Below are 60,948 nucleotides of genomic sequence, written 5' to 3'. Positions count from 1 at the left end.
ATAAGGATTACGTTAAATTAATCCCTCTATTATTAAATAGATTAATTTAGTCCCTATATTATTAAAGAGAATCAAATAAGTCCAATTTATAAGAGTATAAACATTTGTAGTATAAAAGATATCTTGAAAATTATTTTTTCAATTATAATTCAAGTCTAAATAAAAAAATTTATTTATAGAATCATAAAAAATTTAAAAATATTAATTTTATTAAAAATAAATATTAACTATTTTCTGTTCTAATTTGATCTTATTTAATTTTTTTTAATAGGACAAATACTTAATTCATCAGTTAATGGTATAGGGATTAATTTGATCAAATTCCTATATAAAGGGACCTCTAACCAACATTCACCAATAAACTAGTTTCCCAATAAAATCAAGTCCTGAAAAATGAGAACTCGTGTGGTGTAGGTTTGTGTGGTAAGTGAATGAGATGGCTTTGAGGTGTGTAATGGCGGTGTCCTCCCCCTGTTCGCCTGCAACTGATGCAGTGGTTCGAAAGGTTTTCTTCTCGAAAACTCTCTCCCAATCGCACCGCACCTTCACTTTTCCTCTCTATTCAACGAACCGGAGCTCTACTGCTAGGATTGCCCGCTTTCGTTGCTTTTCTTCTGGTACGTCGTCACCTCTATCCCTTCTCAAAATATACTTGCTTGGAATTTTATATTTACCCTTAAATTTCTTTACAGCAAATCAATTTGTGGATATCCATTGAATTTCATATTCACCATGTTTCTTTGCCTTTTCCATTTTTGATAAAATTGCGATTAGAGACCTGTTTGAGTATTCAGCAGGACTACTAAATTTGAAATACTTCTGAGAAAACCCATCTTAGTTAGCAACTCCTTTGGTCAGGGACGAAGACAAAGGGTGCAGGGCCTTTGCCCTCCCAAAAATGGTAGATCTGCCATTTAGTCCCTTAAATTTTTATTAAATTACATGTTAGTATAACAGTAAAAATGCACTTTGGCCCCCTAATAATTTATGATTCATCTCTGCCCCTAAAACAATTTTCTGGTTTCGTCCTTGCCTTTGGTAGCAGAAAGAATATCTTAAATATATATTTAAAAAAAAAAGAAGAAGAAGAAGAAGAAGAAGAAGAACCACAGCTTTAACTGTAAAGAAAGCATAAGCCAAAAGATACCCATTTGTTTTTCTTGACTTCCAGGTGCCTTAGGGTAACGATAGCCCTTATATTGTTGTGCTCACTTTAGACATGCTTGTTGCATACTTGTGATGAAAGGAGATTAATAGTATCAGCTCATAAGTCAAATATATTTGGGATTAGGATAAATTTATGCAGGTTGTGATATGTAATAACCTTGTTTAGATACTAATGAAGCACTTATATTGTATTAAGTGTAATCATGGATGATTTTATCAACAAAATGAAGTTTTGTATGTGCAGCCTTAACTCCTCAGCTAAAGAATACATTGGATAAAGTGGTGACATCAAACAAGGTGGTTCTTTTCATGAAAGGAACTAAGGACTTCCCGCAGTGTGGGTTTTCAAATACCGTAGTGCAAATTTTGAATTCTTTGAACGTTCCTTTTGAAACCATAAACATATTAGAGAACGAAATGCTACGTATGGGTCTGAAGGAGTATTCCAATTGGCCTACCTTTCCTCAACTTTATATCGAAGGAGAGTTTTTTGGTGGCTGCGATATCACTGTTGGTACGCTTCTTGTTAATTTCACTTTGCTTTTTTTTTTTAGTATAAAAAAAAACCTCACTTTCATATGTAAATAAATTGATAAAAGTACCATGGAGGCTTTGTTATGAGGCCAGTGTACTAAAAACCAGATTGCATTTTATTCCCTTTACTTTTAAAATGGGCAAATTAGTATCTGTACGATAGATCAGAGAGCAAACTAGTCTTTTCTGTTAAAAGTTTTATCCATTTAGGGACTAATTTTTAATGTTAAAATGGATGGAGTTTTTAACAGAAGGATCGGTTTGCTCTTTGATCTAATATATAGGGACTAATTTGCTCATTTTTTGAGTAAAAAAGGTAAATGCAATTCAACTCCTAATATAAGGGCCTTCATGGTACTTTTACCAAATAAATCTGGTTTTAGGCAATTGATTGGTAAAAGAACCATAGAAGCTCTTGTACTACGAGTCGGATTGTATTTTCTAGCCTCTGTTCAGAAAATGAGTAAATTAGTCCTTATACGATAGATCAAAAGAGTCAATTGGTTCTTTTGGTTTTTTGTCATTCATGTCAATTTTTAACAAAAAAAGATCAATTTTCTTTTTTACCTAACCTACTGAGATTAATTTATCCATTTTTTGAGTAATGCGGTGAAATACAATCTAAGTCTTAATGCAATGACTTATATGATACTTTTCCTAATGTCTGTTATGTATAGCATCGATGATCAATTCATGGATTGTGTACATTGTTACTTTCTCATTTTAAGAGTAGTTTCTAACATTGTGTTTTGTAAATACTTTTAATGAAACCTTTCCTTTTTACGTACAGAAGCATATAAAAATGGGGAATTGCAGGAACTATTGGAGAAGGCGATGTGCTCTTAAATACTTATCTGCATTGAAAAACAGATGTAGTTGTACTTGTTCGTAATTAGCTGATTACTTATTGTCTCGGCTGGCTTAACTTCTTTTGTGATTGATTTTGTTGGTTTCACATTGGAATTATACAGTTTGTTGTTGGAATAATAAGATAAAAGGAATTAAAATTTGAACCCCATTTTTATCTTTTTCTGGTGCTGCTACTTTTTAGAATTCAAATGGCTTTTTTAATTATTAAAATTAGTTTGATCTATTAAAAAATTTAAATATTATTCAATTTCATATTTTTATTTTATTAATTAATAAATTTAAATATCTAATAAGCATTTAAAAAAATCAATTAAGTCTTGTCACAGGATTGATATAATAACTAACACTAATCAATAACCATGTATAATACCAAGCAACAACAATACAACCTCATTTACGCTAAATCAGATTTAAATTTATTTCAAATTCGTAATCTCTAAAAATATAATTTCGAATTCGTAATCTCTAAAAATATAATGACAAAACTAGTACTCTATTTTCTCTGTCTAATTGATATATAACACTTCATCACAGTGCCATAGAGATGGAAAAAAAGAATAAGATGGTAACTCCAGTCAATGATATCCTGTCAGCACGTCCATTTTGATCTGCAGATCGTCCTCCTATAAAAATATTAACAAAATTATTATGATATTAATAAAAACAAAACTAAATTCGAACCCAATCTCATATTGTACAAGCGGATGTGTTATGGCCAATACACAAATGCCCGTAATTCTTTTAAGTAAATTGGTCTTACTTATTAAAGCATTCTAGAAGGTTTTTCTATATGAAACTTGGTAACTCAGTAAATAGTTCAATCAACTTACCAGATTAATATTAATTTAAATTCTAATGTATAGAGACTACAGAGAGTTTAAATTAACTATTAGTAGTTGATGCAAATAGATTTACATAACTTGAGGGACTCGACTTTAAATAAAAGTTTCTTCAACTCAACTTCACTCCACTTGTATCATTTAAATTAGTATTATTACATTTCTTCTTAGTTAAAATATAGAGTTTGAGGCCAATTGAGTCTTAACTCAGTTGGTATCGATATTGTTGTCTATACAAAAAGACGTAAGTTCGAATACATTGAAGTGCATTATCCTTTTATTTAGGGGTTTGAGAGAACTTATCAATAGTTTTTATCCTCTTATTTAAGGGTTTGAGAAAACCTATCAATAATTTTAGGCATTTTATCAAAAAAACAAAGATAAGGAATTATGAATAATATTACACTTATATAAATTTGTGAGAGAAATGATTCGATTTTTATATTGCAAATTTGAATAATATTGATTTTAATTTAATTCGATCTGTATTTTTTGTATTAATTATAAATTCTTCTATCAAAATATTATAATACAGCATTGTTTGGTTCCACTAAGCAGTTAGAGATTAATGAAAATAACTTATTTTCTATAGTTTTCAAGTCAACCTTGAGAACCACATAAAGCAAAAAATTCAAAGTCCAGCTGACAATGGCATCACCAGCCCCTCTTATTGACATTTATGATAACTTCAAGTATGTGGCCCCAAAATAAAATAAAAATAAATTTTTAGTAGTAGCTAGTAGGTTTCATTCACATGTTTTCTGCTGAAAGTAATAAAAAAAGAACAAAATAGATATTTAATATTATTCAGATTCTTTTTTGGATTTTAATTTTTTAAATTTAAATATTATTCGGTATTTGAAATCTATTAGCAAAATCTAGTTCATTTATTCAAATAAGCATACTTAATTCTTATTTAATCTTATATTTTCGTTACCTGGTGGGGATGTAGCAGAGCTTGTAGAAGTGCCTGCAGAAAGGAGAAGACAGAGAGATAGAGAAATTAATTTATTAATCGAAATTATAGAAAAAATTAGTATACAGAGATGAACAGTCTTTGAACAAAGACTTCACTTAGAGTAAACGGAAAAATAAAAATAAATAAAATGGTTTTTTTTTAATTCAAACCAAATTTTCATCAAATCAAATTGTATATATTAGTAATTAGAAACTTACTGTTGCTGTTGCAAGCGGTTAGATCAGTAGTGACGCCGCATTCACGAGTGACATTGAGAGCTTGCGCGATGGAGATGTTCAAAGAAGCAAACACTTTAGGGTCTTTGTAGAGGTTACAAAGGCAGGAAAGATCGTTGGTTACCTCTTCCTTGATCGGGTTACAACAGTCGTCTTGAGGTTTGATGGTGGTGTTTAGGATGTAACGAGAACAAGACACTAGCTTTGCCGCGCAAGTTGCTTGCGCGTCCGTAACGGTTGCCGCCGTCGACACCGCAACTAGGAGAACCGCCATGATCATGAGGTTAGCCATTTTGGGGGTTTGTGAAATTCAGTTAGACTCCGCGTTGTTTTGATTTTCCTTAGCTGCTAAGTTTTGGCTTAAAATGAAAACAAAAACCCTTTTTCACCTGTTTCTGTAATTAATAGTAAAGATGTCCGGGCTGGACCAGAACTCCAATAATTTCAAAAAAGATCTGTTCGTGCTGACCTCAGCCATACATCATTGAAAATGGTTAGCGAGGGTTTTTTTTACGTAATGTAATAATAAATTTAATCTTTAATATTTATATATTTATTAATTAATTTTAATTTTAAATAATTTAATAAATTTAGTTATATAAATGTGTTATATTTATCCTTAACTTATAATTAAAGATAAATATTATTAAATTATTATTTTATATTATAAAAAGGTACAAAATATATTATGAAAATAATAAATTTAACTCTTCACATTATTACATTATAATATTGTAAAGTTATAACTTATAAGCTTCGTGTAGGAATTTATCTATGTCAATTGCGAAGGTTCTTATTATCTATAGTGTGGTAACCATTTAATTTTATGTGTTTAAGGATTAAATCATTAAAGTTATTAAATAAGAATGGTTAAATTTATTAAATTATTTAGAATTAGAATCAAATTGATAGAATATGTAAGCATTGAGGACTAAATATGTTATTATACTAGTTAGAAAAAAGGCAAAGAAATCTCCTATATTAACTGTTTAACAAAGAGTGACCAAAACAAAAATAATCTAAAACATTAGTGACAAAATTAAAATTTTCTCTAATTTGATGACCAAAATAGAAATACACTAATAGTTGGGTGGCTAATTATAAAGTTTGCCAAAAAAATAAACTGAAGGCCCAATGCTGCTCTAGATCGTTAATCAGAGCCCAAATGCAACGATCCCTCGTTAATGGTGAAGAGAGAGCTGAAAAACCCATACCGTCCAAAGACCAAATCCATTTGCTCCCGCCACTACACAACAAATCCACCATAACTGAACTGCAAAAAAGAAAAGAAAAATTATAAAAGCACTAATTCTAACGGATAAGACGCCATCAACACATCTTCAAAGAACCCCCAAAAAGAAAACCAGACGCAGTTAAAAGAAGCTTCTATCAAAGTGCCATTAACAATGGCCACTCTCTCAATTGGCATCGCCTCCTCCGCCCCCGCCGCCACCACCTTCTTTTCGACAAAAACAAAACGAACCCACTTCAAGCTCAACATCTCCTGCGTCCAATGGGTAAAGAACTTGAACTTTCTTCTTTTTCTTCTTTGGTTACGGTTTGATAAACAATTGAATCTTTGGATTGAAATCAATTCTTTTACTTTTTCTTTGTTTTTTAAATCTAAGGAAGGACCCAGAAGGTATTTTAGGAAAGCCGGGGTCAGGACACTTAGCTCGTCTTGAATTCAAAAGGCGGCTAGAGAGGGACGCAGAGGCTCGAGAAGCATTTGAGCAACATTTACGTGAAGAGAAGGAACGTCGCCGAGCTCTTCGCCAAGTATACTAGTTTTCTTTATTTTTATTTTTGCAATTTATTCAGTTGGTTTTATTTTGGATGTTTTAAATTTTGTTTTCTTCTTCTGGTGGTTTCATTATTAGTCCAGGGAATTACCCGATACTGCTGAGGAGACGATCGAGTATTTTCTTGACACCGAAGCTCAAGAGATCGAGTTTGAGATTGCAAGATTGAGGCATAGGTTAGTACTTCTAATCTTGCTGCGAAGAAGTTGTGAAATCCTTGTTTGTTGAATGTTGCATGTTAATTGTTTGTTGTTTTGCTTCTTTGGGTATTGAAATTTATTAGAACGCTTGAGTTTTATTGAGAAGTTCAATGTTTTTTTCTTTAGGGTCACTCTATTATAGAGATTGGATAAAATTAGTCCTTATGGATCAATTTAGATCCTACACTATTAAAGCAAATCATATAAGGTCAAAATACATCGGAGTTAACATTTATTGTTTAAAAACATTTATTTATTGTTTAACAGAGTTATATTTTTATTTTTGAAAGCTTTTTATGGTTTTGCAAATGAAATATTTTGCTAGAAATTCTACTGCAAATGAAAGAAAATTTTGAAGTCATTTTTTAAATAGTAAATGTTAACTCTATTATAATTTAGCTTTATGCATTTACTTTTACTAGTAAGGGACTAAATCAATCAATTTATTAGAGGGACTAATTTGATGTAGTCTGTATAATAGAGGGACTTCACTGGTACTTTCACCTTTTGTATAGTCTTTCTCTGTTGAAATGTTCTGTTTGAGTGTTTTCTTCATTTGGTTGCCATTAACTTTACTTAATTGGTAAAATGCACTTTAAACTCTCAGCTCAATACACAATCTTTATTTGCCAACTTTGTAGATTAGATGAGGACTTCTTCTCCCACCTGAAATTTGAGATCGGGCAGATTCGATTTGCTGTTTCGAAGACTGAGGTTTGTCTTAAAACAACCTTATGTTTGTGATAATCCCTCGGTTTAACTAATGTCAGACAACTGGGAATTTAAAAGCTGGTAAATTTTGCAGGATATGGAGGACAGATTGATTGAACTGGAGGCATTACAAAAGGCCTTACAAGAAGGCACCGGTAAGTTTTCCAACTGTATAAACTACAGTTAAACTCTTAAAGAGTTAATGCCTTTTTCGTTTTTACTAATGATCCTTGGTCCTCTGATTGCAGAAGCATATGATAAAATGCAAGCCGAACTTATAACTGCGAAGAAAAGCCTCACCAAGATTTTGTCATCCAAAGATATAAAAGCAACCGTAACTGCCTGTTTATCATTGAGTCCGTTTTATATTTCTAATTTTATGCAGGTCAGCTGAGTTATTGTATTGTCATGCAGTTGCTCGAGATGGTTGAAGGCAATGAACTAAATAGATCCTTATTGACACTTCTAGATGAAAACATAGCAAATGCAAACATGGATAACCAGGTTAGCATTGTCCTCATCCTCAAGATTCTGTATATACTTGCATACATGCTTATTCTGGTGAAATACAATAGGTTAGGTCTCCTTTTCATTCACTCTGTTGTCTTCTTGGATCTGCATTTGTCTTTGGTGTTTCTATTCAACGATAACTGTCTTGCATCCCTTCTTTTTGCAATTGATATAAAATATCTGAACTGATATTTTGTGAGTTTTCTCAAAACCTAATCACCTTATCAAGATTAGCACTTGTAGTTATTTGGTTGCTGTGTAGCCAACAAACATGGACCCGCCTTGTACACATCAGAACATTCATGCCATCTGTCATGTTATATCTATCCATTTGTATCATGAATATCATTCAATGAGTTTTGAGTTGACATCTTCTTTTAGCAGCCATGAAAACTTCACTTGGGCTTCTCCTAAAACTTCGATAAAAATACATTGTCACCGTCTATATCCGTAATCCACTTCCAATTCAGACAGAACTCCTATAACTTACTTCAATCATTTTTTTTTCTTAACTTGCAGAAGCAAGCAGCGGCTTTCATGGAGAAGATCCGTGCAGCCGTTCTCAAATATTTGACGGTATAGTATACACTACACGTGTCTGAATGTTAGTGATAAGTAAAGTATCACTCTAGTTGATTGTTGGTGGATTTTGGTTTAGCAGTTATTGTACCTACAGAGATTTAGGTATTGTACTAAAGATCAGGTCAGTACTTTACATGTACAAAGACATGGATCAGAATTAGAGTTTTATACAATGATTTTGTTGTTTTTCAGACATGGTCTGTATAAAGGAACTCCCATATTCTAGCCATTTCATTAACTAGAGTATTATTTTTTACAAGTATATGGATTAATAATAAATTAACTTAATTGATAATATTTAACCACTCCTATAACTTATTTTTAGCAAAGAGAAGGAAAATATTTCACTTATTTTGAAGAAGTCTTGTTATTTTACAAGAATTTTTACGTATCTTTCCAGTAATCAAATGAATCATCTTTCTCCTTCAAATGCATGGCAAAGACTAGGCTTTTTGGCACTAGGCTTTCCCTTTGCCTTTTTACTGGCATAGGTACATCCTATGTTTCTCTGTTTCTTTTGTTTTTTTATATATTCATATTTGATATTCGTATTTGACATGTATTTAAGCATAAATATAGAATATAACCGTCTAACCGTCTAAATATATCAAAACCTTTGAAGATAATCGAACTTGTGTAGCCAAATGGGACGAGCTGTTGGTCTGGTCTTCATGCGGCACATCAGCCTGTAAAAAACCTCAGATGCTTCGAATATAAATATATTTTACTTTTTAAAGCTCAACTGGCATGGTTGGCACTTGGCACTTGGTACTTGGCAATAGCCGATAAAAATAATAAATGCATTGAGATATAATTATTATTTTATATCATTTATAAATTACTCATATACTTTTAAACTCACTCAAACTTTTAATTTTCAAAATAGATATTATATAAAAAAATTATCATTATTTTCCTATGGTTAAATTTTTATACTATTTCTAAATTATTCATATACGTTCAAATACACTAGAATTTACTGTTTTAGATTGGTGCAATAGTAATTATGACAATTGAACTGACAAAATATTAATCTTTTATAAATATAATAAAATAAATTATACAAATATAAATGATAAACTTAAGTGTATTAAAAAAACGAATTTATGTATAATAAAACAGAAAAAACATGTGTGGAGGTTGTTAAAGTTTAAGCATTGATATGATTATGTTTAAAATGTTATATATTCATGTGGTCTTCGTATTTTACTATAATTATATTAAAATACGGATACCATATAATTCTATAAATTGCATATTATCCATTTTATGTTTGTATTATGGATGAGCATGAATATACGATAGGGTGAGAGGAGTCCACTAGAGAAACCTGCCCCACCATTCTGGTTTATGCGGACATCTAATTTCAAACATACGTGGCAGCCTCACGGTCGTTGGCTTCCAACCTCATCATCAACCATAGAGTATGGCATTTTCGTAATTACGATGGCAAACTCATTAACCACATCAGTAGGAAATATAAACACCACGAAGTCATCGTTATCCCTAGCCTCACACATAAAAAAAAGAGTAACAAAGAACAGATAATTCGTGAGGCCAAAAACCAAAAAAAAAAAAATGGCAGCAGAAACAGCGCTAAGAGTATCGAGTTCGAGTTCAACTGTGTGTAATCTAAATGGGTTTCAAAGGAGACCAACCCCTTTATCTTCTTCAACTCGTTTTCTGGGTCTTCGTCCTCGAGCTTCTTCTTCTTCAATTTCCTCTTCTTTATCCCAGTTCATGGGGAGTGTCAGAATTGGCTCAAGACTTCCTATTTCACTTCAACAAAAGGGGAAGAGAAGGAACTTCTCTCTCTTTGCTATGGCCGCTGATGGTAAACGTTTTCCATTTCTGCGTTTTTTGGCTTTGTTCTTTTACTTGTTCTGGGTTACTGTTTTAAGTTATTTAGTTGAATTTTTTTAAAAAATTTTATGAATTAATTTGTTGTAATTTTGATTTGTTTTGTTATGTTTTGAATTTTTTAAGACTGGGTTTTTGTTGGTTCTAGCTTTAATTTTAGTTTTTTTTCATCGCTTGGCGATAGCAAATTCGGTATGCTTGCTTTTTTAAGCTAATTTTCGGGTTTATTAATGCAAAAACTTAAAATATTTCAAAATGCTAATGTAAATTATTTGTCCTTTGATTCACATTTTTAGTATTCTTGTTTCCCGATGTAATGTGTTCCATTTATTCAGACAATTTTTTGGGTAAAAGTACGGCCGTGTCAAATTGCATTTTGCCCCTCTACTAAATTAAATGTACAATCATTATATATTAGATAGAGTAAATTAGTCCTTTTGTTAAAAATTTAATCTATTTCTACACTTAAAAATAGGCATGGCTGAAAGAATAATCAATTAGTGACCTGTGGTACACTATGTGTATCTCATGTTCATACACAGGGATTGGATGAAAATTTTAACAAAAGGTCCAATTTATTCCTTCATCTAATGTATATGACTAATTTGCCCATTTTTTGAGTAGAGGGTGCAAAGTGCAATCCGGCTCCTAAGGCTTCTATGATGCTTTTATTATTCTTTTTCCAACTTTTTGAGTTTGTGAGATGGATAATTGGATAGATCTTTTTGGTTGTTAACAGAGTCAAAGCGTGCTGTACCTTTGAAAGATTATCGCAATATTGGAATTATGGCTCACATAGATGCCGGAAAGACAACGACAACAGAACGTATTCTATACTACACAGGAAGAAACTATAAAATTGGTGAGGTACATGAGGGAACTGCTACAATGGACTGGATGGAACAAGAGCAGGAAAGAGGTATTACCATAACATCGGCTGCAACTACTACATTTTGGAAAGACCACCGGATTAATATTATCGACACCCCTGGCCATGTTGACTTCACACTTGAAGTGGAACGAGCTCTCAGGGTTTTGGATGGAGCTATATGCTTGTTCGACAGTGTTGCTGGTGTTGAACCGCAATCTGAAACCGTATGGAGACAAGCTGATAAGTATGGGGTACCTAGAATTTGCTTTGTCAACAAGATGGATCGTCTAGGAGCAAACTTTTTCCGGACCAGAGATATGATAGTTACAAATTTGGGTGCTAAACCGCTGGTGATTCAACTACCGGTTGGTGCAGAAGATAATTTTAAAGGTGTCATTGACCTTGTAAAGATGAAAGCTGTGCTTTGGTCTGGGGAAGAATTGGGTGCAAAGTTTGAGTATGCTGATATTCCGGCTGATCTTCAAGAGTTGGCTGAAGAGTACCGATCACAAATGATAGAAACGATCGTTGAATTAGATGATCAAGCTATGGAGAACTATCTAGAAGGAGTTGAACCCGATGAGGAAACCATTAAGAAATTAATTAGGAAAGGCACCATTGGAATCAGTTTTGTACCTGTATTATGCGGCTCGGCTTTTAAAAATAAGGGTGTTCAGCCATTACTCGACGCTGTTATGGATTACTTGCCGTCTCCTCTTGAGTTGCCGGCAATGAAGGGGACTGATCCTGAGAATCCCGAAGTGATAATTGAAAGGACAGCAAGTGATGAAGAACCGTTTTCCGGATTAGCTTTCAAAATCATGACCGATCCGTTTGTGGGATCCCTTACATTTGTGAGGGTGTATTCAGGAAAACTTGCTGCAGGATCTTATGTTTTGAATGCTAACAAAGGGAAGAAAGAGAGAATCGGTAGACTATTGGAAATGCACGCCAATAGTCGAGAGGACGTTAAGGTTGCATTGGCCGGAGATATTGTTGCTCTTGCAGGTCTAAAGGATACTATTACAGGTGAAACTCTTAGCGACCCTGACCATCCTATTGTACTTGAACGAATGGACTTCCCCGATCCTGTGATTAAGGTTGCTATTGAACCTAAGACTAAAGCTGATGTCGATAAAATGGCTAATGGTTTGATCAAGCTTGCTCAAGAAGACCCTTCTTTCCACTTCTCACGGGATGAAGAGATCAACCAGACCGTAATTGAAGGAATGGGAGAATTACATCTCGAGATTATTGTTGATCGTTTGAAGAGAGAGTTCAAGGTTTGTAGCAATATCTAATTGCCAAACATATTAGTACCCTTGATCATGCCGATCAACTATACGTGTACAGACATTTCTCTAATTGCCATTATTTTGATTGCTTGGTGCATGTAGGTCGAAGCCAATGTCGGTGCACCACAAGTTAATTACCGGGAAAGTATTTCCAAAGTTTCAGAAGTGAAATACGTACACAAGAAACAATCAGGTGGACAAGGGCAGTTTGCTGATATTACTGTTCGTTTCGAGCCGATGGATGCAGGTAGCGGATACGAGTTCAAGAGTGAAATCAAAGGTGGAGCCGTGCCGAAAGAATATATTCCTGGAGTGATGAAAGGACTGGAGGAGTGTATGTGTAATGGTGTACTTGCAGGTTTTCCTGTTGTTGATGTACGTGCCGTGCTAGTAGATGGTTCTTACCATGATGTCGATTCTAGTGTCTTGGCATTCCAACTGGCAGCCAGGGGAGCCTTCCGAGAAGGGATTAGAAAGGCTGGCCCTAGGATGCTTGAACCTATAATGAAAGTTGAGGTTGTCACACCCGAAGAACATTTAGGTGACGTGATCGGTGATCTCAACTCAAGGAGAGGCCAGATTAACAGCTTTGGTGATAAGCCTGGAGGACTCAAGGTATATATCAGATCACATCATCATAACATATGTTTTCTCCTTGTTTTGCTTGTAATATTATCGTGTTGATGAGTTTTGGTTTCGGATTAAACTGCAGGTGGTGGATGCCCTTGTTCCGCTTGCAGAGATGTTCCAATATGTCAGCACTCTCCGAGGTATGACGAAAGGTCGTGCATCCTACACCATGCAATTGGCCAAGTTTGATGTCGTCCCTCAACATATCCAGAACGAGCTTGCTACTAAACAACAAGAAGTTGTTGCTTGATTTTGTTGTTTCATAATTTTCCTGGCATCCAAACACTATTTTTTGTTCACTTCATAATTTGAAGTGCAACAGCACTCTCCTTTCTTTAAATTATTAGTTTCATATATCAGTTTTGGGTATAAATGTAACAATACTATTGAAGTAGAAAATGCAACATAAATCAGAATTTGCAAAGGAAAAGTCTGGGTCTGTTTGATGAATTTATTTAGTGTAAATTTTTTCCAAAAAAGAGAAAAAAATAAGCTAGATTAATTGGTTTTATATAATTTTTGAGCGTTGAAAGAGTTGAGAATTTTAAAATGGTATTTGTTTATTTAAAATTATGTAGTTTGAACAAAAATATTAGGAGGTATCATTCTCTCAACAAGAACGAAAGGCCTCTTTTGCGGGGTCAATTGTGTATATCACACGATCATCAAATAAGGGAACATGTGCATTCGCTCGTGTCTTTATATGGTGTCAATGGGCATCGATGTTACTTCTAGTATCATGGGACTAAAATTTAAGTTTTGCAAATCATGTGGTTCTAGATAATTTTTTTACTTTAAATTTGTCTAATTCAAATTACCTTTTGAGAGTGGGAATTCTTCAAAAAAATTCCTCTCGTGTATGAATAAATGTTCTAAAAAGTATTATATTATTCGATAATGAGGTGATTATAAATGAAGACAATACTTCTACTTGTATTCCCAAATTCGACAGTACAATTTAAATTATATCGACGGTCAAAACTAAAGTTTATCTACAAGATAAGAGTTTTGAGAGATTTAAACTTTATATAATTTTATCACTTATGATTACAAATATTAACCACGGTAATTCTAGTTTTACTTGAATGGTTCAGTAAACCACTAAGGCCTCAAGTAGATAGAGTGGGTCAGTTCAAATAGGTCAAATGAGCCACATTTAATCAATTGATATCCATAAGACATTTTGTGTGTAAAAGTGAGTATTCAATCGAATTGAGTCGAATTGACTGAAAAAATTTTGAGTTAACGAGTCCTCTTCTATCATTTTAACTTGATTCAAAACTTTTTCAAATTGAGTTGAGTAAAATGAAATTCAAATCAGTCGAATCAAAGGAAATTGTTCTAAGTTAAATTAAAAAATGAAAGATGTCAAATTAAAATCTTGTTACAATATAACATAGATAAGATTGTATAAAGTTAAATAATTTTAGTATGATAAACTTGAATAATTAATTAACTTATTTAGGTCCAAAATTATTATTTTAGAATTTTTTTAAAAAAATTAACTTTCTTTGTATATATTTTTAGATTTTTTTTATTTTTTGTATTTTTTTAAATATAAATTTTGGAATTTCAAAAATTATTTTGATTTTTTTTTGTAATTTTTGTTAAGAAATACTAATTTGTTCGTTTTCAAAATTGACAAGAACCAAAGAAGTATTTACACTAATCTGTTATTCGAATTGTAAAATTCAACTCGAAACCAGAATTACTTATACGAGTTGACTAAAAAAAATTCGAATAACTAAAATCGATTAACTCGAAATTTAAATTTTATTTTATTTTTTTGAGCCAAATCGAGTTTTGATTACCTTTATCTATGTGCATTCATTACGAGCTCCGATTCACGGCCTATATCACTAATAGGTGGTTGTGCGTGACAGAGTTCGATTCAACAACACTTTTTATTTGTTGAACTCAACACCTCAAATACTTGGGCTCTTCGTAAGGTTGAGCGACAACCCTAATTGAAGATAATATCGATCTATTGAGAGTCTCCATCGGCTCTTGACAAACAACATATCGAAAGATTAATTTTATATTTTTTAATTAGGATCAAATTGAGATAATGTGTAAATATTGAGTTAATTTTTTTAAAAATTTATGACTAAATTAAGATAATGTATAAATATTAAGGGTTAAATTTGATATTATACAAAATTTTAATATGCCACCTCACTATTTCGTCAAACATTTAATGGAAGTTAACGGAAAAGGACTAAAAAAACAAATCCCGTTAGTTGGGTGACCAATTTAAAACTTTTAATAGTTAAGTGACCAAAAAAGAAAGTTGACCATAGTTAGATGACCTCCTATGTAGTTTACCCATTATTAAAATCGTGTGATCTTATTCCCCTCATGCCCAAAAACCCGATTTAGTACTGTGGAAAACAATTAAACTGACGTCCAAACAACCCATAATCCAAGTAGACTACTCAAAAGCTGAAGAAGCTTCGAGAAGCACCAGAACTCTCTAGTCTGCTCTTCGAACTTCTCTTTCTCTATAATTACATTTCATTTCTTCCAAATTTTGTAAATTACCCCTAAAACCCTCAAAAATCCGATATCGTCTTTCTCAAAACCAGATCCAAAAGCCTGCAGATTCATCCGCTGATGGCCGACGAAGCGAAAGCCAAAGGCAACGCCGCCTTTTCCTCTGGTGATTTCAACGCCGCAATCAAACACTTCACCGATGCTATAAACCTTTCCCCCACCAACCACGTCCTTTATTCTAACCGATCCGCTGCGTATGCTTCTCTCCATCAATACGAGTCCGCATTGTCGGACGCCAAAAAGACCGTTGAGCTTAAACCTGACTGGTCTAAAGGTTACAGCAGGCTCGGCGCGGCTCACCTCGGTTTGCACCAATATCAAGATGCTGTTTCAGCGTATAAGAAGGGTCTGGAGATTGATCCTAATAATGAAGCTTTGAAGTCTGGATTGGCTGATGCTCAATCGGCGGCGACGGCTTCGGCTTCGCGTTCTAGGGCTGCTTCGCCACCTAATCTGTTTGGCGATGCTTTTCAGGGACCGGAGATGTGGGCGAAGTTGACTGCTGATCCGACCACTAGGGTGTTTTTTCAGCAGCCGGATTTTGTTAAGGCGATGCAAGAGATTCAAAGAAATCCTAGCAAATTGAATGAGTATTTGCAAGATCAGAGGGTTATGCAAGCTTTGGGTGTTTTGTTGAATGTTAAGTTTAAGGCACATGGTGGTGGCGATGATATGGAGATTCCAGAGGCGGATTCACCTCCAGCTCCGTCTCCTTCACATCCAGCTAAGGAGGAGGTGAAGAAGCCTGAGCCCGAGCCTGAACCAGAACCGATGGAAATTACGGAAGAAGAGAAGGAGAAAAAGGAGAAGAAAGAGAAAGCTTTAAAGGAGAAGGAGGCTGGCAATGCTGCATATAAGAAGAAGGATTTTGAGACTGCTATTAAGCATTACACGATAGCAATGGAGCTTGATGATGGAGATATTTCGTACATCACTAATCGGGCTGCTGTTTATTTGGAAATGGGCAAGGTGTGGTTATTTTTATCTATTTATTTAGAAGTTGGAATTGTTATTTCTTTTAACGTAGCTATTGTTACAATACTAAAATAGTTTAGAAACTGTTTGTTGATTTGGCCTAGGTTAGTAAATTCATGCTAATTTCGTCTAGTATAAAAATTAACCACAGGATGCTGCTTTGGAATGAGATTCACTGTTGGGTTTTCTTCTGCTCTAAGGACATCGACCCTTTTTTTTTTTTACGAGCATCTAACAGTGATTGAACTTATGAAAGTACATTTCGAACGTGTTTAGGTCTTGTTGTGATAGCCATTTAAATTCTTGATCATGGTTTCGCGATATGAATTTATGGTGGGGTGATTCTGAGTACACTTTTAGGCGTTGCTAAGTGATCATAATGTATATCATCTGCTTAATAATGTAGGTAATCATGATGTTATATACAAACATTAACGCAACGACTTTGTGTTATTCTTCAGAAGACTATTATTTTTGGGGGCTGGGTGTAAAGGCCTAGTTGTTTCCGCCTAGGGAAATGAGTTTCAATGGAGGCTAGCCTCTCCTAGGGGAGATCAATCGGTTTAATTGGATGGTTTTGTATGAGTTTTTTTTCAAACTTAGCTGATTTTAACATGAGAAAACCGACCTGACCGATTTTAGTTTTGAAAACTAACTAAACTGAACCGACCTTGGGTTGTTTGATTGGGTCTAGGGTTATTGGGTTGGGTTAGGTTTATATGATTATATGTCTATTATATATTATAAAACATAAATATATTTTAAATAATTTAAAAATAATATAAAACAAGTTGGTTTTTTGGTTGGTTTGGTTCTAGGATTCAAAAATCGATAAACGATCGAATTAACCAATTAAACTGAGGTCAAAACCGACCAACCTGCCCCCTCTACTAAACCAAAACCGAAGAACTTAATGGGCTGGTTTTATTTTGGTTAAAACCAAATATTGCTCTCAACTAGACTCTCCTTTTCTTCTAACCTGCCAATATCTCAAGTGAATATTTTTGGGTAAGAATAGACGTCATCAATTTATCATCATTATTACATTTCGCATGTCTATTTCATCTGGGAACTAATAAAAGAACTCTCTACAATTTTTATATCTGCATTACTATGTTCTATGCTTGGAAAAGATCTAAATATAAACTTTGGTGCCCTTTTCTTGCGAACTTCCTTGTTCGAGTGCAGTACGAGGATTGCATTAAGGATTGTGACAAGGCTGTTGAAAGAGGTAGAGAGCTCAGATCAGACTATAAAATGATAGCAAGAGCTTTGACTAGGAAGGGAACTGCTTTGGTGAAGATGGCAAAATGCTCGAAAGATTATGAACCAGCTATTGAGACTTTCCAGAAAGCTCTTACAGAGCATCGCAATCCAGACACATTGAAAAAACTAAATGATGCTGAAAAAGCAAAGAAGGATTTGGAGCAACAAGAGTACTTTGATCCAAAGATAGCAGACGAGGAGCGTGAGAAAGGTATTCTTTATCAGTTTCTGTTTACTTTTTACTAATACCTTGGTGGTTATGTTGGAATGGTTATGTTCGATCAAGTTTTATCCTTAGTCCGTGTGGAATAGTTATATTATATAGGAGTTACCAGAATAGTAGTCTGGTATAATATTCATTTTTTGACGGTAAAAATATAATCACAGGGAACGAATGTTTCAAGCAGCAGAAGTATCCCGAGGCTGTGAAGCATTATACGGAATCATTGAGAAGAAATCCGAAAGATCCAAAGGTGAGAAGTCTGATTCTATTTTTTTGTGAATTTGTTGGTGATCATTGACCAAGGAACTATAGTATTATCATTTTGATTGTTGAAATGCATTTTGGCCTTGTCAGGCATACAGCAACAGAGCTGCATGCTACACAAAATTGGGTGCATTGCCCGAGGGGCTGAAAGATGCTGAAAAGTGCATTGAGCTTGACCCAACCTTTTCCAAAGGTTACACAAGAAAAGGTGCTGTTCAGTTCTTCATGAAAGAGTATGACAAAGCTTTAGAAACATACCAGGAAGGGTTGAAACACGATGCCAATAACCAGGAGCTGCTCGATGGTGTTCGAAGGTATACACAGTATTCTTTTTTATTTTTGGTTTTCTCTTCCTAATTCAGCAGTACCTTATTTTAAGTATTTGGTTATCTCAATTATTTTGCAGATGCGTAGAACAGATCAACAAAGCCAATCGAGGTGATTTGAGCCCCGAAGAACTGAAGGAAAGACAGGTGAGGATCGAGATTATATGTATTTGCTTTTCTTTTGAATTGACACAAGCTGTTTAGGATGTCAATATAACTTTAAATTGATGTGATATTGCAGGCTAAGGCAATGCAAGATCCAGAAATTCAGAACATTCTCTCAGATCCTGTAATGAGACAGGCAAGTGCTTAAAAATTGGTTAAAAATATGACTATAGTCCTCGTACATTTCGGAAATTAGGAATTGTCTTTTTATTTTTCAAATCTGAAAATTCAGGTTGAATTATTAACACGGTTTTTTTTTTAATTTGTTGTTAGTGACATTTTGAAATAAAAAATTTTTCATTCATGAAAAAAGATTGCAATTGGATTTGAATTTTAAAATATGAAAATATGAAAAATAAAAGGATTAAGTATAGGACTAGATTCCTAATCCAAAAATATAGGGACTACAGGCATATTGTAACCCAAAAAAAAGGGTTTGAACTTTCAACTGAGTACTTATGATATATGGCACTATTTGTGGATCTGTTTGGTTTACTAAAAAACAAAAACTTGGATTTGGGCAGGTTTTGATTGATTTCCAGGAAAATCCAAAGGCAGCACAAGAACACATGAAGAACCCTATGGTGATGAACAAGATCCAAAAGCTGGTCTCTGCTGGAATTGTGCAAATGAGATAAATTGTGAAAGTGATCAATTTTAACTTAAATTGCTTTTTTTCCTTCATAGTAAATTTGTACTTGCAATTGTCTGAATTTGAGTGGATTAATCCATAAAAAAAACTAGTTTTCAGTTGGAAAAATTGTTCAAAAGTTTGAATGGGATTTGATTAGTTTTCTTTTTCTGTTTTAAAATCGTTTGTTCTCATTACTTTAAATTTCTACTCGGAAGCAAATAACATGCATGATCATTCAAACAGCAGGTATGGTGGAATGTCTTGTTTAGTTTCGTAAAATGAAGACTATGTTTTAGTGCAGAACCAGCAAAATGCAGAATCAACTGATTTTTGGTCCATGGATTATGAAACAGTTTCTGTGATTTTTTTTTTCAAACATCAAGCTTTCATTAAGAACAATATAAAAAGGACACTAAAAAACCCCAGTAAAAATTTACTTAATAGTTCTCTGGTTCTTTATTCGGTGAAGTCTTAAATATGCCCCATGTGATTAAAACACTAGCAGAGACAACCAGAAAAAAAAAAAAAGTAGTACTACTTTAAGCTTGTAGACAGTTCGTGCTTCTCAAGAGTCCTCAGCTGCCGCCGCCACCACCACTTCCGGCTGATGTCCCCGGTTTTCCTCTCGGCGGTGGTTCGTGTTTAGGATTTGGAATAACCGGAGTATAGTCTTTTACAATGTCAACATCTAGTTTCAGCTTCCTCATCTTCACTTCAACCATACCCTTCAAAACCAGTTATCAGTCATAATATATTAGCAAATGGTTAAATTCTACTACCAGTCTCTCTACTTTTCAAAAATTTAAACATCAGTCCTAATCAAATAGTAACTATTAAATTTATTATGTCAAGTTCAGTTATTTCTAAAATATGAAGTGTCAAACATATTATTATGCGTGATATTATTTTCATATCTTATGCACTAAAAATTCAGTTAATGAATTAATGCATGTAAATTATGTAAATTGTATCGAGATAGAAATTTTAAAATTTAAAAAAATATGAGTGCTTCACCTAATTAGAGAATACGGATCAAATCTATATCTCAATGCATAGTAAAAGATTAGTAATTGAATTTAACCGGACAGATTTAACTGCTATTATTTGGTGTTATTATTTGGGTAAGAACTAAAATTTTAAAATTCAAAAAATATAGAGGCTAAAATTGATCAATTTGGAAAATACAAATATTAAAATTGAGCAAATTAAAATACAGGGAATAATAACAAAATTCAACCTTAGCAAATCAAAACTCCTTGAATCATCAAATTCAAATAATATTTTCTGGTAAATGAAAATTTTAGAGATGTTTTAGACAAATAGAAATTTTCAGATCCCTTGCTGTAAAGAGTTACCTCATTAATTCCAGAGTCAGCTGAAGTTGCACCAGCATCCAAGCCCTTAACTTTGGCTACAAAATATAACCAAAAAGAAAGAAAAAAAAGATTAAAATCACCTTTTGTATCATCTTAGAATTTACTTGACTATGAGTGAATGGAAAATTTTTGCAGACCTATAAATGGAACAAGATAGAGTACCAAGAGAAAGAGAATCATGGTTTTAGCATAAGTACCCATGGTGGTGCTATCAGAAAATGGAGGAGACAAGATTGGAGATTTATATGGTTGAGAAGGTGGTTAAATCCCCACTGTTTTTGAACAGCAAAGCTACTCAAAAGCTTTGTAGAATATTTATAAAAATCCATTAACAACATATGCCACAAAAGTCTGAATGCCACTAACTTTCTGTCACCTCAATGAAACAATTCTGAGGTTACCAAAAAGCAATTGTTAGGTTGCAATGCATGGTTCCATTAGTCCCTACATAGTTTCTTTCGTGTAGGCATTGCCTAAGTCTTTTGGGTAAAATTAAAATACACGTCCACGTATTTGGGTTGGATTGTATTTTATTTCTTTTGCTAATAAATTGGATCAATTAATTTTGTATCTTAGATTAAAAGAGTAAAATAATTTTTTTTATTAAAAAATTAATTTATCTTTTGATTAAATAATTTGACAATTACATGTGGCGTGATATAAATTAATTTGTTCAAATTTTTAGTGAAAGAGATAAAATACAATTTAACTATTGATATAACAGTTTGAATAATATTTTTATCGTGATTCATGAATGATAGAGTAATATATATTTTGATTGAATAACAAAAAACTACAATGATTTAATTAATTTGCTTCGATTCGGTGTTTATAATAATTAAATTTTTAAATAATGATGAATTTAGTTATATAATTTTAAAATATATATTATCCTTATAAAAAAAACACCTCAAGAAACTCTTATCTCCAACAGTAGATGAGATATTGCTGGGAAATTAACAGATGGGTGGCACTACCAAAGGTTGTAATTAGAAAACTAAACATCTGGCTAATAATTATTATTACATGCAGATTGCTCTTCTTGTTACTGTAATGCCTTGTTTAATTTTGTGGCTAAAAATTTAATACTGTTTGCACACATTAATTAATGAATGATTTCCCTCTTTGATTGGATTGGCTGCTGAATCGATTTGTCTTTTCAAGATTTGCAAAAAAAAAAAAAAAGGCTGTATTCGATTGAACGTTTGCTATTCATGTTGAATGCTTACCTGATCTCAAATTTATTAAATATTATTTCCGAATATTGAAGGATTTTTGGAGAGAAAGAGAGAGCTTCCCTTTCCTCTTGATTTCTTCGTATTTTGAGAATGTTAGTTCTCAACTAAGCCATGAGAAAAGCTTATACAGGCCCGATCCCTGTGGGATATGTATGAGAGCCACGTGTATAATCTGTGCATATTGTCATCTAGCATTTTGCGGGATGAGGTGTCGACAATAACATATATGAACTTAATCGAGTAAGAATTTCGTATGTGATTGTTGATTTGATGAGATCTTTCAAGAGTGATGAATGCATATATTAATAGTGTTTTGTTAGAGTGACATTATTGGTGGGGTTTAGCTTGGGTGAATGTATTATTTTAATATTATTTTTTATATTTAGGTTTGACTAAAAAAATAAATTTAGAATTTTACTAAATTTCAACACAGATAAAAAATATTAAATTCGTAATCGATTTAGTTCGCTCGTATTAAAATTTTTTAATATTATTTTTTAAATATAAAGATAAATTTAAAAATATAATACATAACTAAACACTAACAATAAAATAATAATATAATAATAAAATAACAGTAAAACATAAACAAACAATAAAAAAAATAGACCAATTTGGATCGGACCCGAACTAAAAACTTATCAAAATTCAACCCATCTAAAAAATCAACCTTAATTTTTATCCAATTAATCATATATTTTTACATAAGCACACTATTCGAAAGCGAAATTCAACTCAGCAATCTCAAGAAGCAAGTTAATTGCTATTGCACAATTGATGATTTGTTTTGATTTTATCTAAAAAATTGACTCAATGTTAATGGACGACATTTGGCGCTTTGGGCTGGTCCAAAACGATTCAGCAATTGTGCGTTTTAGGTTCAATTGCCAGTCTACCAGTCAATAGTCGTCTTATTTATATGACCAAAAAGAAAGAGTCGTTAATTTATTAATCGGGAAAGCGGACGATTGGGAACAGAGAAAATAAACGGCCACGATCTCCCCAACACAAGATCTAATTTGATTGGCTCATAAAATCCTTATTCGGAATGTCATTGGTCCACGTCAGCACCTATGACATGTTCTCTCTTTCGCACCCCCATCTGAAACTAAGTTAGATTCGGGATACTCCAAATATAAAAATGGCTCCAACCGCGACTCACTATAAAAGGAAAGGAGTCTCGGTCCTCAAAGCTCATTTAAACGATCAGCGATTTATAGTGGAAATATAGCTCCGAGAGACTGCTTCGAAGAGAGGTAGAGGAGTTTAGGACGCGCGATGGCTGGCTCGTGGAGAGCACGCGGCTCTTTGGTGGTTCTAGCTATAGTTTTGTTCGGTGAGTGCGCTGCTATTCTTGCTTTTATTTTTTGCTAGATCTGCTTGTTTTTATGTGATTTCATGATCTATGGATCTTTTTTTTTATGTTGGAGAGGAAATGAACTATATATAATTCTGTTTTGATGATTTTATTGCGCGTAAATTGCTGCACGTTTGGATCTGATTCATGTTCTACGGTTCTAGTGATGCATTAGATGATGAATGAGAGTTTTAGCTATCTCATATCGTTTGTTATTCTCCGCATTGGTTTTCGAGTACTAGTAGTAATCTCTGGATTTATGGAATTATTGACTAGCTAATTCGTTTGATTTAAACTTTTGCCTAAAATGATGCTTGGACTAATTACTAAAAAATCATGTGTTTCACTTTATTTCGTTTTTCATTTGATGTGCGATATCTTAATTTAGAATTGGTAATTTTGCGCACAAGAACGTTCTAGAAAATTCGTTAGAATTCCGTTTTATCTTTTTGTGTGATACATGATGTTCTTCGAGTTTAATGCACTAATGTAAATAATAGATACAAATAATATCTTTCTAGCAGTGGAAAACAAATTTTTTGTCTGTGATATGTTTTTTTTGGAACACCTGATATTGATTTCCGATTCCATAAATAATTTACTTTTAATTATGTGAGCGAACATCATAATTGCAGTTAATAATGATGTAAAATGTTGTCCAGTGGGCCTTTATTATGGTATTAAGTATTGACATTGGGTGAGCTTTTAATCAGGATGTCTCTTTGCAATCTCAATTGCAAAGGAGGAAGCCACGAAATTGGGGACAGTCATTGGAATTGATCTTGGTACAACTTATTCTTGTGTTGGTGTTTACAAGAATGGTCATGTTGAAATCATAGCCAATGACCAAGGTAACCGTATTACACCATCTTGGGTGGCTTTCACTGACAGTGAGAGGCTGATTGGTGAGGCTGCAAAGAACCAGGCAGCTGTTAACGCAGAGAGAACCATCTTTGATGTTAAGAGACTCATTGGAAGAAAGTAATTTACATTCTTCTTATGTTTCTTGAGTTATTAAGGATAGATTGGGATTTAATGCTTACTTCGCATTTTTGTTCTTTTCAGGTTTGATGATAAGGAGGTCCAGAAGGACATGAAACTTGTTCCCTACAAGATTGTGAACAGGGATGGAAAGCCTTATATTCAAGTAAAGATTAAGGATGGGGAGACCAAGGTCTTCAGTCCTGAGGAGATCAGTGCTATGGTTCTGACTAAGATGAAGGAAACGGCTGAAGCTTTCCTCGGGAAGAAAATCAAGGATGCAGTGGTCACTGTTCCTGGTTAGTGCTTTATAAGAACCAGAGTTCTCTGTTGGAAAATATTCTGTTGCTGATGCTTCATGATGCTCAAATGATCTCTCTATTTGATTTGCAGCTTACTTCAATGATGCCCAGAGACAAGCCACCAAGGATGCTGGCATTATTGCTGGGCTCAATGTGGCCAGAATTATCAACGAACCAACTGCAGCTGCCATTGCCTATGGTTTAGACAAGAAGGGTGGTGAGAAAAACATTCTTGTCTTTGACCTTGGTGGTGGAACATTTGATGTCAGTATCTTGACAATTGACAATGGTGTATTCGAGGTTCTTTCCACAAATGGAGACACTCATTTGGGAGGTAAGCATCATTCTTAGTTTTGCTTTTAGGTTTTTGAGAAAATGTTTTATGCTATGGATTTTGCTTATGGTAATTTTTCTTGCAGGTGAGGATTTTGACCATAGGGTTATGGATTACTTCATTAAACTGATTAAGAAAAAGCATGGAAAGGACATCAGCAAGGATAACAAGGCTCTTGGGAAGCTTAGGAGGGAAGCTGAGCGTGCCAAGAGAGCTCTCAGCAGCCAGCACCAGGTCCGTGTAGAGATTGAATCACTTTTTGATGGTATCGATTTCTCCGAGCCACTGACCAGGGCTCGCTTTGAGGAGTTGAACAACGATCTGTTCAGAAAGACCATGGGACCTGTGAAGAAAGCAATGGAAGATGCTGGTTTGGAGAAGCGACAAATTGATGAGATTGTTCTGGTAGGTGGAAGCACTAGAATTCCCAAGGTTCAACAGCTCCTCAAGGACTACTTTGATGGAAAGGAGCCCAACAAGGGTGTTAACCCGGATGAAGCAGTTGCTTATGGTGCTGCAGTACAAGGAGGCATCTTGAGTGGAGAGGGTGGTGATGAAACCAAAGGTACGTTTTCATCTCCTGCAACTTTCTCTATCACAACTACACGAGACTATAGCTGATGTAAATTGTTCTAACTGAATCTATGTACAGATATTCTTCTTCTTGATGTGGCTCCTCTTACCCTCGGTATCGAGACTGTTGGTGGGGTAATGACCAAGTTGATTCCCAGGAACACCGTTATCCCAACCAAGAAATCGCAAGTTTTCACCACTTATCAGGATCAGCAAACCACTGTCTCCATTCAGGTACATTTTACTGGTTCATAATTGAAACTTAGAAATGGCTGTCTGCCATTAGAAGGCATGAGACTTGGATTTCTTTTCTAATGCTAAGAATCGGGATACTTTGAATCCGTATAGGGATATTTTGAACCTATATAACGAAGGATCGTATCTGAATACCTACTTCCGAATATGTTTAGGATATGATTGTCATATACAAATACTTAAAAAAAGAAGAGTCTGAAACATAATTTGAACCTTATTTGAATATTTGTGGTTTGATATCAGGTCTTTGAAGGTGAAAGGAGTATGACAAAGGATTGTAGGTTGCTTGGGAAGTTTGATCTTACTGGAATTCCTCCAGCTCCAAGGTTTGCTGCTCTGTTCCATCAACTCACTTTCATGTTTTCTTCAAATCTTCGCCCAAGTTTACCGACTCTTATTATTTGATCTCTCGATTCTCAGGGGAACACCTCAAATCGAAGTTACATTTGAGGTTGATGCAAATGGTATCTTAAACGTCAAGGCCGAAGACAAAGGCACAGGTAAATCAGAGAAGATCACAATCACCAACGACAAGGGTCGTTTGAGCCAGGAGGAGATTGAAAGAATGGTTCGTGAGGCCGAAGAATTTGCGGAGGAGGACAAGAAGCTGAAGGAAAAGATTGATGCTCGCAATAGCCTGGAGACTTATGTTTACAACATGAAAAACCAGATTAGCGATAAGGACAAGCTTGCTGACAAGCTTGAATCCGACGAGAAGGAGAAAGTTGAAACGGCCGTGAAAGAAGCCCTCGAGTGGCTAGATGACAACCAGAATGCCGAAAAGGAAGATTTTGAGGAGAAGCTCAAGGAAGTTGAGGCTGTTTGCAACCCTATCATCACAGCTGTATATCAAAGATCCGGCGGAGGTCCTGGCGGTGCTGCGTCAAATGAAGAAGAGGATGATTCACATGATGAACTCTAAAACAAAAATCTTCGATGGCTACTGCCACTGAAAAGTGATTGAGTTTATTAGAGTTAGGTGTAATGAGGATACTGTGCTAATTTTTGTAGAAGTTCTATAAGGGAGAAAAATATTCCCGCTTTCTTCGCTTGTTTTTTTTCTTGGTGAATATATACATTTTGAAGGACTAGAAAAATGGTAATACATTTTCAAAATAACATTCCATGGCTTACATCTCTTAATAATTAAATGTTAAAATTCTTATTTCTAAATTGGTTATCAAGTGTTATTGTAATCATAGTTTATCAAGTGTTTATAATTGTAAAAAAATATTATCAAAGTAAAAATTATTATGTTTAACTATATCTGAAATAAACATTTACATTGCATAACGACCATCATCAATTTTTTGTTCTAACAAAAATATCTATTCAAATAGTAATTTTTAACAAGGTGATGTGACTAGAGGTGTTTATGGGCTGGCTATTCGGCTTGGCTCGAAGACCGTTCAAAATGTAGGAGGATTTGGACAAAAATATAGGCTCGAAAAATGGGCTTGGAAGATAAAATAAGGTTCATTTTAAAAATAGGCTGGGTCTCGGGTAAGGTATTTTTAGCCCGGCCCTAATTCACTAAAGGACAAAAAAATCTGTATTTTTTTTTAAATTTTTGAATGTTATTTTCTTGTTGTTTTCTTTTTATTTTGCTACTATTTTAATATTATGTTGTTACTATTTTGTTGTTATTGTTTGAATATTGTATAAAACTTATTTTATTGTTAAGTTTGTTATTATTTTAAAGGCATTTGTTAATTTTTTTTTATTTTAACGGCATTTGTTTGTTAAGTTACATCTATCTTAGTGTTATTTAAGTGTACATATTTTTTAAAATTTATTTTCAATTTGTTGAGAAAAATTTATTTTGATGTTTTTAGATTTTTGATGTATTATATATATTTAAAAATAATATAAAAATTAATACGGGCGGGCCGGGCTGAGCCCGAGTTTTAGTATTTTTATCCCGGTCGGGGCTTGGGCAAAATTTTAGACCTATTTTTTGGGCCCTAAACCCTAAATTTAAAAATTTTGGGCCTAAAATTTTGCCCAAGCCTGACCGAGATAAAAATATTAAAACTCGAGCTCGGTCCGGCCAACCCGTATTAATTTTTATATTATTTTATATTATTTTTAAATATATATAATACATCAAAAATATTAAAAATATCAAAATAAATACTTCCCAACAAATTGAAAATAAATTTTAAAAAATATGTAGACTTAAATAACACTAAAGATAGATGCAACTTAACAAGTAAATACCTCTAAAATAATAAAAAAATTTAACAAATGCCTTTAAAATAATAACAAAATTAACAATAAAATAAGTTTTATACAATATCTAAACAATAACAACAAAATAGTAACAACATAATATTAAAATAGTAGCAAAATAGAGAGAAAACAACAAGAAAATAACATTCAAAAATAAAAAAAATGCAATTTTTTTTGTCCTTTAGTGAATTCGGGCCAGGCCAGGTTGGGCCCGAGCTAAAAATACTTTACCCGAGGCTCGGCCAAATTTTTAAACGGACCTTATTTTTTTGTCCCAGTCTATTTTTCGGGCCTATATTTTTACTCAAAACCTCTCACATTTAAGGCTGGCCTGAAAACATTTAAGGCTGGCCTTCAGGCCGAGCCGGGTAACCCGACCCATGAACGCCGCCGGATGTGACTAATTAGCAGTTACATGCGTTTCATTTTTTATTTATTTTATATTATCAACTAATAATTTAAAATTTTAAAAAATATCCTGTCCTTTTGTTGAGTCCATGTTTTTTTTTTTTTCTGTACATTAAGGAATCTAATTCTGATTAACTGATAATGTTTATAAGATTAAATATTTTGTTCTTTCATAGTACAGTCATCTATCACCTACTTTCACTACTATCAGAGAGACCTCCTCACCTACTTTCACTACTATCAGAGAGACCTCCAATGGCTGCTGCCAATCACTCACCTTCATCGCCTTACTCATGTGGTAAAGATTCAGGCCCTGTAATACCAACAACCTCTTTAGTTACTTTCCTTGAACGTATCCAAGAAACTGCTTTCCAAACTTACGAGAGATCAAAATTTGATCACAAAGACTTTATAGACTTGTCATTAAAGTTCGATCTTTCAACCACAGTGAAGGCGTTCGATGAAATTTCCAAGACAGAAAATGGGTCAGTGTCGACTAAGGATTTTGAAGAGTTTATAGGAAAGTGGTTTAAAAGTGCAGGAGAGGATCTTGTTTATGTTGAGCCAATGGATTTTGAGACGGAGCCACATGGGTTTTTGCCCAAGGTGGAGAACCCAGAGGTGAGAGCTTGGGCATTAGAGGTGCATGGTTTGTGGAAGAAACTGAGTAGGGAAGTTTCGAGCTCGGTTCATGATCATCCTGAATTGCATACTTTGCTTCCTTTACCAGTGCCTGGTATGATCCCTGGTTCACGGTTCAGGGAAGTTTATTATTGGGATTCTTATTGGGTTATCAGGTTAGTTTTGATTTTCCTTTTTAACTTTTTGGCTTCATATGAAGATATAAATGTGATATAAATGGTTGTGCAGAGGGCTGCTGGCGAGTAAAATGCACGAGACAGCAAAAGCCATTGTGACTAATCTCATTTCGTTGCTAGATACATATGGTTATGTACTTAATGGTGCCAGAGCCTATTACACGAATCGAAGGTAGTGGTGCTTTCATTTATTTTCTTCCCATTGTTTGTAGGGACATTTTGTGAAAGGTAATTTTTTTTTTTAATTTCTTCTAATTTAACTCAGTCTTAAAAGTTTAATCCAATCAGTTCACGTATATTTTCTTACCTTTAAGAGATGATAGCTGGTAAGTTCAGGATTCGAATATCTTTGATTTTATTCCTTCCTTTCTTAAATAACTTTTATCACCCTAATCTCGCATTGAAAAAACTCTTAAGACCAACTATAATATATATACATAGAGACTTGAAAGTTAAAAACTGTGAGCAATCACTAATAAGAATATAATGGCTAAGTGAGTAAACGTATCATAGTGGTCCCTATACTATGAGTCAAATTGTATTTGACCCCTTTTACTCAAAAAATGATAAATTAGTCCTCTTATTTTAAAGCAAAGAGCAAACCAGTCATTTCTGTTAAAAATTTCATCCATTAAAAACTGAGTTGATTGATGGAATAATCAAAGAGTATAAGGGGACAAAATGCAAATTGACTCCCAGTAGAAGGGCCTTCATGGTGCTTTTAACTGAGCAAAGTGCTTAGCCACCTCTAAAATCGCAAAAGTTCAGTGGCTTTCAAGCCTTGCAGGTGAATTGCTCATGGAAGTATTTACAAGCTTCGAGGTACCCTTTTTTTGCAGCCAGCCTCCACTCCTGAGTGCAATGGTTTATGAGATATACAATAGAACTGGTGATGTGGATTTGGTGAAGAAGGCTCTCCCTGCATTGCTTAAAGAATATCAGTTCTGGAATTCAGGTATACTAATTACCCTTCACTTGTATGACCAATTTCTTGCTTGTTCTAACTTTTCCGGAAAATAAGATTTAACTTCCTCTCACACTAAAAATCTTTCTTCAAATTGAGCTTTTTTGTGAGTTTGAACTATGATGTAGAAATACATACGATGATCATCCATGATGCTGAGAATTGTAATCACTCATTAAACCGGTATTATGCAATGTGGAACAAACCCAGGCCTGAAGCATCAGCCATTGTGTGTTCTTGTCTTCAACTTCCTTTTACCTTTGCTAGTATTTTCATGTTGTATATTTGAGGAAATTTTTTTTAACATGATCATATGTACCAGGATAAAAGATTTGCTTCCAAGTTCTTGAATGTTAATGAGAAACAGAAATTTTACCGAGAGCTTGCTTCAACTGCTGAATCTGGATGGGATTTCAGCACAAGATGGATGAGGTTATACAAATTATACTTTCATTTGTAGCTTTTCATCAGAGGAGAATTCAGAATTTTTTTTTTAGCAGGGCTGGAATTCAATTATAATTTTTTCATAGATCAAAATATAAGTTTACCAAGTATTGAATGATAATTTCATCCTTTTTAAAGGGACTCAATAGAATTTTTTTTTCCATTTTAGGGGGGTTAAAGTGCAATTTTACTATATTATAATTTATTTATAAGAGGTTTAAATTGAGAATTTTTATTTTAGGGGCTAAAGTGCAATTTTAGTATATTAATTTATAATTTATCTATTTATAAGAAGACTGAATTGAAAAAAAAATCATTTTTGGGAGGTCAAAGCACCTGATTATACCCTCGTTTCAGCTCTGATGAATTGGTTAACTACAGCTATGTTATTCATATCAGGGTGTGGGTGATGAATGTAATGTGTCTAACACGAATTTATCCCCAAACCCATGTCTGAATATGTGGCGGAGGTAGTATTAGACACTGATATTTCAAAAACAATGAAGAGTTTGGAATGAATCATTCAGCTAGAGCTGAATCTAGAGCAGTCAAGGGCTTCAACCCCTCCAAATTAGAAACAAAAATTGTCTTTTAGTCCTTTATAAATGCTAAAATTAAAAATTAATATATGATAAAAATACATTTTAAATCGAAAAGATTTCTATTTAATCCTTCAAAAATGATGAATCTCGAAGTTAATACAAAATAAAATTACACTTTAACCATATAAAAATTTATAATTCAATTCCAACCCTCTTAATAAAAAAATTCTAGCTTGGCCCGAGACTGTTGTATTTTACGAAGGACATTTTTACTAATCAAATATATGAAATCTTTGTTATAGGAACCCTTCTGAATTTACAAGTTTGAGCACAACAACTATTTTACCTGTTGATTTAAATGCATTCATACTGAGGGTATGTTATAACTTTCTCTTTTAATAACACCCATGAGATCAGTAACTCCATGGATGTTCATCCATTTCTTGATATATGTACAGATGGAACTTGACATTGCCTTCTTTGCCAAAATTGTTGGAGAGGATGCCATTGCTGAGGATTTCCTTACAGCTTCTCACACAAGAAAGAAGGCATTCAACTCTGTCTTTTGGAACGAAAACATGGGACAATGGGTGGATTATTGGCTTAACTATGGTGCTGAACCCAAGGTTTGTTTGTGTCCAAAGGACCAAAAGTACCGTAGTTTTGAAAGATGATACCATAACAATTCTTTTAACATTCTCCTCGTTTTTTTGTGTTGCTGTCCTTCAGGAACCTCAAACTTGGGAAGCTCAGAATCAGAACCAGAATGTGTTTGCTTCAAACTTTGTTCCCTTGTGGATTGATTTGTTCAACTCAGGTTTGTAATTTTTTGCAAAAAGCCTCACTACCCATTTACAAGTTTATCTCAATTAGAAACCATGCATTATTTTCACAAGAAGAAATTGTGTTTTTTTTGCTTCATAAATGGAAGAAAAACTTAAAAATCTTTCGATATGTCTGTCTGTCTGTATGTACAGATACTCCTCTGGTGGAAAAGGTAACAAGAAGTCTTCAAAGTTCAGGCCTGCTTTGTGCTGCTGGGATTGCAACCTCTTTGACAAATTCGGGACACCAATGGTTAGCACATCTTTTCACTCTTTAAAACTACACAGATTTAAGTGCAAGCGTTAAACACTGGTCCATGTATTTTCTTTTACTTTCACATAGAATTAATGTTCCAAAGGAAAATAATAATGATAATAAGCAGGGACTTCCCAAATGGTTGGGCTCCAATTCAGCACATGATAGTTGAAGGCTTGTGGAGATCTGCATCGATAGAAGCAAGGAAAGTAGCGAGAGACATAGCTGAAAGATGGATCAGAGGCAACTACGTGGCCTACAAGAAAACAGGGACAATGCATGAGAAATATAACGTGGAAAAGTGTGGCGAATATGGTGCTGGTGGCATTTATAGACCCCAGGTACCGTTTCATCTACAATTTTTTTAGGGTAAACTACATTAATAGTCACTAATTATTAATAAATATCTTCTTTGGTCATCCAACTATCAAAAGCTATAAAATAAACTATTAGTAAATTTCTTTTTTAGTCACCTAACAGTGGCAACTTTTAAAATTGATATAATAATAACTTTAACCCTCAACATTTATACATTGTATCAATTTAATCTTAATTTTTAAAAATCAAACCCTCAACATTTACACATTATGTAGTTTAATTTTTTTATAATTTTTTTAAGTTGAATGACCAAAATATAAAACCTATTAATAATTTAACAACCTTATATATAATTTTTAGGTTTGCAGAAAAGAATTGCTATATTCAAAAATGGCATCAAAGTTTTTGTTTTAAGGATTTTATTTTGGGGATAATGAAATGCAGACAGGTTTCGGTTGGTCGAATGGAGTGGTGTTGACATTTTTGGAGGAATTTGGATGGCCTAAAGACCAAAACATAGACTGCAACTAAAGCTTCAAAATGGGTTTGGTTTGATTTAAATAAACAAGACAATAATCTTTTCATTAAATCAACATCAAGAGGTTGAATGTTGGCGGCCATGTACTAGTATTCTATTCCATAAATTTTTTTTTATATAATGTGATATTCTTATTTAAGCCATTCAAAATTATGATAAAATATTCAATGTTTACTGCTTTAATAACATTAATTGTTACTGTAAATAATAGGTTAATTAATTTCTTTTTTTTAAAAAGTATATAATTATTTACTGTTATACATAGATTATAAAGTATAGTGACATTAAAATTAAAAACTTCAATTTTTTAAGGGAAATTAAAAACTTCATTTAAAAAACAGTTTTTAATTAATTTTATTTTTTAATAAATCCTTAGATCGAAAAACATAGTAAGAAATAGTGGTCAATTAGACTTGTCCATAGGTTGGATCGGTTTCAGGTTAGGCCTTAACAAAATTTCATATTCGTTTGATAGGCTCGGTATTGCCCGAAAAATGACCTAAAATTTTGTCCAAATTTGACCCAAATAAAAATGTTAAAACCTAGTCCCGTATTAATTATATATATTAAAAAATATATAATACATCAAAAACACTAAAAATATTAAAACAATTGTTTCCCAACAAATTGAAAATAAATTTTAAAAAAATCTTTATACTTAAATAACATTAAGATGCAACTTAACAAGCAAATACTTCTAAAATAGTAGCAAAATTAATAAAAAAAATAAGAGTTATATAATATATAAATAATAACAACAAAATAGTAATAACATAATAGTAAAATATCAACAATAGAGTAAGAAAACAACAAGAAAACAATGAAAAAACAACAAAAAAATAAATTTTTTTTTCTTTTTACAAATTCAGGTCAAATCAAACTCAGACCAAAAAAAACTTTACTCGAGTCTTGATCATTTTTTAAATTAACCTTTTTTTTTCTTACTTCAACCTATTTTTCAAATTTATTTTTTCACTCAAACACTCTCATTTTTTAAACCGGCATACGGTGAACCCCAATATTTATGCATTAAAATTCAATGCCGCCCGCCTCATTAGTCAAACAGAGCTGGCAAATGAAGCGAACCTAACCTAACCCAAATGGAGAATATATGAATTTCATTTAATTTTATGATAAAATAAAATAATTAAGATTAATCATATAAAAAAATCCAATATTTGCACCACAAAAGTCCAAATAAAATAATGTTTTTATGAAGTCTGACTTGGTAAGCTTTTTCTTTTTTTATTATAAGATTATTATAATTTCAGTCTCAACGTACAATAATCTTCATTTTTATCTTTAAATTATGGTTAATTATAAATTTTTTGGTCATCATGGTTTACTATATTTATTTATTTTAATGTATTATTGTATATAAATTTATATATCAAAAATAAATTACATGATATCACATGTTAAATGGATAAATCTCAAAATTGATGTGAGATTTATTATTGATGTATGAATCCATTAATGTATATTTATTTTAAAATTGTATGTGGATAATATATTAAATACGAAAAGTTAAATTATTATAAAATACTTTATTAAAAAAACTTGTACAAATGCTTAAATTATTTTTCTTATAGAACTGTAATTTTGCATGCATATTAACAGAAACAACAACACAGAAAAGAAGTGACAAAAATAATTATAGATAAATTTGAAATTTAGTCCTTGTACTTTTATTTTTAAGAATTTAGTCACTTTACTTTGTAGATTTTAAAATTTAGGTCTAACTTTTAATATTGTTAAAATTATTTTATTGAATTTTGTTCGTGTGATATTTTGTAATAAAAAAATACTCACTTGATAACAATATAACTAATAAAATGGCGTTGAAATAAACTTAAATTTAACAAAAATAATTTTAATAGCAATAATAGTTGAACCTGAATTTTAAAATCTAAAAAGTAGAGTAATTAAATTTTTTAAAATAAAAATATAGGGATTAAATCCTAGATGTATGAAAAGTAGATGGTCCTGAGGCATATTTTAACCTTATTCTAAGCGTACATCGCATGTAGTTTTTGACAGCTGCCAGAATCTAAAGATTTGGTTGGCTCAAAAACATGCATTTGAAACCATGTGCTGCTTTCGACATAAACTTCAAACTTGTACTTTTTGTTATTGGATTTCAAACAATTAGGATCACTAATGTCTAATGACAGACAAGATTTTCTTTGTCACATTGTCGATTTTTCAGAATTGATGAAAATCTCATTTTTTCCATGAAAATCAACGTATGTTTGCTTTACTTAATCTGGACTGCAATATCGAATATAAATACATTGAATTTGCATGGTGTTTATACATATACTATTTTTTATCATGTTAGATTTGTAAAATAAATCTGAAATTAAACTTAATAAATCAGGATTTATCATGTCAAATCATTAAGAATAAATTAAGAATAAATCAAGAACAAAACTAGACGTGAAAACGTACCTGAATCCATGTATTTCTTGAAGTTTTACAGGATCTTAGGGATTTGATATTCCAAATCAGCACACAAGAAATTCAGAGAATATCTACTCTCTCTTTCCTAATAATGACGGGATATTAGAAAAGATATCTTGTGTATAATTTGGGAGCATAACCCTAATATTTATAACATTAATAGAGTATCTACACATATTTGACTCATACTTTATTTAATAATTAAAGCCCAATAAAATTTTAACCAAATTAGATCACTTTTAATTTGGGCTAACTTATTATGATAGTAAATAATAACATGCAATTATCCTTATTATATATGTGATGTCCATATTTTTCAACATATCATGCTTGTACTTTGCGAGCTTATTTCGCAACACACCAATCTCATAAGATGCTTTACAAAGTAAAGTTACTTGTGAGAATAAGATTCTATATATTAGGGATATTTTATGTTGCAGATCCACAACAAAGCAAGAACTTACGGGATTACACACTTTGACAAAACCAACTTACTTGTCATTTGTATGTTGCATTTATTCGTTGTTCTGACATAACAACTCATACATAAGAAAAAGTGATGTCAATAGGTTAGTTGAGCTTTAGGGAATACAAAACCAATAAGGAAATGACACGTGGTGTCTCAAGAAAGATCAATAACGTGTTTTATCATATTCATGAGTCTAAGAATGAGGATCTCTACCCCTCCCTTCCCCTCTCTCTCTCTCTATCTTCCTCCTTAACATGCATGGACGAATAAAGGGGCAAACAAGGCACCAAAATTGAAAAACTACAATTCTACCTTTTATAATTGATCAAATTATAAATTAATATAGAAAAAATTACGCATTACCCCTTAAAAATAAAAGAGTCTATTTAATCCTTTCAAAAATGATTAAAATTATATTTGAAAAGTTTTGTAATTTAATTTTGACCCATAAAGAAATTTCTAAATTCCCCTTGCTAACATGCACAATACATTCTATAACTTTCCGCTTATCAAATGAACTGCCTCATCCTAACTTCGTATCAACTTTGTTCATTTTTTAGTATGTTATTGTTTTATAACTTTTGAAAAAATAATTAATCATGTTATACATTAAAAAAAATTGATATGTTCATATGTAAATACGTTTGTATGATGTAGAAGACCCTACTCAAAACAAGGTCCCTTCCCCAATAAACCCTCTCCCCTTTTTTATTTTTCTAAAAACAAATCTATTATTTTGCTTTATATTATAGACTTAATTAGTTGTTTTACAATCATGTAGTGGTATTCAATGGGGGTATATATAATAATTAAATTCATGATTGAAAAGTGGATATGTTTTATAATTAATAAATCTATTGTTTTTAATATTATTATAATGTTAGGAAAGTTGATCCGAAACTTAACCCACAATCCCACATGTGAGTCCATAAGCGAGATACATTAATTAAGAAATTCAGATTTGAATTGGTTTTTAATTATAAAAGAATAAGATAGATTGGAATCACTATGCAATTTACTCAAATTATGGCTTTATAACTTTTTTTAATTGAAAAAAAAAACAATGGAGTCACTATGCAATTTACTCAAATTATGGCTTTTTTAACTTCTTTTTATAATTGAAAAAAAATATACAATAAAATATCCTCCACTTTAAACTTATGAAATACTACATGATAAATTTCAACCATAAAATATTATTGTATAATTAAAGTACCGTTAGAATAAATATCATTACCGATCCAAAGTTCGAATGAATTTGAGTCAAATTATAATAAGTTCGCAGGATTGACTTGCAAGTTGAGCTTATTTTCTTATGGGGTTACCTGTACAAATCAGACTCGCATAAAACCTTATAAACATATATTAAGTCTAGATTACAATATATGTATATATACATGAAACCTACTTAACTAACATGAGATGTCAATAAACAATATCTATATTATATAACTATCTAAAAAAGACGAAAAAAAACTCAACAACTACACGTACTCTTATTTTATATTTTAGATATTATATTTTATTTATATATATATATATGTTCATTTTGATATATTTAGTATAATTTATTTCTTAACATCATATGATTATGATTATAATGATTTTGAAGTTTGGCTTAGGCGACAAGGAAAGGAAAATTGTTTGGTAAACTTTTTACGTCCCGAGGAAATGCTAGATTCGAGGTCGTGGAATTGACCGATGTTCATAATTGTGGAATCCTCACGTGCGATTCCACTTTGACGATTCTTACGTAGAACCTCGTGCCAACGATTTATTTATTCGTTTTAATTAATCGCCGACCTGTTTTCCAACCAACCAATGTTACACACGTGCATACCCTATCCTAACACTTAAACTACTTTTAATTCATTTTGTCTTTTGACTTTGAAGAACCTCCCTCCCCTAATTCCTTACTTGTCACTCCCTGCTTATAGGTACTATTAATAAAAATTAGTTTTATAATTAATATTTATATATTTTATAAATAAATTTAAATATAATTTTTAATAATAAAATAAGTCATCTAGTCACACCTGTTGAGTTGGAACATAAGTCTAAAATTTTTTTAGAATAGGGATTTGAGTTATCCCGATTCATAAAAACCTTTACTCTTAATTCTATATAATATATTTTCGAAAATATTTTTTAAGAAAATATTATCATTAATATAAATTATAAACTATAAAAATACAAAGACTTGAATCTATTTTCACAAAAATTTTATATATATTTATAAGTAAATCAAATAAATATTAGTTAATTTAAGACATAATGATAAATTTAACTCTTAAGTTTATATATTTTTGGGTCAATTTGACTCTTATTTTTTCAAAAATTAAATATGGTTAACTTTTTTAAAAGAGTCAAATCGATTTTTAATGAAAATGTTGATTGAAAGATTAATTATTTTTGTTGACGTGACAATCATGTAGTAATCCATGTATATCTTATGTTAACATAATATTATTTATTTTATATGTCATATCAATAAATAATTTAAAAATTATAAAAAATTTAAATATTCAAAATATATAAACAATTTGAAAAATTAATATGAAATACATTCGAATTAACATGTGAAATGTTATGTTTAAAAGTTTAAAGTTTTAATTAGTATTTTAGTCAAAAAATATAACAATTTAAGTTACAAAAAATAAAAATACAAAAAAATAATAATAAAAACTAAATTTATCATTATAACTTAATTTAATCCATACTCTTCTAAATATAAAAACTAAGCAACAATAAACCCTGCATAATTTAATTATCACTAATCAATCAAGTTACGAAACATGTAACGCATTATATATTTCTTTTACAAATTTGATACTCTCCACCAAATCTCCATTATAAAATTCCTCCACTTTCGATCTCTGTCGTGGTCAAACGGTTCCTGTCCAATAATTTACCTGATCTTTTTCTTTAAATACAAAATCAAACAAAAGCTAGCTCTTAAGTACTTTGATCATCTCTTAATAATTATATCCTACTTTTGGGTAGAAAAAAATGCTAGAAACCGTGAAGTACCTGATCGGTTCAAGAGGAGCAAGCGGGTTCGGCTCGAAATCCACGGCCGAGGAAGTTACTGAGACTTGCCCTGATCTCCGTCCTATCACTGCCATTATCACTGGTACGTAATTATATGAACCAATGATGTCGTACGTTGGCATTTGGCAATAGCTTTCTTTTCTTTTTGGTTTTGATTGTGAAAGGTTGAAACAGGTGCGACGTCGGGGATCGGTGCCGAGACGGCTCGAGTGTTGGCGAAACGAGGGGCGAGATTGGTGATTCCAGCACGGAACCTTAAAGCTGCGGCGGAGGCTAAGGCGAGGATCGTTTCTGAGTTTCCTAACTCTGAGATCGTTATAATGGCTCTTGATTTGAGTTCACTCAGTTCGGTTCGAAAATTCGTGTTGGATTTTGAATCACTTGACTTGCCTCTCAATCTCCTCATGTAATAATCTCATAAACTCTTAGCTCCCTTATCAAAAAAAAAAAAATGAGAGAGACGAAAAAAGAAGTTCAATTTCGGTTACAACATGACATGAGTTAACTAACTAATTTCAGTTACAACGCGACATGAAACTTTAGCTTTAATGAAACAAGACAATGAACAGGCTTTGTTTTATTGGAAATATTATATCAGAAACAACGCTGGTAGGTTTGCGCATCACCATGCAATCTCTGAGGATGGAATAGAGATGACATTTGCCACTAATTATCTAGGTAAGTTTGCAATGTAATTGCTTCTTTTTTTCATGAGAATGCTTTAATTAAATATATATTAATCATATTTTTATATAGGTTAAGATATGCCAAAAGTTTTTATACTCTCTAAAAATTTAGAATTTAGTTTTTATATTTTTATTCACAGGAATTTAATCCCTTTACTTTTCAAATTTTAAATTTATAAGGATTAAATTTTAAATTTTCAAAATATACATAAACTTATAACATATTTTAACATTTTATATATTTGATCAACTCTAACTTAACGTTAACAAAAACTTTTAGGTCACTTTTTATTGACAAAACTGTTACTAAACAAGATGATGGAGACTGCAAAACAAAGCGGCGTTCAAGGGAGAATCGTGAACGTGTCGTCAAGTATCAACGGTTGGTTTTCCGGCGATATGATCCGGTACCTAGGTCAGATATCCAGAAGCAAAAGGTGAGAGAACCGGAAAGAGAAAGCAATGAAACCGATATATATATAATATTAACAAGAGAATACAAGTAAATGATTGTTCAAGAAACAGTAATCAATTAATTAACAGTACGGCTGGTTTTCCATCATGTTTGTTTATTTGTGTTCAGTCAATACGATGCGACACTTGCTTATGCTCTATCGAAGCTGGCTAATGTTTTGCATACCAAGGAGCTTGCTCAGCGACTCAAGGTTGATGATCATCCTTCATTATTAAAACCCTAATGCATACATATATATTGAGGAATGGTTTCGTTTGGGTTGTTTGTAGGAAATGGGTGCCAACGTGACAGTGAACTGTGTTCATCCTGGGATTGTAAGAACCCGTCTTACCAGAGAACGTGAAGGCTTCATCACAGGTAAGGAAATATGGTACAAAATTCTCATACATAGATATACTAGTCTTTATGATTTTAATGTTTTGGTTACTGTATATTACCTGCAGATCTGTTTTTCATTTTAGCTTCAAAGCTGCTGAAGACAATCCCACAGGTAATAAATTAACATTACATATATATTTGAAGTAGAATATGGGACATTTTTATAAGCCTTATGAATATATTGTTGTTGTCTTGTTGCAGGCAGCTTCCACTACATGTTACGTTGCAACACATCCAAGATTAGAGAATGTTAGTGGGAAATACTTTGCGGACTGTAATGAAACATGGACCTCAAAACTGGGTTCCGATTCCATTGAAGCTTCAAAGCTATGGACTGCCTCTGAAATCATGGTGTCTGAGATTAAAAAAGGGCTAGAAACATACACGAACAGACCAACCGAGAGAAAGTAATCATTACAAAGTTAAAAAACTATTAGAACCAAGTAGGATTATATATATTAAGATTACTAAGGTTGTCAGCCTAGAGTCTAACTCATTGCTAAGTCTATCAACTCATTATTAACCTCAATCCTAAACCCACTAACATTATCGTGATAGAATCAAGTAGGATTACCGTCTTGGCAGAAAATGGAGCTGCCTGCGAAGGACCAACCGAAGGAGCAGGTGGAGGAACAAGCTCGGGAGGAGGAGGAACCTCATCATGATCTCCTCCACCATCTTCTTCCACAATCTCCGGACTGGTTTGGGCCTCATCATGATCTCATTCCACAATCTCCGAAACAAGAACATCCACCGGGTTGGGCATTATTGTTCTCTTTGTTGTCAACATACATTCCCCATAAAAATAGGTAGACCTAGTGTTAAGAAATGGCTTAAAATTGGTAGTGGATTGTTGTTGTTGGTAGTGGGTTGTTGGTGGTAGTGGATTAGTGGATGGTTGTTGGTGTCCATTTTCAACCACAAATCTTTGCCAAAGTTTTGGACAATTATGTCCTTGAACTCTCTTATAAATAGAGAGGTTCATTAGCCATATTGATCATCCCAAACCAAGAGAGAGCAAAGCTTGTTCTTTGAAAGCTAGGATTTTAGCTTTCGGGTTTTCTATAGGGGTTGAGAGTTGTGATGTTCTCGGGTTGTGTCTTGAGTGTAAAACACTTGTAATCTTCATCTTGTTATAGTGAAATTTCTTTTCGCCTCTGCCCGTGGACGTAGGCATTAAAGCCGAACCACGTAAATCCTTGTGTTCACTTTATTTTTCGTTCCGGTCAATTTACTTGTAGTCATATCGGAGTTCTCGAATCGATCCTTTCCGCAACAAATTGGTATCAGAGCGTAGTTGAAGGAGTGATAATATTTTCTGAATTGCCCTGTGACTGCAGCTTTGTCTGATCTTTCACATCAGGAAGAAAATATTATCATTCATTCAAAGGTTCCAAATTATGGCTACAAGTGTTTCATCGACTAAGTATGATGTCGAGAAATTTACCGGGAAAAATAGTTTCAGTTTATGGCGCATCAAGATGCGGGCAGTGCTGGTTCAACAAGGATTGCTAAAAGCATTGTCTGGTAAAGATAAATTACCAAGCACGCTTTCGGAAGAGCAAAAGGATGACATGCTAGAAAGAGCACATAGTGCTATTCTGCTATGTCTAGGAGATGAAGTGCTACGAGAAGTAGCGGATGAGAAAACCGCGTCCGGTTTGTGGCTCCGGTTAGAGAGCAAGTACATGACGAAGTCATTGACGAACCGGCTCTACCTCAAGCAAAGACTCTATGCCCTGAAGATGGAGGAAGGTACACCTGTTTCCCAGCACCTGGATAAATTCAATTCCATTATCATGGATTTGAATAATATCGATAACAAAATCGATGATGAGGACCAAGCAATAATTGTTTTGTGTTCTTTGCCTCCCTCGTATGAGAATTTTGTTGATACAATGATGTACGGTCGTGATGACCTGACTCTAGAGGAGGTGAAAAATGCCTTAAGTTCCAGTGAGTTGAGGAAGAAAATCACTGGTAAGGTGGTCGAAACAATGAAGGCGAAGGCTTGGTTGCTCGAGGAAGATCCAAGGCAAAGGGTGGAAGTTCAAGTAAAAGCCATCCTAGATCGCAGTCCAAGAAGAGAATACAGTGCTACTACTGTAAGAAGTACGGGCACATGAAGGTAGATTGTCCGAAAAGGAAGGAGAAATCAGAATCACAGGAGCAACAAAATGATCGTGCGAATGTAGCTGATGCAGATTCTTCAAGTGATGCCGAGATCGTTCTTGCAGTATCCGACTCTTACGCTGGTGGGAGATGGATTCTTGATACGGGAGCTACATTTCATATAAGTACTTCGAAAGATGCATTCTCAACATACGAGAAGCATTCTGGTTCAGTACTAATGGGAAATGACCACGCATGTCAAGTCATGGGGATTGGCACAGTTCGTATAAAGATGTTTGACGGTATTGTTAGAACTCTAACTGATGTTCGGCACATTCCAGAAATGAAGAAAAATTTGATCTCTTTGAGTACGTTGGACAAGAAAGGCTTTCGGTACTCTGCTGAAGGTGGAGTTCTCAAGGTATTCTCGGGTGCTTTGACTGTGATACGTGGTAATTTGGAGCGGGGCCTTTACTTCCTCGATGGTTCCTCGGTTACAGGTGTTGCGGGAGTGTCATCATCAGATGATCTAGATTCTGACACCACGAAGTTATGGCATATGCGGCTCGGGCATATGAGCGAGAGAGGCTTATCGGTGCTAAGCAAACGAGGATTATTGTCTGGGCAGTGTACAGGAAAGTTGAATTTCTGTGAGCACTGCGTTTTCGGTAAGCAGACTCGGGTAAAGTTCAACACTGGGATTCACAAGACAAAAGGCACAGTGGATTACTTCCATTCTGACCTTTGGGGGCCTTCTCCGACAATTTCTAAAGGTGGTTACAGATATCTGCTTACCTTTATCGATGATTACTCGAGAAAGGTTTGGGTGTATTTTCTGAAGAGCAAGTATGAGGTTCTCATCAACTTCAAGCAATTTAAAGCTTTGATCGAAAATCAAACAGGAAAGAAGATCAAGCGATTCCGGACGGATAATGGCTTGGAGTTTTGCTCAGGTGAATTCAATGAGTTCTGCAAAAATGAAGGAATAGTGAGACACCGCACTGTTCGTCGAACACCACAACAAAATGGAGTTGCAGAACGCATGAATAGAACTCTCTTGGAGCGAGCTCGTTGCATGCGATCAAATGCTGGGCTCGGTGAAGAATTTTGGGCTGAAGCTGTTAATACTGCTTGTTATTTGGTTAACAGATCTCCGTCAACAGCTATTGAGCTGAAGACTCCTGAGGAAGTATGGTCTGGTTCTCCTGCTGATTACTCTGGTTTAAGAGTGTTTGGCTGCCCTGCGTATGCTCATGTAAATGAGGGAAAACTCAAACCGAGGGCGAAGAAATGCATATTTCTTGGATACGGCCAAGGGGTGAAAGGATACAGGTTGTGGTGTCCTGATCCGGTTTCGTCCAAGTTCATCATCAGCAGAGATGTGACTTTTGATGAGTCATCCATGCTTCGATCCACCACAAATTCCCGGGAAAAGGAGGAGTCAGATAGAATGGGAGATCACGGTGTTGAGAAGCAGGTGGAGTGTCAGGTGGACGCTCCAATTCCTACGGAAGGTACTTCAGTCCAGGATGATCAAGTTGAGGTGCAAGATTCCGATGAAGATGAGTCACCTCAAGAAAAACCATATAGCATTGCCACTGGAAGAACGAAGAGACAAATCAAACCAAATCCGCGTTACGCTAATCTGGTGTCTTTCGCGCTCAGTGTGGCGGAGTCCATTGGTATAGAACCTTCCAGTTATAATGAGGCTGTCACGTGTGATGAGTCGGCACAGTGGGCAATTGCTATGAGTGAGGAGATAGAATCTCTTCACAAGAACCATACTTGGGAGTTGGTTAAGCCGCCAAGTAACCAGAAGATAGTTGGTTGCAAATGGGTCTTCAAGAAAAAGGAAGGCATCCTAGGGGTTGAAGCAACTAGATTCAAGGCACGATTGGTTGCTAAAGGCTTCACTCAGAAAGAGGGGATTGACTACAATGAAGTTTTCTCCCCAGTCGTAAAGCATTCTTCCATTCGTGTATTACTTGCCATGGTGGCCAAGTCTGATCTAGAACTTGAGCAGCTTGACGTAAAAACGGCGTTCTTGCATGGTGAGCTCGAGGAAACAATCTACATGCGTCAACCAGAGGGTTTTACAGTTCCTGGTAAAGAAGACCATGTCTGTCTATTAAAGAAGTCTTTATATGGATTGAAACAATCCCCAAGGCAGTGGTACAAGCGGTTTGATAGCTTCATGATTCAGCATGGTTACACAAGATGTGACTATGATGCTTGTGTCTATCATCGGAAGCTCTCAGATGGTTCGCACATTTATTTGTTGCTGTATGTTGATGACATGTTAATTGCTTCCAAAAACATGTCGGAAATCAACAAGTTAAAGTCGCAGTTGAGTGGTGAGTTCGAGATGAAGGATCTGGGTGCTGCCAAGAAAATTTTGGGCATGGATATTCACAGAGATCGCAAGGCGGGCAAGCTTCGTGTGTCGCAGAAGAACTACATTGAAAAGGTTCTTCAACGCTTCGGCATGGATAAAGCGAAAACTGTGAGTACTCCGTTGGCACCACATTTCAAACTCTCTGCAGAGTTGTCACCACAATCTGATGAAGAAAAGCAGCAAATGTCTCACATTCCATACTCGAGTGCAGTTGGAAGCGTGATGTATGCAATGGTTTGCACTCGTCCAGACATTTCACATGCAGTTAGTGTGGTCAGCAGATACATGAGTTGTCCTGGCAAGGAACACTGGCAGGCCGTGAAATGGATTCTCAGGTACTTGAGAGGTTCTGCAGATTTATGCTTGGTATATGATCAGAGTGACTGCACTAGCAGTGTCACGGGCTATGTGGACTCTGATTATGCTGGAGATCTGGACAAAAGAAGATCTCTGACGGGTTATGTTTTCACTTATTCTGGAGGAGCCATTAGTTGGAAAGCTGTGTTACAGTCTACCGTAGCCTTATCTACGACTGAGGCGGAATATATGGCGTTAGCAGAAGCAGTGAAAGAAGCATTGTGGATGAAAGGTCTAGTAAGCAGTTTGGGTTTACAACAGGATTTCACTGTTGTATTTTGCGATAGCCAGAGTGCCATACATCGACTAAAAATCAGATGTTTCATGAACGGACCAAACACATTGATGTCAGATATCATTTTGTTCGGGAACATGTTACGCAAGGTGACATTGTTATCAGCAAGGTTGCTACCGAGAAGAATCCTGCAGATATGTTAACTAAGGTGATCCCTGCATATAAGTTCAAGCATTGCTTGGACTTGATAGGTATTCGGGATTGATTAGCGCCAGAGAGGCGTTTGGAAGAGGTGATCCAGTTCGAGGAATTCACTATGATGTTCAGCTTGGTAAATTTCAAGCCAAGGTGGAGATTTGTTAAGAAATGGCTTAAAATTGGTAGTGGATTGTTGTTGTTGGTAGTGGGTTGTTGGTGGTAGTGGATTAGTGGATGGTTGTTGGTGTCCATTTTCAACCACAAATCTTTGCCAAAGTTTTGGACAATTATGTCCTTGAACTCTCTTATAAATAGAGAGGTTCATTAGCCATATTGATCATCCCAAACCAAGAGAGAGCAAAGCTTGTTCTTTGAAAGCTAGGATTTTAGCTTTCGGGTTTTCTATAGGGGTTGAGAGTTGTGATGTTCTCGGGTTGTGTCTTGAGTGTAAAACACTTGTAATCTTCATCTTGTTATAGTGAAATTTCTTTTCGCCTCTGCCCGTGGACGTAGGCATTAAAGCCGAACCACGTAAATCCTTGTGTTCACTTTATTTTTCGTTCCGGTCAATTTACTTGTAGTCATATCGGAGTTCTCGAATCGATCCTTTCCGCAACACCTAGGATAGTTACAGATATGCTATTTTTTTTAAAAAAAAAAGTAAAAACAAGTTCAGTATAAGGTAAAAATGATATTTGAATTAAAAAAAATATATTAAACTTCATTATTCTTTACCTCCCGATATGGATATATTCTTCCAGGAAAAGAGAGTCCAATAACCATGTATAATAAGAGAAAAAGGATGAAATGCAGAGTAAAATGTCGGCCATCGTACATCTGAGCACCATAACTCCAAGAATATTGACCATGCCGATATTTCCACACCCTGTTTCATTTTTATCAAATAAAAATATAAGTTTAATTACAAAAGTTCAAATTCTAGTAATTGTTTTGAAAATTAAGCATATAAAACAAGTATTTAAGGAAACATATTAATTAAATTGCATTTACAAAAAAAAAATACAATTAACTAATATCCAAATGGAACTGCCAAGCAGATGAAGTTCTCTTTGAGACCAAAGCATATATGGCGGAGAGCATAGCGCTACTTCCACACATAAACAAGGAAGCTGAGAGAACCGGATAATTGTATCTGGTGCGCATCCAGTCCTGTTAAAAGCAAAATGAAAAACAAATAATCATGAGTATTGATATTTTATTGGTGTATAATTTTATTAGAACTAAAATATTTCATACCAATAAAACGCTGACTGTCGCATTGCAGAGACAACTACAATAGGCAAACACAATTCCTAAATGCTGTTTCGGAACTGGAAAAGTCGATGGTTTCACTTTGAGTTTTGGCAAGAAATTGATATCCGTGGACCAAAGATGGATTTCCGATCCAGCGTAGAAGTGAACTATCATGAGACCACTGATGCTAATGACGACGCCAACTATTATTACCTTTCCAGTTATATTGGTTATAGTAAAACGGTCCATCCTAAAGATGTTATAATAAAATAATCAAAGCAAACATATCAACAAAAACTCATCACATCTTAAAACAATTAGGCAAATAAAAGCATATAAGGCCAGTCAAAGGGGCTTACTCCTAAAATATCATGCAATCAACACTTACTCCTAAGGGGGATTTGTGATACTGTTGAGAAAATGGCTAGAAGCATTATATAGGGGTGTTCAAATGAAGAACGAGAGGTGCATTCGGTGAATTAGCAACAGGTTTGTCAACCTGTTGCTAATGGGGACTAGGATTATGGCATTTGCCTCAAACTTGGCTTCAGTTTGTTGAGTATGTGTGTTTGTGTCCTTCGGGTGAGGTTTCTTTCCCTATTTATATGATATGATTACTGTTAATGAACATGACATATCAGATAGACCCTCATATATGTAGACACGTATCCTATTCTAAGGATAATACGTGTCATTTGAACCTGAGCTCACATGCATGGCAAGCTCAAGAGGGGCGGATATCACACGTGCTAACTATATGAGTTCACGAAGATGGCGAGTTGGATGAGTCGAATCGGTCAAAATAAAGACACGATATAACGATAATAAAATTCTAATTTGGATTGAGTGAACATGTAAATAAATAAATTATAATTTTTATTAATTTACAAGAATAATGTCAAAAGATATTGAAGGAAGGGAGATATGATTGGAAATATAACAACAGTGTTTGTGGGAGCATAGTTATGGCCTGCAACCCTAAATTACACAAAACAAACATAAAATAAATAATTAAGTTTTAAGAAATACCAATTAAAATTAAAATTTAAAATACATACCCGAAAATTCCCGATAAAACACAGCATAGTTGCCTCTGAAATGCGACAGTCTGCGTTTTATTGGTATGAAATATTTTAGTTTTAATAAAATTATACATCAATAAAATATCAGTGCTCATGATTATTTGTTTTTCATTTTGCTTTTAATAGGACCGGATTCGCACTAGATACAACTATCCGATTCTTTCAACTTCCTTGCTTATGTGTGGTAATAGCGCTATACTCTCCACTATATGTGCCTTGATCTCAAACAGAACTTCATCTGCTTGGGAGTTTCATTTGGATATTAGTTTATTGTACATCTTTTTTATCGGTAAATACAATGTAATTAATATGTTTCTTTTTAAATACAATATGTTTTATATGCTTAATTTTTAAAACAATTACTAGAATTTCAACTTTTGTAATTAAACTTATATTTTTATTTGATAAAAATGAAACAGGGTGTGGGAATTTCGGCATGGTCAACATTCTTGGAGGTATGGTGCTCAAACGTACTAGGGCCGGCATTTTACTCTGCATTTCATCCTTTTTCACTTATTATTACATGGTTATTGGACTCTCTTTTCTTGGAATGTCGATAAACTTTATATTTTTTGAACTCAAATATCATTTGTACTTTATACTTAACTTATTTTTCCTTTTTTTTTCTTCAATTTAATAGCATCATATAGGTGGATCTGTAACTATCATAGGGGTCTGCCTATTTTTATGGGGAATGTATGTTGACAACAACCAGAACAATAATGCCCAACCCGGTACGGGCACGATGGATGTTCCTGTTGATTAGACTCAAACCAGTCCGGAGATTGTGGAGGAAGATGGTGGAGGAGATCATGATGAGGTTCCTCCTCATCTCGAGCTTGTTCCTCCACCTACTCCTTCGGTTGGTCCTTCATAGGCTGCTCCAGTCACCTTGGAAGAAGCTGCCCAAGAAACTGAATGACGAAGTTGACCCCTTGGAGGAGACACGGAGAAAAACACGCAATCGAATTTGGCCCCTGTTTGCAGTGAAAATAATTTTAAAATTATTTCCAAACGCAATCGAATGAACGCAGATATTTATAATAATAATAATTGTTAGGTTAAATAGGTTAAAACACTGTGCGTAAATATTTAAATCACATAGTGTTTGTCAAAATCGTTTTAAAATAGTTTTATTGTAACAGCCAAATTTTTCAGTGGTGTCGGAAACAGTAATTCGAGATCACTAAATTCGACGAGTATGTTTAGAAATTTTAACAAATAATAATTATAGGCCAAGTGCGAACTTAAAAGAATTGTTTTTAATTAGTGAATTTTGCGATTTTAAAAGAATTAATCAGGTAAATTTGGTTGAAAACGAGGTATCGAGACCTCGGATTTATAAACCGAGCCATAAATATTTTTATAAATATTTATGGAGTGTTATTAAGTTAGTATTAAAGTTTCGTTAGAAAATTTTAACGTTTGGTTAGTCAATTAATTAAAAAGAACTAAATTGAAAATAGTGTGAAATTTATTAAATTGTGATTAAATAGTTTAAGTGATTAAAAAGGAGGGATTTAAAAGACAATTGGACCCAAATTGTATGGGCTGGACGGTTGGGCAAGAAAATCAGCAAAAAAGACAAGGAGAAATAAGGGCAAAATGGGAAATTTTTCAAATTAAACATATAAAACAAGACAAATTTGAAAAATCTAGAGATATCATCATTTTTCTTCAGCAAAAATGCCATGGGAGGTCTGAAAGCTGCTGGTTTTTCACACTTTGACATATGTGAGTTCAATTCTTACCCTTTTCTTTGAGATTTTTATGTTTTTGTGACTTTTACAATTAGGTCCAAGTGTTTAATTCATTAGTTTTTGATTTTATGAACAAAATTAAAAGCTATCATTGATAAGTGTTAGTTGTTTATGATGAAATAAAATGAATTTGAAGCTTTGATTTTGTTGTTTGATGATTTTATCAAGTAATTTCAATAGAAATTGATTTTAGGACCTAATTGTGAAAAAGTTGTGAATTAAGGTTTAGTGTTAAAATTCTGATTTTTAAAGATTGTGTAATAGTTTAAATGATGGAATAAAATGTTAATTGAGAAAAATTAGCTTAATAGATGGGCTAATTGAGCAAGGACTGAATTGTATGACCTTTGAAATTTAGAGGAAAAATGGTAATAAACATATTGAACTAAAACAATATTGGACAGCAGAAGTAGACTAATTTTGAAAAATCACCATAAATTGTAGAAATCGAATTAGAAGATGAATAAAATATGAAATTAAAGGTTATTGAGTCTAGTTTTTCATAGAAGAAACGGTGTAAGCAATGGATTTGTAAATTATGACATATAATGAATTTTGTGAGATAATGTTAGAATGAATTCGGGTTCCCTTGTTTTGACTTTGGAAAATCACCAAAAATTGGAGAAAATTAATTAGAGTCTCAAATTTATATGCTTAGAATCCTTAATGAGCCTATTTTCAATAGAAATCAATGAGAACATTATCCGAGTTTCTGTACTAATTGGCTAAACCAAAAATTCTTAAAATTTTATGGTAGAATTATATGTGAGTCTAGTTTTAGGGAAAATTTACGGATCTTAATTTTGAGCTCTGTAGCTCAAATTATAAATAATTGAGTGACTATGACTCGTGTGAACAGATTGATGTGAGCATTAATAAGTAAATTGTGAAATCGTACTTACAAGAATGTTATATACATTAAGGATATGGAATGGAGAGGAGGAGGAGGAGGAAAAAATATATATGAATATTCAGTTAGCATAGCTAATTTGCATGTTTTAAGCTCATGGACTAAATTGAATAAAAGTAAAACTTTAGGGGGTAATTTTGTAAAAATGTCAAAAATGACTAAATTGAAGGGAATAAATTGTTTTATTATCTAAATTAATAAATTAAATGAAATTATCAATTTAAGATTGGGTGAAATTTGAGAAAATGGTAAATTACCAATATGCCCCTAAATCTTGGTATTTCTGCAATTTAATCAGGTAGGTTCGGATACCCTGAATGAGCAAGTAAATATGACAATTTAAGTATTTTATCGTATTTTATATGATATTTTGAATTGAATATATGAAAAGGATGTTACATGAAACATGAAAATGAATACTAAATAATATAAATTAATTGAAATTATTCTGAAAATTTCGGTAATGCCTCGTATTCTATCCCGGTCTCAGGTACGGGTATGGGGTATTACATTTAATGGTATCAGAGCTAAGGTTTAGCCGGTTTTCGGACCGAACGTAGCATATGTGAAGTTTAGAAATACATGCCATTATATAACTTGTGATAAGATAATGTAATATCTTCTAATTCTGATGAGATTTATTTTACTTAAAGATAGAGATACTTTCCCAACCGAGCTAATTACGATAATGATAAAAGCGATACTCAAATATATGAGCAAAAGTAGATTATGATGAGTCGAAACTCATAAAGGTATGAATAAATGTTATATTTAAATTTATATGTATAGTAAGTAAAATTTTAAGATAAGTATTAATATTGAATTGAATTTGTATGGATATATGTGATTGATGTGGAAATAGAATTTTGGATATATGTTATATTTGAAAATTTTATTGATTGGGAATGTGATGAAATTGATATGAATATGTGATTAATTGAAATGTGTATTGATTGGAAACTGGAAAGTGAATTGAATACCCTATTAACTGTACCGGACTGAGTCGGATATAGTTGGCATGCCATAGGATTTTGAGAAGGGATTTGGAGATGAGATTTGGATATGTTGATGTTTATATCCTTCGGATTTATCCGAATAGGCACTTTGTGCTATTCTGGTGTGTTTGGGAGGATTATATGATACTGGTGTGTTTTGGAGGATTATACTGGTGTGTTTTGGTTGGACATTTTGGGGTGTTTGGATGGAATCCGTGTATCCGTCAAAGTCCGAGTCTTATTAATAGGGGTAAATATGAATATTAAGTGAAATTGAAATGAGAATTGAATTCCCTATTAACTTGTCGGACTAGTCGGATATAATTGGCATGCCATAGGAACTGGAAGTGTACGGGATTTGTCGGCTATACTAATCAGGCACTTTATGTGTCGTATTTCAGGCACCTCGTGTGTCGTTTCAGGCACTTATCTGTCGTATACTGATCAGGTGCTACGTACCGTTTTAGGCACAATGTGCCGTACTGGTGTGTTTGGTTGGATCCGTGCATCCGTCTGAGTCCGAGTTATGTTAATAGGGTTGAGTAAATGAAATGAGAAAATCGAATGAATTTGATCGAATAAACTATTGAAAGTGTGAAAAAGTGGAATTATGAAAAGAAATGTGAATTGTGAATTGAAATAGAGATATGAGATTGAAAGCTTGAACCAAAGGTTCATGAATTGATTAAAGATGATATAGATGATATATGATGCCATTTGATGAAAGAGTATTGCCGAGATATGAAATTAAAGCATAATTAACGCATATGACTTATATTGTTACATGCTTGATGTTTATTATTTATTATAGTATTTATAATTTGAATTATGGTAATACCACTGAGTACAAACATGCTCAACATACGATTATATTATTATAATTCAAATTATTTATTATTATTAAGTGTTAAATCCCTATCACTCCATATGGGATTCAATTCTATTATGTTTGGAAAAAGAAGTCAATGGTGAAACTTATATGAGACTATTCTTCTGTCTCTTCCGGTTTTCTCTGAGAAATCATTTGGATATTTATTATTATTTTCGTATGAGTTATGTTCTCGGATTTCTGGTATGGTATCGTATTTTGGAATTCTTTATCTCGGTTTTCCTATCACTCTTATTTCGTAAATTATTGATCATAATTTATCCTTAAAGTATGTTCTTTGGTTTATGATGACTATGTCTATTATGATAAGATTATTCGTGTCTGTTTGACATGTCTACGATGTTATGTGCCCAACATGTTTGATTAAGTAAATTTTATTCAAAACTGAATAAGTGTGTGTTTATGTACACTTGGTTGAATAAGTATGATTAGTAAGTTCATATGGCTAAATTTGATGTTGTGATATGAAAATTTCATGAATAATATAGTATATTATTGCATATGAATGTCATTAAACTGTGATAGTTGTAAAATAATATTTGAATAAAAGTACAAATTAAGTGGAACAACGGATTTGAGTACTTTCGTTCAATGGCTAAGATGAATTGACGGAAAAGACCATGGTTGGACCATGGCATCAATGTGATATGTGATCTGTGTAAGACCATAGCTGGGCTATGGCATCAGAGATATGTGATTACATGCTTCCGTATAAGACCACATCTGGGATATGGCATCAATGTGATATGTGATTCGTGAAAGACCATGGCTGGGCTATGGCTACAGTGTGTGATATGTGACTATGTGCAAGACCATAGTTTTACTATGGCATGATGAAAACGAAGTACTCAATTCCGAAATGGTTCCCTAAATTGATTAAGAAAGGTAAGTGATAAATGGACTTAAAAGATTGAAATTGATTAATTGTTGATATTGAGCTAAACTAAGTGAATTCATTGTTTGAAATTGTAGATGGCAGAAAATATTGATAGACTATATAAGTGTATAAATTTTCTTGAAGTGAATTATGTGAAAACGATGATGTTATGTATGAATGTCAAGTCATATGTGTGTAGTTATGAGAGTTAAGTTAGAGGCTTTACGACCTCACCCCCTTACCAGAGTTGTAATTATGAGGGAATAAGTGAGATATTGATGATATGCTCCGACACTGTATGCTACAGTCTAAAGGTTATTGGGAAGAGATGTTTGAGATTAATTCGGTTGTGATTATGAGAAATTTTGTGGAAGTTTTTCATTAGAGTTGAAAGCAACTTTTTCTGGTAAGATTTTCGGGGACGAAATCTCTAAAGGGGGAGAGTTGTAACAGCCAAATTTTTCAGTGGTGTCGGAAACAGTGATTCGAGATCACTAAATCTGACGAATATGTTTAGAAATTTTAACAAATAATAATTATAGGCCAAGTGCGAACTTAAAAGAATTGTTTTTAATTAGTGAATTTTGCGATTTTAAAAGAATTAATCAGGTAAATTTGGTTGAAAACGAGGTATCGAGACCTCGGATTTATAAAATGAGCCATAAATATTTTTATAAATATTTATAGAGTGTTATTAAGTTAGTATTAAAGTTTCGTTAGAAAATTTTAACGTTTGGTTAGTCAATTAATTAAAAAGGACTAAATTGAAAATAGTGTGAAATTTATTAAATTGTGATTAAATAGTTTAAGTGATTAAAAAGGAGGGATTTAAAAGACAATTGGACCCAAATTGTATGGGCTGGACGGTTGGGCAAGAAAATCAGAAAAAACGACAAGGAGAAACAAGGGCAAAATGGGAAATTTTGCAAATTAAACATATAAAACAAGACAAATTTGAAAAATCTAGAGATATCATCATTTTTCTTCAGCAAAAACGCCATGGGAGGTCTGAAAGCTGCTGGTTTTTCACACTTTGACATATGTGAGTTCAATTCTTACCCTTTTCTTTGAGATTTTTATGTTTTTGTGACTTTTACAATTAGGTCCAAGTATTTAATTCATTAGTTTTTGATTTTATGAACAAATTAAAAGCTATAATTGATAAGTGTTAGCTGTTTATGATGAAATAAAATGAATTTGAAGCTTTGATTTTCTTGTTTGATGATTTTATCAAGTAATTTCAATAGAAATTGATTTTAGGACCTAATTGTGAAAAAGTTGTGAATTAAGGTTTAGTGTTAAAATTCTGATTTTTAAAGATTGTGTAATAGTTTAGAATGATGGAATAAAATGTTAATTGAGAAAAATTAGCTTAATAGATGGGCTAATTGAGCAAGGACTGAATTGTATGACCTTTGAAATTTAGAGGAAAAATGGTAATAAACATCTTGAACTAAAACAATATTGGACAGCAGAAGTAGACTAACTTTGAAAAATCACCATAAATTGTAGAAATCAAATTGGAAGATGAATAAAATATGAAATTAAAGCTTATTGATTCTAGTTTTTCATAGAAGAAACGGTGTAAGCAATGGATTTGTAAATTATGACATATAATGAATTTTGTGAGACAATGTTAGAATGAATTCGGGTTCCCCTGTTTTGACTTTGGAAATCACCAAAAATTGGAGAAATTAATTAGAGTCTCAAATTTATATGCTTAGAATCCTTAATGAGTCTATTTTCAATAGAAATCAATGGGAACATTATCCGAGTTTTGTACTGTGATATAATTAATTTTTAGTGAAGAGAGGTCAGAACTGTTGGATAGTGAAACAGGGGAAACTTAAATGAATAAACTGTACTAATTGGCTAAACCAAAAATTCTTAAAATTTTATGGTAGAATGATATGTGATTCTAGTTTTATGGAAAATTTACGGATCTTAATTTTGAGCTCTATAGCTCGAATTATAAATAATTGAGTGACTATGACTCGTGTGAACAGATTGATGTGAGCATTAATAAGTAAATTGTGAAATCGTACTTACAAGAATGTTATATACATTAAGGATGTGGAATGGAGAGGAGGAGGAGGAAAAAATATATATGAATATTCAGTTAGCATAGCTAATTTGCATGTTTTAAGCTCATGGACTAAATTGAATAAAAGTAAAACTTTAGGGGGTAATTTTGTAAAAATGTCAAAAATGACTAAATTGAAGGGAATAAATTGTTTTATTATCTAAATTAATAAATTAAATGAAATTATCAATTTAAGATTGGGTGAAATTTGAGAAAATGGTAAATTACCAATATGCCCTAAATCTTGGTATTTCTGCAATTTAGTCAGGTAGGTTCGGATACCCTAAATGAGCAAGTAAATATGACAATTTAAGTATTGTATCATATTTATATGATATTTTGAATTGAATATATGAAAGGATGTTACATGAAACATGAAATGAATACTAAATAATATAAATTAATTGAAATTATTCTGAAAATTTCGGTAATGCCTCGAATCCTATCCCGGTCTCAGGTACGGGTATGGGTATTACATTTATATTGAGTCTATACCATCGGATCAAGGATAGAGATATTACAATAAAACTTTTTTTTCCTTTTTATTATAATAAAAGTCAACAAATAAAGTTTAAGAGAAATCTAGTTGGTTCAATAATATAGAGCAATTGGAAACATAGAAATAATTGAAATGGAGGGTAATGAGATAAAAGTTAGCGGTTTGCTGCTCTATGTAGCTAAAATTACCGGCTATAGTAGAATATATTAATTAAGAGGGGTTTTTTTTTATTGGGGTTACTAAAACAGGTAATAAATTTAGTAACTGGTGTAGTAGTTGTATCGTGCTCGTAGTATAAGTTTGTGTTATAATAGTGTTTAAAGCATTCGTATATAATTTATTTTACATGTAGTTATGTGGTGTTTTCGCATGAAAGTATTTGAATAACCATAATCAACATTAAAATTTAAATATCGATTTACAATAACTTTATAAAAAAATTTATTTTAGCTCTTCATTTAATTTTTTATCTCTTTTAGTCCTTGAATTTATAAGTTTGTCAAATCACCCCAAAATGGATGGAAAAATTAACATTTGACAAACAATGCAAGTTTAAAATATAAAAATTAAATCTTAAATGTGGGCATAGTATAGAGACCAAATTTGAAACTTAACCGATCCATAGAAAAAATATGATGTCATACCACTTTGCCACGTTTGTAGTCTTTTTTTCTTTTTCCAAAACGTCTATACATAGTTGAAAGAAATCACCCTTAATCTTCCAACTACAATGGATATGATAGTAAAATAATAAAAATAATTATCATGTATAAGTATGTAAATTATTTGGACTAATTAGTGGCATTGTAAAAGTAAAGAACAAAATTATGTAAAATTAAAATATAAAGATTAAATACCAAATGTGAACATAATAGAGAAATCAAAATTGTAATTTCACCATTATCTTGTAAGGACTAAAAAGGGGGGAAATCATGTTATTAGTTAGTCAAAATAATTAGCATGGTTAATAATTTTGGTAGCTAATGTGGATTTTTTATAAAGAGACTTATTCTAACCCATGATGCTAAAATAATTTTTTTGTTAGAATTATTTTATGTTTAAAAAAATTTCACATCAAAATAGGATCAAATTATTGTAAAAATTCAAATATAACAATTAAATCTTAATTTTAGTTCCAGTAGAGGAAAAAATGATATTTGATCAATTTTTATAAAATACAAAGAAGGAAAAGAAAAGAGATTGAAATGTGTTAAAGTAGAGGGACCAAAGTGATATTAACCAATATTGTATATTAGAGTTGATCTTAAAATTTAAGTGTTGTTCCATCTTCAATTTATGAACATGCTTTTTGGACAAAATCTTAAAATTCAATGGACCAAAATAGACAATACTTCAACCATAACATTTAATATTAAAACCTGTTTGAGCTGCTAAAATTGATCTTGAAAATAAGTATTTGTGAGTTTCACTACACCTTTTAATTAATTTGTGAGCATACAGATTAAGTATTAACTTAATTGAAAAGAGTATTAGAACATTTTGTTAAGACAATGTGGATTATTGAATTCAAAGTGTCCAAAACCTTATTTGAAAGGAATCATATCTTATACGTTAGTGTGTATCATAACACCTTGGCTTAGCAGTTAAAGCGCAGTTAAAGCGCATAACATCTGCATGACCTCCTTGAAGAATTCAAAGTGTCCAACAACTGCATCGATGGAATTTGCAACTTTTTATTGAATTTCATACAAGTTTGAAAACAAAAGTAATGATTGATTGGATGCGTGAATCGAAGTGTGTTTCTAATGACAACAAAAGATACTTCAAAATGAATATATTCGCCCCAAATAAAAAAAGCGAATGATGGTGAAAGTTTTTTTTTTTCTCCCATTTAAAATTCTACCAAATTAGTACAGTATTATCTCATTTCACTAAACACTTAACAGTATCAATCTTTTTTCCGTGGCAGCAGCCATCGAAGATGTTGTTTTAGAGTTCATCATGTGAATCATCCTCTTCTTCATTTGATGCAGCACTGCCGGGCCCTCCACCAGATCTTTGATATACAGCCGTGATGATAGGATTGCAAACAGCCTCAACTTCTTTGAGTTTCTCCTCAAAGTCTTCCTTTTCGGCATTCTGGTTGTCATCCAGCCACTCGAGGGCTTCTTTCACAGCCGTTTCAACTTTCTCCTTCTCATCGGATTCGAGCTTGTCAGCAAGCTTATCCTTGTCATTAATCTGGTTTTCATGTTGTAAACGTAAGTCTCGAGGCTGTTGCGAGCATCGATCTTTCCTTAACCTTCTTGTCCTCCTCTGCGAATTCTTCGGCCTCACGAACCATTCTCTCGATCTCCTCCTGGCTCAAACGACCCTTGTCGTTGGTGATTGTGATTTTCTCTGATTTACCTGTGCCTTTGTCTTCAGCCTTGACATTTAAGATACCGTTTGCATCGACCTCAAATGTAACTTCGATTTGAGGTGTTCCCTGAGAATTGAGAGATCAACAATATGAGTCAGAAAATTCAGGCGAAGATCTGAAGAAAACATGAAAGTGAGTTGATGGAAAAGAGGAGCAAACCTTGGAGCTGGAGGAATTCCGGTAAGATCAAACTTCCAAGCAACCTACAATCCTTTGTCATACTCCTTTCACCTTCAAAGACCTGATATCAAACCACAAATATTCAAATAAGGTTCAATTATGTTTCATACTCTTCGCTTTTTAGGTATTTGTATATGACAATCATATCCGATACATATTGGGAAGTAGGTATTCAGATACGATCCTTCGTTATATAGGTTCAAAATATCCCAATATAGGTTCAAATATCCCGATTCTTAGCATTAGAAAGAAATCCAAGTCTCATGCCTTCTAATGGCAGACAGGCATTTCTAAGTTCAATTATGAACCAGTAAAATGTACCTGAATGGAGACAGTGGTTTGCTGATCCTGATAAGTGGTGAAAACTGCGACTTCTTGGTTGGGATAACGTGTTCCTGGGAATCAACTTGGTCATTACCCACCAACAGTCTCGATACCGAGGGTAAGAGGAGCCACATCAAGAAGAAGAATATCTGTACATAGATTCAGTTAGAACAATTTACATCAGCTATAGTCTCGTGTAGTTGTGATAGAGAAAGTTGCAGGAGATGAAAACGTACTTGGTTTCATCACCACCCTCTCCACTCAAGATGCCTCCTTGTACTGCAGCACCATAAGCAACTGCTTCATCCGGGTTAACACCCTTGTTGGGCTCCTTTCCATCAAAATAGTCCTTGAGGAGCTGTTGAACCTTGGGAATTCTAGTGCTTCCACCTACTAGAACAATCTCATCGATTTGGCGCTTCTCCAAACCAGCATCTTCCATTGCTTTCTTCACAGGTCCCATGGTCTTTCTGAACAGATCATTGTTCAACTCCTCAAAGCGAGCCCTGGTCAGTGGCTCAGAGAAATCAATACCATCAAAAGTGATTCAATCTCTACTCGGACTGGTGCTGGCTGCTGAGAGCTCTCTTGGCACGCTCAGCTTCCCTCCTAAGCTTCCCAAGAGCCTTGTTATCCTTGCTGATGTCCTTTCCATGCTTTTTCTTAATCAGTTTAATGAAGTAGTCCATAACCCTATGGTCAAAATCCTCACCTGCAAGAAAATTACCATAAGCAAAATCCATAGCATAAAACATTTTCTCAAAAACCTAAAAGCAAAACTAAGAATGATGCTTACCTCCCAATGAGTGTCTCCATTTGTGGAAAGAACCTCGAATACACCATTGTCAATTGTCAAGATACTGACATCAATGTTCCACCACCAAGGTCAAAGACAAGAATGTTTTTCTCACCACCCTTCTTGTCCAAACCATAGGCAATGGCAGCTGCAGTTGGTTCATTGATAATTCTGGCCACATTGAGCCCAGCAATAACGCCAGCATCCTTGGTGGCTTGTCTCTGGGCATCATTGAAGTACGCTGCAAATCGAACAGAGAGATCATTTGAGCATCATAAAGCATCAGACAACAGAATATTTTTCCAACTGAGAACTCTGTTTCTTATAAAGCACTAACCAGGAACAGTGACCACTGCATCCTTGATTTTCTTCCCGAGGAAAGCTTCAGCTGTTTCCTTCATCTTAGTCAGAACCATAGCACTGATCTCCTCAGGACTGAAGACCTTGGTCTCTCCATCCTTAATCTTTACTTGAATATAAGGCTTTCCATCCTTGTTCACAATCTTATACGGAACAAGTTTCATGTCCTTCTGGACCTCCTTATCATCAAACCTGCATAGAAAAAATAAGCAAAATTAGCATTAAAGCCCAATCTAACCCTAAAGCCTAACTCAAGGAACGTAAGAAGAATGTAAATGTAAAGTACTTTCTGCCGATGAGTCTTTTGACATCAAAGATGGTTCTCTCTGCGTTAACAGCTGCCTGGTTCTTTGCGGCCTCACCAATCAGCCTCTCACTGTCGGTGAAAGCCACCCAAGATGGTGTAATACGGTTACCTTGTCATTGGCTATGATTTCAACATGACCATTCTTGTAAACACCAACACAAGAATAAGTTGTGCCAAGATCAATCCCAATTACTGTCCC

The 60,948-nt window shown here is 33.5% G+C and overlaps 8 protein-coding genes, 1 long non-coding RNA gene and 1 pseudogene across 11 annotated transcripts; 7 read left to right on the top strand and 3 right to left on the bottom strand.

Moving 5' to 3' along the window:
- Positions 1 to 356: 356 nt before the first annotated feature.
- LOC107922927 (monothiol glutaredoxin-S14, chloroplastic) lies at positions 357 to 2,719 on the top strand. The gene is made up of 3 exons (XM_016853132.2): positions 357 to 617; positions 1,412 to 1,681; positions 2,492 to 2,719. The coding sequence occupies exons 1-3, from the start codon at positions 437 to 439 to the stop codon at positions 2,545 to 2,547; spliced, it is 507 nt and encodes a 168-aa protein (XP_016708621.1). The 5' UTR covers positions 357 to 436; the 3' UTR covers positions 2,548 to 2,719.
- A 245-nt stretch (positions 2,720 to 2,964) lies between these two features.
- LOC107922847 (non-specific lipid transfer protein GPI-anchored 7) lies at positions 2,965 to 5,873 on the bottom strand. The gene is made up of 3 exons (XM_016853041.2): positions 4,587 to 5,873; positions 4,348 to 4,380; positions 2,965 to 3,194 (listed from the first exon to the last, which is right to left on the bottom strand). The coding sequence occupies exons 1-3, from the start codon at positions 4,894 to 4,896 to the stop codon at positions 3,100 to 3,102; spliced, it is 438 nt and encodes a 145-aa protein (XP_016708530.1). The 5' UTR covers positions 4,897 to 5,873; the 3' UTR covers positions 2,965 to 3,099.
- Positions 5,874 to 6,008: 135 nt separating this feature from the next.
- LOC107923021 (uncharacterized) lies at positions 6,009 to 8,600 on the top strand (the record flags this gene model as incomplete). Its single annotated transcript, XM_041081518.1, has 8 exons — positions 6,009 to 6,121; positions 6,233 to 6,383; positions 6,485 to 6,582; positions 7,248 to 7,320; positions 7,412 to 7,472; positions 7,566 to 7,651; positions 7,732 to 7,821; positions 8,347 to 8,600. Coding segments are annotated over 8 exons (735 nt in total), but the record flags the coding sequence as incomplete, so codon positions are not given.
- Positions 8,601 to 9,888: 1,288 nt separating this feature from the next.
- LOC107924124 (elongation factor G-2, chloroplastic) lies at positions 9,889 to 13,495 on the top strand. Its single transcript, XM_016854426.2, has 4 exons — positions 9,889 to 10,243; positions 11,009 to 12,423; positions 12,538 to 13,050; positions 13,148 to 13,495. The coding sequence occupies exons 1-4, from the start codon at positions 9,988 to 9,990 to the stop codon at positions 13,313 to 13,315; spliced, it is 2,352 nt and encodes a 783-aa protein (XP_016709915.2). The 5' UTR covers positions 9,889 to 9,987; the 3' UTR covers positions 13,316 to 13,495.
- A 1,947-nt stretch (positions 13,496 to 15,442) lies between these two features.
- Positions 15,443 to 19,649, top strand: LOC107924079 (hsp70-Hsp90 organizing protein 3). Its single transcript, XM_016854357.2, has 7 exons — positions 15,443 to 16,587; positions 17,782 to 18,070; positions 18,247 to 18,332; positions 18,437 to 18,660; positions 18,753 to 18,819; positions 18,914 to 18,973; positions 19,362 to 19,649. The coding sequence occupies exons 1-7, from the start codon at positions 15,679 to 15,681 to the stop codon at positions 19,473 to 19,475; spliced, it is 1,749 nt and encodes a 582-aa protein (XP_016709846.2). The 5' UTR covers positions 15,443 to 15,678; the 3' UTR covers positions 19,476 to 19,649.
- A 254-nt stretch (positions 19,650 to 19,903) lies between these two features.
- On the bottom strand, positions 19,904 to 21,151 carry LOC107924080 (uncharacterized). 2 transcript variants are annotated; one of them, XR_001691702.2, is made up of 3 exons: positions 20,985 to 21,151; positions 20,827 to 20,882; positions 19,904 to 20,178 (listed from the first exon to the last, which is right to left on the bottom strand). It is a non-coding gene; the product is annotated as an uncharacterized lncRNA (long non-coding RNA). The 2 variants fall into 2 exon arrangements; XR_001691701.2 differs by having other exon boundaries at positions 19,904 to 20,196; positions 20,985 to 21,145.
- A 2,049-nt stretch (positions 21,152 to 23,200) lies between these two features.
- Positions 23,201 to 27,008, top strand: LOC107924074 (luminal-binding protein 5). The gene is made up of 8 exons (XM_016854347.2): positions 23,201 to 23,421; positions 24,156 to 24,423; positions 24,508 to 24,722; positions 24,817 to 25,059; positions 25,145 to 25,624; positions 25,712 to 25,866; positions 26,131 to 26,213; positions 26,308 to 27,008. Exons 1-8 carry the CDS (start codon positions 23,364 to 23,366, stop codon positions 26,807 to 26,809), a joined length of 2,004 nt encoding a protein of 667 aa, XP_016709836.2. The 5' UTR covers positions 23,201 to 23,363; the 3' UTR covers positions 26,810 to 27,008.
- A 1,623-nt stretch (positions 27,009 to 28,631) lies between these two features.
- On the top strand, positions 28,632 to 33,374 carry LOC107922859 (trehalase). Of its 2 annotated transcripts, none has more exons than XM_016853063.2 (11): positions 28,632 to 29,324; positions 29,398 to 29,517; positions 30,185 to 30,300; positions 30,438 to 30,538; positions 30,632 to 30,741; positions 31,598 to 31,670; positions 31,754 to 31,921; positions 32,025 to 32,112; positions 32,273 to 32,372; positions 32,503 to 32,716; positions 33,138 to 33,374. In XM_016853063.2, exons 1-11 carry the CDS (start codon positions 28,669 to 28,671, stop codon positions 33,222 to 33,224), a joined length of 1,833 nt encoding a protein of 610 aa, XP_016708552.2. In that variant the 5' UTR covers positions 28,632 to 28,668; the 3' UTR covers positions 33,225 to 33,374. The 2 variants fall into 2 exon arrangements, with proteins under 2 accessions (XP_016708552.2, XP_040936437.1); XM_041080503.1 differs by having other exon boundaries at positions 32,500 to 32,716.
- A 5,551-nt stretch (positions 33,375 to 38,925) lies between these two features.
- Positions 38,926 to 41,585, top strand: LOC107923740 (short-chain dehydrogenase TIC 32 A, chloroplastic). The gene is made up of 8 exons (XM_016853907.2): positions 38,926 to 39,296; positions 39,389 to 39,620; positions 39,813 to 39,892; positions 40,181 to 40,337; positions 40,484 to 40,565; positions 40,645 to 40,732; positions 40,819 to 40,865; positions 40,955 to 41,585. Exons 1-8 carry the CDS (start codon positions 39,173 to 39,175, stop codon positions 41,162 to 41,164), a joined length of 1,020 nt encoding a protein of 339 aa, XP_016709396.2. The 5' UTR covers positions 38,926 to 39,172; the 3' UTR covers positions 41,165 to 41,585.
- A 16,739-nt stretch (positions 41,586 to 58,324) lies between these two features.
- Positions 58,325 to 60,948, bottom strand: part of LOC121209590 (luminal-binding protein 5-like) — a 3,617-nt pseudogene continuing 993 nt past the window's right edge.

Source organism: Gossypium hirsutum, chromosome A11 (genome assembly GCF_007990345.1).
Source record: "Gossypium hirsutum isolate 1008001.06 chromosome A11, Gossypium_hirsutum_v2.1, whole genome shotgun sequence".
Classification (NCBI taxonomy): Eukaryota; Viridiplantae; Streptophyta; class Magnoliopsida; order Malvales; family Malvaceae; genus Gossypium; species Gossypium hirsutum.
The sequence above is the reverse complement of the archived record's forward strand: the minus strand, read 5'-3'. Positions and strand labels throughout refer to the sequence as shown.

Excerpts from the sequence above, each read along its gene's own strand:
- LOC107922927 (XM_016853132.2), top strand. The coding sequence starts at position 437 with ATGGCTTTGAGGTGTGTAATGGCGGTGTCCTCCCCCTGTTCGCCTGCA. Across the intron at positions 618-1,411 it reads CTTTCGTTGCTTTTCTTCTG|CCTTAACTCCTCAGCTAAAG; the intron begins GTACGTCGTCAC and ends TTGTATGTGCAG. Across the intron at positions 1,682-2,491 it reads TGGCTGCGATATCACTGTTG|AAGCATATAAAAATGGGGAA; the intron begins GTACGCTTCTTG and ends TTTTACGTACAG.
- LOC107922847 (XM_016853041.2), bottom strand. The coding sequence starts at position 4,896 with ATGGCTAACCTCATGATCATGGCGGTTCTCCTAGTTGCGGTGTCGACG. Across the intron at positions 4,381-4,586 it reads AACCGCTTGCAACAGCAACA|GCACTTCTACAAGCTCTGCT; the intron begins GTAAGTTTCTAA and ends TCCTTTCTGCAG. Across the intron at positions 3,195-4,347 it reads CTCTGCTACATCCCCACCAG|GAGGACGATCTGCAGATCAA; the intron begins GTAACGAAAATA and ends ATATTTTTATAG.
- LOC107924124 (XM_016854426.2), top strand. The coding sequence starts at position 9,988 with ATGGCAGCAGAAACAGCGCTAAGAGTATCGAGTTCGAGTTCAACTGTG. Across the intron at positions 10,244-11,008 it reads CTTTGCTATGGCCGCTGATG|AGTCAAAGCGTGCTGTACCT; the intron begins GTAAACGTTTTC and ends GGTTGTTAACAG. Across the intron at positions 13,051-13,147 it reads ATAAGCCTGGAGGACTCAAG|GTGGTGGATGCCCTTGTTCC; the intron begins GTATATATCAGA and ends ATTAAACTGCAG.
- LOC107924079 (XM_016854357.2), top strand. The coding sequence starts at position 15,679 with ATGGCCGACGAAGCGAAAGCCAAAGGCAACGCCGCCTTTTCCTCTGGT. Across the intron at positions 18,071-18,246 it reads AGACGAGGAGCGTGAGAAAG|GGAACGAATGTTTCAAGCAG; the intron begins GTATTCTTTATC and ends ATATAATCACAG. Across the intron at positions 18,661-18,752 it reads CTGCTCGATGGTGTTCGAAG|ATGCGTAGAACAGATCAACA; the intron begins GTATACACAGTA and ends ATTATTTTGCAG.
- LOC107924074 (XM_016854347.2), top strand. The coding sequence starts at position 23,364 with ATGGCTGGCTCGTGGAGAGCACGCGGCTCTTTGGTGGTTCTAGCTATA. Across the intron at positions 23,422-24,155 it reads TCTAGCTATAGTTTTGTTCG|GATGTCTCTTTGCAATCTCA; the intron begins GTGAGTGCGCTG and ends GCTTTTAATCAG. Across the intron at positions 25,625-25,711 it reads GGGTGGTGATGAAACCAAAG|ATATTCTTCTTCTTGATGTG; the intron begins GTACGTTTTCAT and ends ATCTATGTACAG.
- LOC107922859 (XM_041080503.1), top strand. The coding sequence starts at position 28,669 with ATGTTTATAAGATTAAATATTTTGTTCTTTCATAGTACAGTCATCTAT. Across the intron at positions 31,922-32,024 it reads ACTATGGTGCTGAACCCAAG|GAACCTCAAACTTGGGAAGC; the intron begins GTTTGTTTGTGT and ends GCTGTCCTTCAG. Across the intron at positions 32,717-33,137 it reads GTGGCATTTATAGACCCCAG|ACAGGTTTCGGTTGGTCGAA; the intron begins GTACCGTTTCAT and ends AATGAAATGCAG.
- LOC107923740 (XM_016853907.2), top strand. The coding sequence starts at position 39,173 with ATGCTAGAAACCGTGAAGTACCTGATCGGTTCAAGAGGAGCAAGCGGG. Across the intron at positions 40,566-40,644 it reads AGCTTGCTCAGCGACTCAAG|GAAATGGGTGCCAACGTGAC; the intron begins GTTGATGATCAT and ends GGTTGTTTGTAG. Across the intron at positions 40,733-40,818 it reads ACGTGAAGGCTTCATCACAG|ATCTGTTTTTCATTTTAGCT; the intron begins GTAAGGAAATAT and ends TATTACCTGCAG.